A 72,089-nucleotide genomic window follows, 5' to 3' on the forward strand; every position below is an offset into this window, starting at 1 on the left:
ATAAGGTGGGGTCAGGGGGGGAGATGTGGAAACTAGTGAAATCCACATTGATCCCATGTGGTTGGAGGGTCTCAACGCGCAAGAATTTCTAGAGGCATGGCACTCATCCACGGACTCCATCAATAAGCACATAGACCTCGACCCATGACACCGGCCTCTAAAATGAACAACCAGAACCAGTAACCGGAAGCAGCAGGAACTGAACCAAATAAATTCCAGAAGACACAGTATAGCAATGCTTCACAGGAGGCTCCAAAGCACTGAAGATGTCACCTTGACAGAGGACAAGACATCTGCAAATCAACTTCCCAACTTCCCACAACTCTGATTTTTCTTTGTTGTTGAGGTAGCTTTGGACAAGGGCCCATGACCTTTCCATCAGAACGCAGACCATATGGAAGAGAAATCCAGGGGGACGTTTGTTGTGATGACAGGGGTCTTGCCCGCTGGCTGGAGAGCTGAGGAGAGACCCTTGCTGCTTCTTCCAGGAAAGGGACATTGAAACACAAGACCCCAGGGGGTGGGGAAGTAGCAGGGAGTGGCAAGGGAGCTGGCAGTCCCAACCAATGAGTGGCAAGCAGCATCAAAGAGGAGGCCATGACAGTTGGAAGTAATGATGGTCCTCGGAGTCTGTGATGTTTTTGATTTGATTTATTAATGTCACATGTACCGAGATACAGTGAAAAGTACTGCATTGCATGCTAACCAGACAAATCATACCTTACATGAGTACATCAAGGTAATAGACCAGAATGCAGAGTATAGCATTACAGCTATAGAGAAGATGTAGAGAAAGATCAACTCTAATATATGGGAGGTCCATTCATAAGTCTGATAACAGCAGAGAAGAAGCTGTTCTTGAATCTGTTGATATGTGTTTTCAAACTTTTGTATCTTCTGCCCCATGGAAGAGAGTATAACTAGGGCGGGAGGGGTCTTTGATTATGTTGACTGGTTTCCCCAGGCAGCGGGAAGTGTAGACAGAGCCAATGGATGGAAGGATGGTTTGCGTGACGGATTGGGCTGTGTTCACAACTCTCTGTAACTTCTTACAGTCTTGGGAAGAGCAGTTGCTATATCACACTGTGATGCATCCAGGAACAACGCTTTCTATGGTGCATAAATAAACATTGGTACGATTCATTGTAGACATGCTGAATTTCCTTTGCCTCCTGACAAAGCAGAGGTGTTGGTGTGCTTTCTAGACTGTTGGGAGGGGGTGTTACCTCTCAGGTTGGAGAAGAGGTGTCCAGGGGGTCTCAAGGAAGGACAAGTATTGGCTGTCCTCAGGCAAACCCCTTATTCATCACATCCCTTCCCCCAATTGGAAACGGACTGTCTTTAATCAAGATACCACCATTTACTTTGAAGTAACACAGAAACAATAGAAACTAGGACAGCAGTAGGCCATTCAGCCCTTCAAACCAGCTCCACCATTCAATATGATCATGCCTGATCCTCTATCCCCAACGCCATATTCCAGCTTCCACACAAAACCTCTTGATCCCTTTAATGTCTAAAAAATCTATCAATCTCTTTCTTAAATATACTCAATGACCCAGTTTCCATAACTTTCAGTAGTGGCAAATTCCACAGGAGGGCCAATCTTTGAATAAAGGAATCTTCCTTATCCCAGTCCGAAATGGTCATCCCTTGTTTTGGAGACTGGTTCTAGCTCCACCGCGACTCAGGGGAAACAGCCTTCCTACCTTTAACCTGATGTGTCCTGCAAGAAGATTCTGTGCTTCAATGGGGCAATAATTAAAGAGAACTAAGTGCAAGATTACCTTGATCACTAAATTACTGATACTAAATGCTGCCCACATGAAGTGTTAGGCAGGAGAGACTCAGTTTATTACATAATACTTAGTTAAATTGCATCTTGGTTACCAGAGTCTCCAGTGAAATGTCAGGCTGAGTACACATTAGTTTAAAAACAAACTCCTACATCTTAGCACTGGTTACCTCCTCCCAATGACAATCCTATGTGGTTATTTTATTATACTCTAATTCCACATCTCTGCAGCAGGTGGGACTTGAACCTGGGTCTCCTCCCTCAGACGTAGGGACACTACCACTGTGGCACAAGAGTCCACCCAGCAGTCCCTTGCGTCCCGATGGGCAGGGTTTATCTCATGAAGGTTACAGCATACCAATTGTCTTCATCAGGGATAATCTCCTCTCCCTACGCTGTAACCTGTTCCCTGTCTCAGAACCTGCTGAAAAATTGTCACATTTCCACTTTCTTCCAGTGTTCCACAGACTTTTACAGCATTTTCTGCCCCCAGTTTGGATTTCCAGCATCCTAAACCCTGGAATTCCCCTCTTTACCCCTCTTACCCCAACAACCCCACATGAAACTCTCCTCACAACCAGCCAATCACAACTCTTCATATAGTCCTGTGCAGCTTGCTAGAAGATTTTGCCTGATATCTGTTCCAGTGCAGAACCCAAAAACGAAGCTGGAGGAATGAAAGTTGTTGACGGGATCAGGACCCCCGGAATTTCGACTTTGGTACAAGATTCCTGCTGTTTTGCCTCTCCTCAAAAGCCTGACACCATTTGTCTTTCCCTCTCACGTATAACTAGGTCCACTTCCCGTAACACTCTTCCCTGTAGATTAGCTGAGATGCAGCCTGTAATTCAAGCTGATATATGTATATATTTAGAAAGTCAAACTAGCCCAGTCCTGAGCGAGCGCAGTGAATCTGTCTCTGCCAAGAACGCTGGCCGGTTTCTTAATAATTCTACCTTGCTTTAATTCTGCCTTTCCTGTTCAGTTTTTGTGCTCCGTTCAGATTCCTAACAGCAGAATCGAAATCAGTAATTAGCAAGACCTGGATCCACCGTACTTTAACCTCTCTGGTTGTCTCAATCAGTAAGTACCCAAGAATTGTCTCTCTCTCTCTCTCTCTCTTTCTTCGTTCTCTCGCTTTTTAATTTCTTTTTGATTTTGTGATAGATGAGGTGAGTATTGTTAGCATCGAGTTTGTGAACCATTTCCTTTCCACACAGCGACGCAGGGTCAATTGTACTACTGTTGTATCCAGGATAAAGTTTCAGTTGCATTGCCTCAAAACACAGGAAAGCAGCCTGTACTGGAACAGGCATTGCAATTGTGTCTCACCACTTGCATTAAAATAGTGCCTTTCTCTCACCTCAGGACACCCCCAAAGCACTTGCAGCCAATGATGAAATGTTGTCACGTTGGAAACAAAGCAGTGTGTGCACAGCTAACTCCCACAAGCATCAATGTGTTAATGAACAGACAACCAATTTCTAGTGACATACGGCAAGTAATTAGGAAGGCAAGTGGACTGTTGTTGTTTATTGCAAGGGAATTGAAATATACACACTTCGGGCTGCTTGCTACAGTTGTATTGGTGAGACCAAATTTGGTGCACTGAGTACGGTTTATTTTAAAAAAAGGCATAATGGGTTAGCAACAATTCAGAGATGCTTCATGAGACACTTTACAAGAATGAAGAACATAAGGTCTAAGGGTAGGTCATTCAGCCCCTCGAACCTGCTCCACCATTTAATCCGATCATTGCTGATCTCATCTCGGCCTCAACTCCATTTTCCTGCCCTGCTCCTCATAACCCATTACTAATTAAAAATCTATCTCTCAGTGTGCTATTGTCCACTGCGTTCTGGGGTACGTGACTTCCACCGAACCATGACCCTTTGAGAGACGTAATTCATCCTCATTCCTGTCTTAAATCTGTTGTCCCTTATCCTAAAATAATGACCCATGACCTCTCGTTCTAGACTTGACTTATTCCTGGGATGATGGGGTTATCTTATTAGGAAGGGCTGGGGAGGTTAGACCCGTCCCCAGCAGAGTTTAAAAGAATAGAAGGTGATCGTATTGAACCGTATAAGATCCTGAGTGGACTTGACAGGGGAATGCTGAGAGGATATTTCCCCTAATGAGACCAAAAGTAAGAGATGCTGTTTAAAAATAAACTGGCTGCTGTTTAAGCCAGAGATCAAGAGAAACCTTTTGTCTCAGAGAGTCATGAGTGTGTGGAACTCTCTTACCCAGAGAGGAATGGAGGCTGGGTCATTGAATAATTTTAAGGCTGAGGTAGGTCAAATCTTGATGAACAAGAAAGTCGAAGATTATCAAGGGCAGGCAGGAAAGTGCAGCTGAAGCCAGAATCAGATCAGCTATTGACTTACTGAGTGGCAGAGGAGGCTTGAGGGACAAACGAGCCTTCTCCTGCTCTTGGTGTGTGTGTGTGTGTGTGTGTGTGTGAGAGAGAGAGAGTGAGTGTGAGAGTGTGCCTGTGTGTGTGTGCGTGCGTGAGAGAGAGAGAGAGTGAGTGTGAGAGTGTGCCTGTGTGTGTGTGCGTGCGTGAGAGAGAGAGAGAGAGAGAGAGAAAGTGTGCCTGTGTGAGAGTGTGTGTGTATCAGTGAGAGAGAGAGAGAGAAAGTGTGCCTGTGTGTGTGTGTGTGAAAGAGAGAGTGTGTGTTTGAGAGAGTATGTGTGCGTGTCTGTGTGCGTGTGTGTCCATATTGGCTGAGGAATTAATTTTGATCAGGATACTGTGATGACTTCCATTGTCCTCAGTTGAAGTGTACAATGGGACCTCTCAAATCCACCTCAGCAACAGCAGGAGCTTTGATTTAGCATCTGGGTTTCATCACTAGTCCAGGCTGACACTGCAGGCACAACACTGAGGGACTGCTCCACTGTTGAAGGTGCCATCTCTCCAATAAGTTATTAAACCCAAGCCTCATCACCTTCTCAGGTGAATGTAATAGGCCCGATGGCACTATTTTATTGAGGAGGGAGGGGCAATCTCCCTAGCCAATAATTTTCTTTCAATTAATGCCACAAAAGCAGAGTCACTATTGCACAGTTGATGATGAGAGCTTGCTGTGTTCTCTTGAATTCCCAATATTGCAATGGTTCAAACGTTGGAAAGCACTTCAAGACATCCTTTGAGACATCACTAAGCCAATGGATGGTATGGTGGCTCAGTAGTTAGCACTGCTGCCTGACAGCGCCAGGGATCCAGGTTTGATTCCAGCCTTGGGCGACTGTCTGTGTGGAGTTTGCACATTCTCCCGTGTCTGTGTGGGTTTCCTCCTATAGTCCAAAGGTGTGCAATTTAGATGAATTGGTAATGCTGAATTGCCCATAGTGTTTCAGGATGTGTAGGTTAGGCACATTGATCAGGGGTAAATCTAGGGTAGGGTTAATGGGTCTAGGTGGGCTACTCTTCAGAGGATTGGAGTGGACTTGTTGGGCTGAAGGGCCTGTTTCCACACTGTAGAGATTCTATGAATGCCATCAATAGCTGATTTGATTCTGGCTTCAGAAATGAGGATGTTTGGTGATGATTTCACAATGTCCAACACAATTCATGGTCCTGCAACAACCCATGTCCATATGTAACACTGGCTGGACAATATCCAGGCTTGGGCAAGTAACATTTGCACCAAATCCCAGGAAATGACATCTTTAATGAGAGAGAATCCAACTATCACCCAGTGTCCTTCAAAGACATTGCAATCTTTGAAAACTCCATTATCAATGTTGTTGGCCAGAAATTGAACTGGGCCAGTTATATAAGTACTGTGCCTTCAAGAGCAGGTTCAGAATACTGCTGCGAGTAACTCACCTCTTGTCTCTCCAAAGCCTGTCCACCATCTACAAGGCACAAGTCAGGTATGTAATAGAATAATCCCCACTTGCCTGGATGGTGCAGCGCCAATGCTACTCAAGAAACTTAAAACCAGAGCAAAATGGCCCACTTGATTGACATCCCAACCATTAACTCCATCCACTAACTGGGGCACAGTAGCATCAGTGAGTACCATTTCCAAGATGCACTAGAGTAATTCACTAAAACTCCTCAAACAGCACCTTCTAAACCTAAGGCCTCACCAGCCAAAGGACAGGGGCAACAGATGTATGGGAACTCCACCTGCAAATTCTTCTCTGAGCTACACACCATCCTTCACTCTGTCACAGTTCTGGAACTCTCTTCCTAACAGCTCTATAGTGTCCCTATGCCCTGAAGGGACTGCAGCGGTTCAAGAAGGCAGCTCGCTACCACCTTCTCTAGAACAATTAGAGATGAGCGACAAATATTGGTGTAACCAGCAATGCCCATATCCTGTGAACAAATAGTTCAGAAATCCTCTCGAAGACATTCTTCCTGCACCTTCACATCACCAGACTTGAGATGTACTATTTATTATCACCACTCATGAGAGAAGGATTATAAAACCCAGTGACACAACTCATTGGCGAGCTTTGAGAAGTTTTGTAGCTCAGGGTGAGGTTTTGGATGTAGGTTTGCTCGCTGAAAGGTTCATTTCCAGATGTTTTGTTACCTTACTAGGTAACATCTTCAGTGGGCCTCAGGCAAAGCAATGCTGAAAATTCCTGCCTTCTATTTATATGTTTGTGTTTCTTTGGGTTGGTGATGTCATTTCCTGTGGTGATGTTGGTATCATGGTAGCCCACAATCCCACCAACACACTAAAACAGCAGCTAATGAACTTTAAAGACTCTATACAGACAATGAGCAAAACTAAAGTGTATTTACAAAATACCGTGTAAGGACTGTAACAAACACTACATCGGACAAACAGGCAGAAAACTAGCCACCAGGATACATGAACACCAACTAGCCACAAAAAGACATGAGATAAAAACAATGATTGCAGATGCTGAAAACCAGATTCTGGATTAGTGGTGCTGGAAGAGCACAGCAGTTCAGGCAGCATCCAAGGAGCTTCGAAATCGACGTTTCGGGCAAAAGCCCTTCATCAGGAATAAAGGCAGTAAGCCTGAAGTGTGGAGAGATAAGCTAGAGGAGGGTGGGGGTGGGGAGAAAGTAGCATGGAGTAAAACTTCTTCAAGGCAGGCATCCTTGCAAGAGGATTCATAGTAGGGTTAAAATCAACGAGGTAAAAACAATGACTGCAGATGCTGGAATCCAGATTCTGGATTAGTGGTGCTAAAAGAGCACAGCAGTTCAGGCAGCATCCAAGGAGCTTCAAAATGACCCTTTCTCACTAGTATCCTCACATACGGATGAGGAAGGACACCACTTCAACTGGGACAACACATCCGTCCTAGGACAAGCCAAACAAAGACAAGAATTCCTAGAAGCATGGCATTCCAACCGGAACTCTATCAACAAACACATCGAGTTAGACTCCATTTATCACCCCTTAAGAAAAGGAACAGGAAGTGACTTCACCACAGGAAATAACATCACCACAGGAAATGGCATCATCAACCCAAAGAAATCCAAACATATAAATAGAAAGCAGGAATTTTTAGCATTGCTTTGCATGAGGTCCACTGAAGATGTTACCTAGTCAGGTGACAAAACATCCGGAAATGAAGCTTCCAGCTCAGCGAGCAAACCTACAGCCAACATAACTCATTGTTTGCATCATCTTGTACCTTCACTCATAGACTGTATTTGACTGCATAACTCCATTTGATACACCACTTAAGAATCTTATACCTCCTTTTGTGGTCTACATGTAGGAACATGGGAGCATGAGTAGACCATTCAGCCCAACAAGCCCGTCCTCACTATTCAATGCAATAATTGCTGATCTGTGACCTAATTCCACATACCTATAGCTTTTGCCCACTATTAGGTTAGCACTGAAAGAGAGCTGTACTGTCAGAAATGTGAATTTTTGGAAGAGGCACTGAAAAACTAAGGTCCTACCTGACCTCTCAGGTCAATGCAAAATGGTCTGATGGCACTATTTCAAAGAAAGCTGTGGGAGTTATTGCCAGTAACCTCAGTGAACATTAGCAAATGCCTACTTTATAGCAGTGTATACATTTTGAAAGTATCTTATTGGCTGTAAAAGTGCTTTGGTAGGCCAGTGATAGTGAAAGAGATCGAATAAATGCACATCTTTCCTCGTTATATCATTGTTGGCAAAGAATGCCAAGGACTACTTCCAACTCCCAGAAACAAATGTGGTTGGAGATGTAGCTGTGGGATCAGGCTCATCAACCACACAAGGACCCACGGAATGCATGACCAATGACACGGAATTTCGTGGGTAGGCAATCATACCTGTTAGTGAGTGATTGCTGGTGACAATTTCATAATCTTGTATAAGTAGCTTTTATCCTGTCATCTAGACCATCACTGATTGACAATGCAATTCAACATCATAATTTCCTATCAAGACGTCTGCAAGAATAACATCCTTCAGGGCAACACCACTGGCAATTAGAATCCACTTGCCAAGCAATAAACACTCTCTCCTAAAATATAATATATGATACGTAAATAAATAAAATATAAATATGTAAAGTATAAAATGTTCCTCTTTACATTGGTGTTACATTGGTATTCTTGCAAATTGTCCTGATGAATGTTAGATGCAAAGCTTGAACAAAATGTGCTTTTTCTCAGCAATATTTTTCAAGTTCTATTACCAGCTGACTAGAATTTATTATTCTCCTAAACCTCCATCAAAACTGTTGGATATCTTCACGCATTCAGTTCTAAATTGGGATATACACGACAGATGTATTGTTGGATGAGCTAACAGCTGTTTGAACTTGCTGCTGGAGCTGAAATAGCATTCCCCCTCAAGCATTGATCTTGTAAGCATTTTCACATCTTTTATCCTCCCTCCTTTGCAACACGGGACACTGGTATGGTGCAGAGGAATCACAAAACAGCTACGGAATGCCATTGTAGGTGATATGAAGGGGCTTGCAAAGTCTTTTTTGCCCTTTAAGTACCCTGGGTCACTCAGGCACCTTACACCATTATGTTCTGGAGACTCTCAAGAACAAACAAATTCAACTCTGTCATTTCCATCAAACTTCCAACTTGACTTACTACCAACAGACTGGTCACACCGTGTATCCCAGATACACAATTCAGAGAAACTAAGTAGAAGAACAAGATTTATAAATAGACCAATGCCATATCTTACCTACGTAATAGAGAAACTCGAATTATTGTTACACTATTAGACATTGAACCTTGTTAACAGAAAGACCCTACTCTGTTACGTTTGGTCTTCTTGTATTTAGTCTGAAATGAAAGGTTGCAAAGTTTACCTCAGTTTGGCATTTTGGCTGTAATAGCATTTGATTGCGAAATAAATAAACCTTTAAATTGAAATATGCAGAATAGTTGAGATTTTTCTACGATGTCACTAGTCACATCTTGCTTTTAAGAGTGTCCACCCATTCTCGGCAGCTAATGAAGAAAAGGTGAAATTGCCACAGCTCTACCAGACCACTGGACTGCTCTCCCCTTACTGAGAGAGATGACTGGTGGTCGTTTAACCTGAGGGTCACCACACCTCAGGCAAGGAGAGATGTTAATAAGGGCAGTCCTTCAGGGTAACTTCGCCTGGTGCAGGAATTGAACCCATGCCATTGGCAAATGCTGAATTGCGAACCAGCCACCAAAACCAACCATGCCCCAACTCATAACCCCCTCATGAACTGCACCACTAAGAGAGGGATGATAGAATGACAGTCAGGAGGGCTCTCATGGCACAGTGATCATGTTTTAACTCTGAGCCAGGAGGTCTGGGTTCATGTCCCACTTGTTTCAGAGATGTGTAATGATTAGAAAATAGTGACAGTAAGGGTGTGTACTCAAGTCTCTGTCCTTAGACTTAAGCTCAGAATGTTTTGACTTAAAAGTGAGAGTGGTACTCAGTGAAGAAGGACACAGAGACAGTGCAATGACAAGTTTCTAGAAGCTTATGTCATTGTAAAAGGTTGCAGAGGTAGATCACATCAGGACTATGGAGTGGTTTGCAACACTGCAGATCATTTACCTTCACTGTGATTGACTTGAATCAGCTCTCTGCTTGTGTAATTAATCAAAGCTGTGATCCAACAGCCAGACAGGAGGCAACTCTCTACAGTATTCTTAAAGCAGCAGAGTAATGATGTGTAGAACATGACACGGGCCAAATGGGGAACAGTGCTCAGGAACCACATACAAACACCTTTCTGCAGACTACCGGAGCAGTGTAGACAGGGTCCTGGGAACAAGTACTCAATCTTTTTGAGTGGGAGAGGGGGTTGAAGAGGAGCCACTAGCCTCAGGCGAAAACCAAAATCCATTCAACATATCCTTGAGAAAAAGAGTACTGAATATTTAAATCCCAGCTCCAATTCTTTTGATAACTTATATCTGTCATGGGTTTTCAATTTTGTCAGCACTTTGCCATCAGTTCCAATTGTCATTCTTCCTAAGGTTATGCTGATAAGCAGGTGCGAAGGAGGCTTCCTCCTTATCTTGGCTCTCTATCAAAACCATTAAATTGTCGCAGTTAATCTAAGGACCTCTCAAAGCAGCACTGAATGATGATCTTTCTGCTGTGAGTTATGAAGCTCATTTATAGCAGGGCTTCCAAACACCTGCCAGGGCTTGGAGCCAGACAGAAATAACCTGGGCCACCAGTGAGGAAATCACCAGCGTACTCTTCAATGTCTCTTCAAATGAATGCCATGATGTGGAGGAGCCAGTGTTAGACTGGGATGGACAAAGTTAAAAATCACACAACGTCACGTTATAGTCCAACAGGCTTACTTGGAAGCACTAGCTTTCGGAGCACTGCTCCTTCATCAGGTGGTTGTGGAGTATAAGGGCATAAGACACAGAATTTATAGCAAAAGATCACAGTGTCATGCAACTGAAATGATATATTGAACAAACCTGGATTGTTTTAAAGTCTTTCATCTTTTAGAATGGGTTGCAGATTTCAGTTAATTAATATGTAAATCCCAGAACTTCTTTTAAATCACCTTCTCAAGATAACTTACGGTTTTATAACAAAAGGTGACATCTCAGCTCTGACGATGCACTAAAGGTGTGAAGTTAGAGTCTGTCTGTATCCCAATCTTGAGTCAGACTGGTTCTATTTCCAAAGTTAAATTTACAAAATATTACGTGTATTGACTGCCTACAGGTTGAGCGTTTTTTGAGCAAAACAGAATGTATCTGCAAATATAACTGCAAATACAACTTCACCCCATTGACTTATATGTGTGTGTGTGCGTACATGAGAGATGCTCCACAACTACAAGATGAAGGAGCAGCGCTCCGAAAACTAGTGCTTCCAAATAAACGCATTGAACTGTAACCTGCTGTTATGTGATTTTCATCTTTCAGACAGGATGGCACACCAATGGCCCATCTGCCCTCAATGAAGTACTAACAGTCCTCGGGTTGTGAACACATCCCATTCTGGTGTCTATTCGCAAGTCCATTTGTACGTAAGTCAGAACACAAAGCTGGATAATGTAAGGGACCTACTTGTAAGTAAAGGAAATGTTCATATGTTGGATCTTTAAAATTCCATCCCTCTTTGAGATTATGTTCATAAGTATGAGAGTTTGTAAGTCAGACGTTCATAAATCAGGGGCCCCCTGTATGTTAAAAAACATCAAATCTCTAACGTAGCCAATGCCAGCTCTGGCTCAGTTGATAACTCCTTTGCCTCAAAGTCAGAACTTGGTGGGTTCAAGTTCAACTCTGAAGACATAGGGCTAAGTTATCAAAAAAATGTCAGGGTTTGGATGTGACAGTTTGGCACCAACATCTGTCATATTGATGGAACACCACAATCTTGATCCTGAGCCATCCTCAGCCAGGCTGGGTCCTGCACTGACATAAAGGCAATTTACATCGACGTAGTGTAATTAAGAGGCCTCTCTGGCTGGGCCAGCATTTATTGCCCATCCCCAATTGCCCTTGAGAAGGTGGTGTTCAGCTGCCGTCCAGAAGGGTGTAATTACACCCATTGAGCTGTTAGGGAGGGAGTTGGTGTGTGCCTTTGAATGGAACTTGTAGGTAGGTGGTAGTAGCCCAATGTATCTGCTGCCTTACCCTTCTAAAGGTAGTGATCATTGCTCCCAAATGAACTGAGATTTCCTGATGGCGTATACATATCCCACGTCAGTCTGGACTGAGTCCATGTCAACATGGCTGTCCCAAGTCAAGAAAGGGAGGGGATGTATGTCATATAGATCATGTACAGGACTCTCCTGCAACCATAGTCAACACCAGGTCCCACGTGTGGCCATCAGCTATCCTGCGTAGTGATAACCTCCAGGATCACAGCTGGGCAACAGTGACCAGATCTCACCTTCACTCTGTCTGATCATTTTCAGGTTAGTGGTTCCCTCGACTGTCGATCTGAGAGTGTTTGAGAATGTTCCACTGTCTCTCCAGTCTTCAACCTATCTCTGACTAATGCTTGGCCTTCTCCCCAGCCTTTTATTGGCCATTGATAGGTGATCAGCATGAAGCATAATGTCACATTGTCATCCCCATTTTCCTGTGCTATCCTCATATCCTCTGATGTCACTAAGAGTGAGAAATACCACAGAGGGCTGTCTTGAATATGCTCAATGATGAAAACCATTCAAATTTAGGAAATACTCAATTTCCCTACTGGGAAATGGTGGCCTGTTATCTGTGACAGCACTTCCAGGAGTCCCTATACTGCAAAAGATGTGTGCAGTTTTTCTATCTCCATGTTTGACAATTGAACTGTATGCATGTTCGACCACAATGACTAAGAACATTGAGCCTATGAAAGGATCTGTGTAGCCAATATGTAACCAAGTCTAGGGTTTATCCAACCATTCCCACAAATGTGGGGGAGCTGCTGGCAGTCATTTTTGTACTTTTTGGCACTCTGGGCACTGTCCCACACACGTGGCCATGTCTGCATCCAATCCTGACCACCAGACATAATGTCTTGCCAACATCTTCATTTTAGACACCTCTGGATGGCCCTGATGGAGTTTCAGAAGCAACCTTTGCTAGGAATACTCACTCTTACAACCCATAATAATAAACCACCCTCTACTGTGATTTGGTCTCTCCAGGACCAAAAAGGTTTCAATTCTGGTTGTGATGGCCCTTTGGTTTACCAGCTATTTCAGTTTTACCAGGACTGGATCTTTCTGCATCTAAAGTCTGATATTGTCAGCTGTGACTAGAAGTCTATTCAAAAACTGTAAAATCCTCATGGACTCTTCCATGGTACCACTGGTGGTGTATTTGCTACCTTCATTTGCTACTTGGCCTCCCAGACAGTGTTCCAACTTGTTTATTCTGGTTTTAAATATTCATTTGTGGGACTTGGGCGTTGCTGGCTGGCTGGCCAGCATTGATAGCCCATCCCTATCTGCCCTTAAGAAGGTAGCAGTGAGCTGCCTTGTAATTATAGACACTTAGTATTAGAGCCCACCACTGAATTCGGCCTGAAGCTGTGGGTAGCATTGCCTTGTCCTCTTTAAGCAGACTGGGCTATCATTATTACAAATTTACATCTGACTCCATATATAACCCGGAGAAAGTGAGGACTGCAGATGTTGGAGATCAGAGCTGAACAATATGTTGCTGGAAAAGCGCAGCAGGTCAGGCAGCATCCAAGGAGCAGGAGAATTGACGTTTCGGGCATAAGCCCTTCTTCAGGAATTATGCCCGAAACATCGATTCTCCTGCTCCTTGGATGCTGCCTGACCTGCTGCACTTTTCCAACAACACATTTTTCAGCTCCATATATAACCCCCAAACCTTCCTTTTCTGTCTGGAGTCCTAGATACATAACATATTGGGCATTCCTCTCCTTTTGGCCACCTAGGAGCTAACACCACCACGATGACGTTTGGGGCAGCATCACATGTCAATACCAGATCTCGTTGGGATCATATTGTGTCAACACCTTAGAGAATGATAGCTGTTTCTTCACTTCCCTGAATGTTATGGCTTGGTTAAACAAATATTTCCAAGGCTGACCCTTTTTTAAGAGTTGATACAAAGGTGCCAAGTTCGAGGCCAGGTTATCTCTGAACTTCTCTAATAGATCACTAGCCCAGGGAAAGCCCTGTGTTCCAGTAATGACATCGGAGCTGAGGCACCTTTGGATCACACTCACTTTATCTTCCAATGGGTATAACCCAGTCTTGTTGACTCTGTCAGCCAAATAAGTCACTTGGGATGCCTGGAACATGCATTTTTCCCTTCTACTGCATACGTCCACCTGGGAAAAAACATCTAAAGACTATATCCAAGGTCTCTAAATACGTTTTATCTGTTTTCCCTGTTATTAGCACATCATCTAGATAAATGGTGACTTGGGGTAGGCCTTGCAAAATATTTTCCATCATTCACTAGACAATTGCATTGGCTGACAATACCCCAAATGGCAGTCTTGTATATTGGTACAAATCCTTGTGGGTGTTAATTGTAGCATATGTCTGGGAATCCTCATCTAACCACAATTGCAAGCACACATTACTCATGTCCAACTTCATGAAGGACAGTCCCTCTGCCAGCTTTGTGTAAAAGTCCTCTGCGCGAGGGATTGAGTATTTATCCAGAAGTGAAAAGTGGTTTATTGTTTGTTTAAAATCCCCATAAAGGCAAACCGACCCATCGAGCTTCACAATTGATCTGACCAGTGCTGCCCATTCCACAAACTGGATTGGTTTGATGATGCCTTCGTTTTCCAGCCTTCTGATTTCTGCCTCTACGTTTGCCCATAAGGCAAAATGGCACCGGGCGGACCTTGCAGAATCGTGGAATTGCTTCCTAGTCAACATGCGAGGTGGTCTTGGCTCCTTTGATGGTCCCTAGACCTTCCTGAAAAAACTTTCAGGATATTTAATCAGGACTTCATTCAGACAGCCATCTTCTAATTGAAAAATGTTGAGCTAATCCTTTTCTAGCAATTTTGCCCCAGCTAGCTTGGGCCCAAGCCTTTTATTACAATCAGTTCTAACTGAACCAGCTGCTTCTCCCAAGAGACCGGAACCGAAGTGGTACCCTTAATATGTAAAGGTTCCCCAGTGTAGGTTCAGTCTTGCTGAGGTCTTGCCCAAAGTTAAGAGTTGAGGTCCAGAGTGAATTTTGTTAAAGACCGGTTCTGCGATCACTGAAATGGCTGCACAAGTATCAAATTCCATTAGAATCAGTGACCATTAAACCAGATGTTTATTTTGATTGGTTCTGATTTGGATGTTGCTAAGCAATGTAACTGTTCCAAACCAGATGTAGGTGGGCTTTCCAGGGTGTGCATTCTCCTGGATATCGGCCTGTGAATTCTCTTATTCTCTTACTCAATTTAGGTCTAGTGGGACTATTTTGCTCTCTCACATCTGAATACCAACAGCAACTACAGTGGCTTGCTGGCCCAGATCCTGAAGAAAATTGGCTTGGCTTTGTTTTGGGGTTTTGCAGTGGACTGACCTAGAGTCCCTCTGTTCAGGATATGTCCTGAGTGAGGCAATGTGACTGCCTTCACTCAAGTGATGTTCCCCAAGCTCAATTGGACTATCAAAGGTATCCACTTCCATCGGTGTACCCTGCAACTCATATGATCCACTTGCCAATGATAAAGCCAGTTGAAGTCCAGTTGGTCTTCAGCTAGTAGTTGCTTTTGCCTGATCACACCACTAATCCTGCTCTCATCTCCACTGAAATAACTCCACAGAGACTAGTATCTCATCACCAAGTCACCCTTTATTTACTCGTGGAGAGTCCTTGACACTGATCCAGCTCCCTCAGAGACAGCTCTCAGAGTGAACAGAATGTCTGACATTCCTGTTTTATACCTGTCAGCCAGGACTCCCTGATTGCACCAGATTAACAGCCCCAATCAAGGAACTCATATTCTTTGAGGTCCACCTGGCTGACTTCGTTGCAATCACTACAAACTGTAGGCAGGAATGTGGAATGATTCGGATCCAGACATAAATGGCAGAGCAGTTTCAAAGGGCCAAATGGCCTACTTCTGCTTTTAATGCCTATGTCCACGTTTTTATCTGGACTGTGCCATGTGAGATTGAACCTCAAAGCTATTGTGGATGTCTGAGGCTATCCCCAGAATGAAAATTCAACCCCAGACAAATGCAGGCTGACGCTCCAGTATCATTCTGAGAGAGTGCTGCACTGTTGAAAGTGCTGTCTTTCAGATGAGATGTCAAATTGGGATTCTGTCAAGTGCATTGTTAAAGATCCCATGGGATTATTCAAAGAAAAGCAGGGGAGCGATGAATAGCTTGTCAGCTAATATGAATCCCTCGATCACCATCACAAAAATGGATCATTAATACAACGTTTGTGGGAACTTGCTGTGTGCAAATTGGCAGTTGTTTCCTAAATTACTGCGTAACGAAAAGTACCTGATTGGCTGTAAAGCACTGTAGACATTGTGAGAAGTTCAATATAAACGCAAGTCTTACCTTCTGATATGGGAATTACCTTCCTAAAAGAACAGGGGCATTGTACCAGGTGATAACAACTTCTGCAGATAGTAAACCAGCCCTGTGCAACAATGCTCTTAATTGAATGCTAACAGCCACATGAACTGTAGCTGGGCAGCCTCCTGAGGAATTGCAAGAGCTTGCATTATGCTGATCCGAACTGACTGCAGTCTCTTTGGGAATGCACTAGAAGTACCATTTGTAATACATTTTTTATGGCATCTTTGCAAACGCGCCATCACTTAATAGAGTTGTGTGAGGCCAAGGTATAAATAGAAGAATGATGGATTCACTTATTGGGTTAAAATGCTTTGTTAGAACTGAGAAGAGCAACATAAAGTCCCTTTTTCTGGAACTGATCAAAATATAAAATATTAAAAAGTAAACACAGTCTTTAACTCTCACTCATGCGGTCCCTCTCTGTCCTAAATCCTTTTATCTGCTGCCTGTTCTTTTATAAAATTATTTCATGGAATGCAAGCATCACTGGCTGGACCAGTACTCAATGCCTGTCCTTAATGGGACAGATGGTAATGTCATTGTTGCTTGTAATCTGGAGGCCTAGTCTATGGTCTGAGGACAAAGGTTTCAAATCTCTCCATGGAAGCTGGTGATATTTAAATTCAATCACACTAAGCAGAAAAAGATTACTTAACTTTTCCAGAGCTAACTCCCAGTATTGCTCTCTGTCTATTATGGACAACGTCAGGCCATTGAAAGATGTGAAAAAATTGAGAAGAACAGCATTTTAAAATGTATTTTCTGCTTTATGGTGTCTTCATTTGGGACTCTTTTGACATAGGATAAGTTTGTAGAAAGAATATTTACGTAGGGGCCTCATTGACTGGCTGGAAGCCCCAGTTGACACAAAACAATGGGCAAATCCCATGAGATTTGACTCATTGCAATCTCACTGAACTGCATTGACGAGCTACCCGTACTTTCAGCACAGCCCAGTCTAAAAGCAATGAATGTCTTCCTCATGTACATCCATTTGTGAAGTTTGGAATAAGATTGTTTTTAAAATAATCTCTGATCTTTCAAAGTAAATGATAGAACTCACATCAAACTTGAAAAAATCATTGGCATCAATTTCTTACAGAAGGACGTACATGTATATGAGAAAGGCTCTGATGAAGAGTCATCTAAACTAGAAACATTAGCTTGCTCTCTCTCCACGGATGCTGCCTGACCCATTGTAATTTCCAGCATTTTTGTTTTCTGTACAGACTCCAGCATCTGCAGTAATTTGCTCCTACATGTATCTGAGGATCATTTCAGAGATGATAAAATTCCATTATTAGAAGAGAAGTCTTTTCCTTTGAAGCATGAGGTCATGGGATCACTACCTATATTCTCTACTTTGGTTTTCATTTCAGGACTATTAGAATAAAATGTCATAGCATACAAGGCTAGGGACCAATTCTGGGAATGAGATTAGAATAGGTGTTTTTGATGATAGGTGCAGACACAATTGTCCGAAGGGCCTTTTTCCATGCTGTAAAAACTCTACGACTTTATGAATATTATTTCCATTGTATGTTACCTGATGACTCAGAAATTGCAAGTGATTATATACGGAAGATAACAATGAGCTATTAATACTAAAATACATCAATTGGAACTGAGATGAAATGGGATCATTTGTTTGTCACTGAAGCACATTCAAAGGAAATTAAAATGAAATGATCCAACCTGGTATATTTATTTCCCATCATTCTGCAGCTTTTAACCACTTAACTCCACAAAAACCAGGTACCCCATAAAGGCAGAATCGCAGTAGAGCAAACCTCATTACATTTGTTCCCATTCTGCACAGAATTCTAATGTAGAAAGTGACTTTGCATTCACTTTGACTGCACACAATCCCAATGCATCACACACATTCCCATGGCCTGGCTCTCCCATATGCAATGACAGACAGTGGTGCAAAGGCAATGCCACTGAAACAGGGCCTAACTAATGCTCTAAGGGATTGGGTTCAAACTCACCCTGCATTTGGTGGAATTGATGTATCTGGAATTGACAGTTCGTCTCAATTACAAAAAAATGTGGTGCTGGAAAAGCACAACCAGTCAGGCAGCATCCAAGGAGCAGGAGAATTGATGTTTTGAGCATAAGCCCAGGGCAACATACAATGGAAATAATATTCAGAGAGTTTTTACAGCATGGAAAAAGGCCCTTCAGACAATTGTGTCTGCACCCATCATCAAAAACATCTATTCTAATCTCATTACCAGTATTGGCCCCTAGGTTTGCATGCTATGACATTTTATGCTCAATACATTGACTTTCCTGCTCCTCGGATGCTGCCTGACCTGCTGTGCTTTTCCAGCGCCACACATTTTGATTCTGATCTCCAGCACCTGCAGTCTTCAGTATGTGGTCTCAGTGATAACAGCTATGGCAACTACTGTCAGCTGCTCTAAATAAAAAGTTTCATTCACTACCTTTAGGGAAGAAAATTCATCATCTTTACCTGGTCTGGCCTTCATGTGACTCCAGACCCATACCATGTGGTTGTCTCTTAGCCAATATTCCCTCGAAGGGTCTGTGCATACTGATTAGTCTGTGGGTACTTTGACTTCTGGTTCCAGAAGATCTTGGAGGTTTGCATAATGGCAGGACAAATGAGAGGGAACATAACTCTAACTGGCCAAGCAAGCCAACAATTCAAGAGCAATTATAAATAGGCAACAAATGCGGGCCTTGCCAGTGATGCCACAACCGGAACAGAGATTTATTCTTTCATTCCAGTTGTAGAGCATTCCAATGTACAAAGCCCTTTCAAGTCCACCTTTCATAATTCCAAAGCTCAGGAATTCCTGGAGGTCTGGTATTTATCCATTGGTTCCATAAACAAACATATTGAAATAGACCCCATTTACAAACCACTACAGCACAACACCAGAAATACAACTACCTGCCTAGACAGACCGAATCATGTAAATTCTGGGCAGGTCACAATTCCAGCACTTCATCCGAATGTTATACAGCACTGAAGATGTCACCCAGTCGGGAGACAAAACACTTGCAGAAAAATCAACCAGATTGGCGAACTGAAAAACAGTTCAACCACAACTTGAGCTGCAAATCTTCACAGAAAACTTAACTTCCAAAGTATCCAACCCTTTTACATTGAAGTCCATTGCACAAACTTCCATTACAATTCCCTTCCATTAAGATTTTGTGTTAAATTACAGTACTCATAAACACATGCAAAGCTTGTGTTGAAGGGGTGCAGCTCTGTTAGAGATGTTATCTTTTTTAAGTAGTGACTTTAAACAGAGCTCACATGAGCAGAAGGGATACCATTGTTCCCTTTCCAGTGTTCACTCAAACCCAGCAACAAAAAACAATTAGCTAGTCACTGTTTCATTTGATGTTTCTGTGTCTATCTACATAATGAGAGTCAAAGGCAACTCATTTTCTCATTCCTTCATGGAGTGTGGGCATTGCCACCAAGGTCAGGCTGTGTTGCCCACCACTAATTGTCTTGACCACTTACAGCCATAGAGTCATAGAGATGTACAGCATGGAAACAGACCCTTCAGTCCGACTCATCCATGCTGAACAGATATCCCAACCCAAGTGGGCGGCACAGTGGTTAGCACTGCTGCCTCACAGCGCCAGAGACCTGGGTTCAATTCCCACCTCAGGCGACTCTCTGTGTGGAGTTTGCACATTCTCCCCGTGTCTGCGTGGGTTTCCTCCGGGTGCTCTGGTTTCCTCCCACACTCCAAAGATGTGCAGGTCAGGTGAATTGGCCATGCTAAATTGCCCGTAGTGTTAGGTAAGGGGTAGATGTAGGGGTATGGGTGAGTTGCGCTTCGGCGGGTCGGTGTGGACTTGTTGGGCCGATGGGCCTGTTTCCACACTGTAAGTAATCTAATCTAGTCCCAGCTGCCAGCATCTCTCCAAACTCTCCCTATTCATATACCCATCCAGGTGCCTTTTAAATGTTGCAACTGTACTGGTCTCCACCACTTCCTTTGGCAGCTCACTCCATACATGTATCACTCTCTGTGTGAAAACTTTGTCCCTTAGGTCTCTTTTATATCTCTCCCCTCTCACCCTAAACCTATGCCCTCTAGTTCTGGATTCCCCCACCCCAGGGAAAAGACTTTGTCTATTTATCCTATCCATGCCCCTCATGATTTTATAAACCTCTCAGCCTCCAACGCTCCAGGGAAAACAGCCCCAACCTATCCAAATCCTCCAACCTTGGCAACATCCTTGTAAATCTTTTCTGAACCCTTTCAAGTTTCACAACATCTTTCCAATAGGAAGGAGACTAGAATTGCACGCAATATTCCACCAGTGGCCTAACCAATGTCCTGTACAGCTGCAATATGACCTCTCAACTCCTGTACTCAATACTCTGATCAATAAAGGAAAGCATACCAAATGCCTTCTTCACTCTCCTATCTACCTATGGCTCCACTTTCAAGGTGCTATGAATCTGCACTCCAAGGTCTCTTTGTTCAGCAACACTCCCTAGGATCTTACCATTAAGTGTATAAGTTCTGCTAAGATTTGCTTTCCCAAAATGCAGCACCTCGCATTTATCTAAATTATCTCTACCTGCCACTTCTCAGCCCATTGACCCAACTGATCAAGATGCTGTTGTAATCTGAGGTAACCTTCTTCGCTGTCTGCTACACCTCCAATTTTGGTGTCATCTGCAAACTTACTAACTGTACCTCTTATGCTGGCATCCAAATCATTTATATAAATGATGAAAAGTAGTGGACCGATCCTTGTGGCTCTCCACTGGCACAGGCCTCCAGTCTGAAAAACAACCCTCCACCACCACTTCAGAGAGCAGCTAGGAGTCAATCACATTGAGGTGTGTCTGGAGTTACATGTCGGCTGGACCAGGTTAGGATGGCAGATTTCCTTCCCAAGAACACATTAGCTTTTGCAACAATCAATGATAGTTACATGGTCACCTTCATTGTTTATTCTGGATTTACTAGTTTAATTCCAATTCCACCATATGCTCAGGTCCCCAGACCATTTGCCTAGGCCTCAAGATTACTAACCCAGTGACATTACCACTAGTTATCTTTAATAATACCGATCATCAGTGTGCAATAAATTACACATTGTAATGTAAGATAAGTCTCACTTCTTGTCAAGATCTAGAGTGGTCAAAACTCCACCATTGATAATAGAATCAGTGTAGAAAGGACAATAGGGTTCTTCTGGTGCAGTTGTAGTGTCCCTACCTCTGAGCCAGAAGGTCCTGATTTGAAGTTTACTTTCCTCAGAATTGCTTATAGCATGTTGGAACAGGTAGATTACACCATGCTATCATTCCCCCATTGGTTGATAAACTCTTGGAATCATCTGGAAGTATATAAATATAACTATGTTATTTTCTCCATTTTATGCAAAACTCAATTAATCAAGTCATGACCTATTCAGCTGGTAGCACTGTCACCTCCTAGTCAGATGGGTTCACTGCAAGATATAAGTAGAATAATCAAGGTTGACACTCCAATACAGTACTGAGAGAAAACCTTTTCACATAACAAGTGATTCGGGGATTCAGTGGAAATATGGTGGAGGCAGGTTCAATTGAAATATTTAAGAGGGTATCAGGCATTTACTCAAACAGAAGAACATATCAGGCAATCACTCAAATAGAAACAAAGAGAATGGCATGAAGTCATGATGCTCATTGTGAGAGGCTGTACAGACATGATGGGCTGAATGGCCCTATAAGAATTCCTCTCATTCTGTGCATTGAGGGTGAATATTGGCCAGGGCACCCAGGATAACACCAAGTGTCTTTTGAATAAGGTACCAACTACCCCCCAAAAGGGAAGGAGGTTAAGTTCCCCATTACAGCACGCACTTAGGATCATGGCAACGTGCTGCTGAGGCCAGAGATCGAAACACTGGCAATCCTCAGCAAATCCGGCATCTATGTACAAAGCAACAGAATTAACATTAGAACCCTGTTTGAAAGGTCATCAACTCATGACAGGTTCTATTTCTTCACTTGCTGAGTAATTCCTTCATTTAGTCAGCAGCTTCCCAAGCTTTTCACTCGTACATTGGATTGAACTCAGCAATTAAAGTTCTAGAATTTAGGATATTAGAAGTTTAAGGTTAAAGTATTCAAGAAGTTTACTGAGTAGATAAAGACAAACTATTTCCACTGGTTGAGGATGACAGAACCAGGGGGATTACTCCAAGAAATAGGGCAAGACTGTTCAAGAGAGATATTAGAAAACACTTTGACACACAAAGCATGGTAAATGTTTGGAACTCTCACCCACAAATAGCAGTGGATGTTAGGTCAGTTGTTAACTGTAAATCTGAGATAGATAAATTTTTGTTAAGCAAAGGTATTAAGAGATATGGGCCAAAGGCAGGTATATAGAGTTAAGCCATAGATCAGCCATGATCTCATTGAATGGTGCAATATGCTGAAGGCCACATAGCCTACTCCTGCTCCTTCTCCTATGTCCTAAGCCTGTGGTACTCACTGCCCTCTGACTGAGCTGCCCGCCCCTCTCTGAGTCACTGTGTGGGGAAATGCTTTAAAATACCTTTAAAATTACAGTAAGGAGAATTCGTGACACACAACACACAGAGATCTGCTGGGTGTTAGTGTGAGCGTGTGAACAGCCCCATTACTGGTGGGAAAAGGCTGCAGGCTAATGTCTTTCTGCCAAAATATGACGAATGCCTTTGATGGGGATGTAAATCGTTTCCTTTCAAGATTAGAAAGTGGCTTTTTGTTGTAACTGTATTGAAGCTGTAATGGAGAATGGTCAAAATTCCACTCTTTTCAACAAAGTCTGTCAGTTTTGGATATTTGATACCTACGTATAGATATTTATGAATAAATAAATTCATAAATACAAATTTATGCAAAAATAGCATGACTGATCATTAGTTCCTGACATTCCTGTTTTATTTTAGTAAAGTGCTTGGCATTCTGACATTGAATTGAGCCTATCAGCTGGGAAATGATGGTCTGAATTGATGTTCCAGCACAGAGACAGAGAGAATTGAGGGCGGTGTAGCTGCAGCCTTGAATACACGGGGTTGGGGGTGTGGGGGGGTTTCCCTGCCGGGGATTCCCCGCCGCCACGTGACCAACGCCACATTCCATGTGACGTCAGGAGAGACTCCCCAAGCTCCAAAGAACAGAACAAAAAGAGAGCGCGAGAGAACAAAGATAAAGGGAATGGGGAGAAGGAGAGAAGGAAAACGCCCTCAGCTTCACACACCTTCGCAGGCGGATTAACACAGGGTGATGGATGACAAACATCTTATTCTCTTCTTTCATTAGCAGAAGTGATTTTGTTGATGATCCCTTTAAGTGGATTTTTCCTGTAGCTCACTCCTGCAGTAAATGCACCATCTGTCTCTGTGTGGGGGGGGTCTCCCTCTGTCACTTACCCTCTAGCTATCTATCTTGCGCTGTCTGCGTGTACCTGTGCCCCTCTCTTTCTGCCTTTCTCTCTCTCCGTTTCTTTTTGCCCGCTCGGTTCCCGTCTCTCTTTCCCCCCATCTCTTTCTCTCCCTATTTCTGTCTCTTTGTCGCTGTGTCTCTCCACTTCTCTCAATTATCTCTGTTTTTATTGCTCTATTGCTCTGTCTCTATTTCTCTCCTTCTTTCAGTCTCTATTTCTATCCCCGCATTTGTCCCTGTCTCTATGCATCTCTGTACCCTCTCTATCTCTATGTACCCTCTGCCTCTCTATTTCTGCCTGTCTTTATTTCTGTCTTTATATTTCCCTCCGTCTCTATATACCTCTGCCCCTCTCTCTCTCAAATTCTCTGTGTCTCTGTCTCTGTGTGTATTTCTCTCTGTGTCTATGTCCCTGCCTCTCTCTCTCTCTCTGCCTCTAATTTTCTGTGCTCCTGTCCCTATTTCTGCTTCTGTGATGTGTCTCTGCCCCGTCTCTTTTTCTGTGTCTCCATTTCTGTCTCTGTTTCTATCCCAATCTGTGTGTACCTGCACCAGTCTGTCTCTATGTACCTCTGTCCCTGTCTCTGTCTCTCTATCTCTGTTAATTGGCTGATGCATAAGAAAACACAATTTAAACTGAAACCAGAGATATGAATCGAATCAGATTGAGCGAGACTTCCTTTCCACCGTCATTGAACAGACGAGGATGGAGGAGGCAGCGATTTGGCTGGAGATGATGTCTGGGAATCCAGGCAGATTTTAGGAGTTCCACTTTCTGCTGGGGGGGGGGGGGAGTGGGGGGGGAGTGAGAGTACTAACTTGTCCCACACAATGTCGCCTTCCTCAAACCCCTGTCCCCCTCAGTGACCCGAACCGAGAGCCCAGTGAATTAACCGTGATATTGTCACAATCCCACAGTCACGATTCCTCCTGACCTTTCCTGCAGCGCTATTTGAGAAGCTGCACGCCGCTCTGGGAGATTCCCTCTCGTCTTCCACCAGGCCAGTTCGATTAATCCTCATTCCGTTTGCATCCGAGGCAGATACTTCCACCCCCTCCTTCCCCATTAGTTACCGACCCCCCCCCCTCCCTGTCTGGCTCCTGCTCCCTGGGGAAGATTCCAGCTTCTAGGAATTGCCTGGCGTTGGCTGTATAATAAACTTTCCCAACACGCCTTTTCATGGGACAACTCCAACCGTCCCCTATCCTATCCAACCCGGATCCACTGGTAGCCCGAATTTCTTGGGATAAGGTGAGGATTTCAATTTCATTCTCTCGGTTCCACCTCCCCCCACCCCCTCCACCCCCGGCCCTCTCTCTGGCCCCCACATGGTCATCTGTGTGTGTGTGTGTGAGAGAGAGAGAGATGAATTCACTTTGATTCTTCGTAGACCGTGAGCCACCTTTACAAGTTGCTGGGATCTCGCTCAGAGACAGGTTCGTCTAAACTACGATGGATGACTTTGTCTAAATGCGGCGCAGACAAGAGTCGGAGCAGAGTCTCTGATGTTCCCTCACCAACCTGTTCAGCGATGTTGTTACATGGTATATGTTAGTGCACATCTCTACAACAGGCGGGACTTGAAGTCAGACCTTCCGGCTCAGAGGTAGGGACACTACCACTGCGCCACGGGAGGCCTTTTCTCAGACTGTCCTGAGGAAGCCTGTCGCGACCTCAACTCTCTAGAGGAGTAGTTGCTGTTATTCCCTTTCCAAGGTCAGGCGCCCCGCCACCTCTGCCTGTGCACCAGGTAAAAAGCTCCTGTCAATGGAAAGACTGCTCTGGGTTTAAGATCATTGGGTTTAGAGCTCAGTCAGAAATCCACTGCATTCACATCCCTCGGTTCTGCACTTCACTCCAAATCAGTTTGACCCAATCGGCAGCTGATTGAATAATCTATAGATGTATTCAATATAGACATAATACTGAAACAAGTATTTATATAATAACATGCAGTCACCTGTAAACATGAATTTAAATATATGTATGGATTCAGTGTATATAGTTTTGAATATATATGGATTTGAGTATGTGTGGATATATTATAGAAAGGGATTCAAATATATTTGAAATCTACATATATAGATTTTAATGATATATAGATTCAATATGAATGGATTTGAATATGCATAGGTTTGAATATATATAGATCATCATTTATGGATTCAATATATCATATATGCATTCAAATCGTTTTAAATATGTATAGATTTAAATATATGTAGATCACTTAATATATGGATTTGAATATAAATCGTTTTGAATAAGTATGGATAAAATAGATTAAAATTTGAATATATTTAGCTATACATAAAATAGGTAGATTTGAACATACATTATTTCATTTCGTTTGGCTTCAAGTGCATGTAAGTTTAAATATCCATTGTTTTATATATATAATGTTTTGAATATATGTGAACTCAAGCGTGGATTTGAAAAAAATCGTTCTAGATGTATTTGAATATATTTGGTTTCATAATGTATATATTTGAATATAAATATCCATGGACCATGCTTTATCTATTTTGGGTATGATATTTGAGGCGCAATCTACAAGTTATTGTATACTCGTGTATAAAGGTGAGGAGTAAAGATTACAGCTGAATCGCAGGTCTCAAAATTTTGATCCGGGCTTTTTGTTTTAGATATCTCTGGTTGTGTGGTCCCTGTTGTCGCGACGACTTATGGGAAATTCCCACATGTCCAACTCCTGGGAGTGAAGATTCCTAGTGCCCCATTCACAAGTGAGATCCTGAATTCAGGACGGGCGGCGGCTGTACTATCGGACAGACAGTGGGAGCTGTGAGCTGGACTTGAGACTCGGGAATCACACACGCACATCCCAACCCCAGACCAGCCCAGAGGCTGGGAATCAGCACTGGGACTAACCTCGGCCAGGAAATCCCTCAAACCAGGATTAAACGTAACAGAAAGGAAAGCTCTCAACCTGCTGACAGAGGGAAATCAGCAGAACGAACAGAGAGACGAGGAGTTCCAGCGCGCGGATCAACATTTGCTGTTTGTACCGACCGAAGTGAAACTTCCTGCAATTGGGATTGTTATCATGCAGCCAGGAGCGTACGGGACGGGCGGAGGATAAAGGAAATAAAAACCGGGAATAAACATTCCTGAGGGACACGGGAAATATTGCACAGCACCAGAAAGTCCAAGAGAGATAAAGACATTTTCATTATTTGCAATGTTGGGCAGAATATTCGGTTAATTCAGAGAGAGAGAGAGGGAGAGAGACTGATAACCAGCAACTGTTACGGTAAAAACATCTAAACTTCCTCCTTGCATTTGATGTGACCATCTTACACATTTTGACTTTGTTCATTTTTTATATATATTGCGCTTGTGATTGTTAGTCACAAGGGGGAATTTATGATCATTGTATTGTTAAAAAAAAACTTTCTTTTCTTGGAAGCAGTTTAATCTTAACTTTGCTTTCACTGCCTTTACCTTTCGTTTCCAAAACACACATCTTATTTCCCCTGTTGCAAACGGCGAGTGCGAGGCTTTATTAGTGTTTCCCTCGATTTCTCTAACAACCGCCACCCCCAAAAGGGAACAGGATCAGAGGAGGATCTTAAAGAGCAGACGGGAATGTGGGAAAGGTCGAGAGGACAATAGAGAGAGAGATAAAGATGTAACGCCAAGTTTGAGGAAAAACGGAGTGAAGGCTGTAGCTGTTTCGGTCTTTGCACCAGGTAGGAGGGAGAGCAAGGGCTATGGGGGAGGGGGGGGGAGTTGATATTCACACCGACGTGCCCCCCACCCCCCCAACTCTGCTCCTTATCCCTGGATTAGCGGTGCTGGAAGAGCACAGCAGTTCAGGCAGCATCCAACGAGCAGCGAAATCGACGTTTCGGGCAAAAGCCCTTCATCAGGATTAATCATCAAGTGCTCTTCCAGCACCGCTAATCCAGTATTTGCTTTCCAGCATCTGCAGTCATTGTTTTTACCTCCTTATCCCTGGCCCTGCCCGAGTCTAGGTGAGGAGTCAGTGGGATTTACATGAACCGGGGGTGACATGAGAGCGTTTCACTGAAACTGGCGTCAGAAGTGACGGTTTCCATTGACAGATCTCCCATCGTTTCTCTGAGAATGAGACTGTGCTGTTCCCGAGACGAGGTAAAAACAAGGACTGCAGACGCTGGATCTCCCCACCCTTCAGGCTCTCTGCCTCTATTCCTGATGAAAAGGTTTTGCCTGAAACGTCGATTTTCCTGCTCCTCGGATGCTGCCTGACCTGCTGTTCTTTTCCAGCACCACCCTAATCTATTCCCTAGACTCGGGCAGGGCCAGGGATAAGGAGCAGAGTTGGGGGGTGTGGGGCACGTCGGTGTGAATATCAACACCTCCCCCCCCCCACAGCCCTTACTCTCCCTCCTACCTGGTGCAAAGAGCGAAACAACTACAGCCTTCACTCCGTTAAATTTGGAAAGTTGACGATTTGGAGACGGTGGGGTTGGGGGGAGTGAATAATAGTTGGAAAAGAAAACACATCGGAAGCTTCCAAAGTGACAGATTAGAGATGCAAACTGGGGAGAGATTGCCGATTAGTTTTGAACTGTACTAATGCAGGAGATCTCAGTTCCCTGTTTCCAGCGGTTGCACCAAAGTCAGCCAGGTGGAAAGCATCGAATATGAGTTCCCAGATTGGAGCTGTTAATCTGATCCAATCAGGGAGCCCTGGCTGACAGATATAAACAGGAGTGTCAGGGGTTCTGATCACTCTGTGAACTGGCTCTGAGGGAGCCGGATCAGTGTCAAGGGCTCTCCGTGAGTAAACAAAGGAGGACTTGGTGACAAGATACCGGCCTCTGGGGAGTTGTTTCACTAACCGTGTGGGATCTCAGTCCCTGTCATTATGGGATCAGCTGCGGGAAGGATTGCTTTCAGGCTGTGAAGATCACCATCTCTGCACTTTCAGGTTTGGTGTTTTCCAGCTACATTCAGTCCCAGGGTCTGACTGACTAATCTGATGAGAGGGGGCTCCCTTTTCACTCCTCACCATCTCTGCCCTCTTTTCTCTTTCTTCCACTTCATTTCTCTTTCAACTTTTCTCTCATTCCTCCACTTTCCTGCCCTTTCCTTTCTCCCACCCTCCTTCACCACCCTTCACCCCATTCTCTCCCTATTCTCACTCCACTCTCTCTCCCCTCCTCTCTGTCCTCCCTTCCCCTCCCTTTTCTTCTCCCTTTTCCTCCTCTCTTGCCCTCTCTTCCTTTCTTATCTTCCTTCTCCCTTCGTTTCCCCTCTTTCTCCTTCATTCCCCCATTCATCCTTTTTTCATTCCCTCACTTCTCTTACCCTGCCTTCTTTACCTCCCTCTCCCCTCTTTCCACCCCCTTCCATCTCCTCTCCTCCTTCTCTGATCCTTCTCTCGCCCCTCCCTTCAAACAATCACTAAGCCTTCTGAGTTGGACCCTGGCAAATTGGGGAGCTGGGGGAAGGGATAACAGTGGTGGAGCATTGGGGCTGGCTGTAAACGAAGCAAGGGGAATGGGAGGAAGCAGCTAAAGTTGATTGAAGCTTCTTATTTTCCTGGCCACTACCATCTGAATATTGAGAATGGCCTTCATTATTTATCTTGCAAAAAAAAACTGTGCCAAAAGGGTGAGCTAAAATTTACAAAACTGAAATCAATGAATAAATCATCCAACCAACTAATCATATCAGCTCTGGTGCTAAATCAGCTCAGTCATGCTATTGTCCCAGAGGTTTCTCCCCATCAATCCCCTAAACAATATAATTAGCCACCACTAATTAACAGCAATAATTCTATGCTCAGGGATTATGACAAGCAGCCATTACTTGTTTAAGCTTTTAAAGTGATATATGAATAAGTACTTGGTCCCTCTGATGGTTGTCAATAAAGAGTGAACCGCAGTGATTCTCCATGCTTCAGATTGTTTGTGAATCCAGATTCTGTGGGTAAAGTAAAGCATTAGCCAGAATTACCATAGCTGATCAGGCCTTGCTGGAATTATGTCTGAGCGTTAGGTGAGAACAGAACAAATCCTATTGATGTCTCTACCACAGTCTGGTCATTTGTTGATATGTTTCGCTTATTTGATTTCCAAACAACAAAACTATGGAATGCTTTCCTGACTCCAGTGCCCTCTCCTGCTTTTTTTTAAAGGATTGAGTTGTTATTCTGAATGTACTGTGGAAGATAGCAGATCCAATAGTTAACATTCAAAATGAATTCAGGTAATAGCAATGAGGGGAAAGCAGGAGTGTGAATTGCAACTCCAAAGCAGTTTACAGACATGACGGGCTGAATGGCCTCCTGTTGCGTATGATTCACATCAGTACAATATAAGCCTTCATTAATGCATGACACAATGGAGGAGAGAAAGCGAGGAGTGATTATGAGAACAGACTGGCAGCTAACATAAAAGGGAATTCCAAAATCGATTATGATGTAAACAGTAAAGCAGTTGTAAAAGGACAACAAAGCTGATTAGTGATCATAAAGGAAACCTTTACTTGGGGGGGAAGCATGGCTGAGGTACCACATGAATACTTTGCCACTTTGCCAAATTTCTGCTCTGATCACAGTGAAAGAGGAGGAAATTCAGACACTAGAAGGATTGCAACTGATAAGAAAGCAGTATTGGATAGGGTCCACTTGAAGTGGACAAGGAACCAGAACCAGTGAGATCCATCCAGGAATACTTAGAGAAGTAAGAGTGAAAATTGTGAGGAAACTACCAAAATGTTTCAGTCTTCCATAGATTCAGGGTGGTGACAGAGACTAGAGATGTTCCAACATTATACCTTTGTTCAAAATAGATTCTGAAGTAAAACCCAGCAATTACAGACCGGTCAGAACACCACCACTGATAAAGTCAGGACAAAAGTAATATACTCATGGAATAACATGGGTTATTAAAGAAAGCCATTGTGGATTTCCTCAGGCAAAATCATATTGATTTATCTTGCTGGAGTTTCTTGAAAAGATTACAAAAGAAGGTTGATGAAGGCAACATTGTTGATGTGCACATGAACTTTCAGAAGGCATTTGACACAGTACCACACATCAAACTGGATAGTAAGCTTAGAGGACATGGAATAAAATAATTTGAATATGAAATTGACTGAGTGATACAAAACAGGGTGTAGTGGTAAATGGATGGCCTTCGGGCTGGAGGAAGGTTTGTAGTGGAATTCTAGAAGAGTCAGTGTTATATATTCATGATCGAGACCTAGGTGCACAGGACACAATTTCAACATTTAAGAAGAATACAAAACTTGGAAACATTGTCATCTCTGAAGAAAGTAGTGTAGGACTTCAGAAGGATGTAACAAGATAGTGGAGTTGTTGGATAAGTGGTAGATGAAGTTCAATGTGAGGATATATGAGATTATTCGTGCTGGTTGGAAGAAATAGAGAGGCAATATGAAATAAAGGCGACAACTCTAAAAGCTGTGGAGGGAGAGAGGGATCTGGTACATTTGTTCATGAGGGATCAAGTACAATTTGGGAAACTGTGAGGTGATGCACTTTGTTAAGAAGAATAGAGGCATAGACTATTTTCTAAATAGGGAAAGGCTTCAAAAATCTGAAGTACAAAGGGACTTGAGAATTCTATTTCAGGATTCTCTTAAGGTTAACATACAGGTTCAGTTGGCAGTTAAGAAGGTAAATATAATGTTAGCATTCATTTCAAGAGGACTAGAATACAAGAGTAGAGATGTGGTTGTGGTTATAAGTTTGCTCGACGAGTGGTAGTTTTGTTCTCAGACATTTCATCACCATGCTAGGTGGCATCATCAGTGAGCCTCCAGCGAAATGCTGGTGTTCTATCCTGCTTTCTACTAATGTGTCTTGGTCTGTTAAGGTGGGTGATATCATTTCCAGTTCTTTTTCTCAGAGGTTGGTAAATGGGGTCCAAATTTATTGATGGGATTCCGGTTTGAATTCCAGGCCCTCTAGGAATTTCCATGCATGTCTGTGTTTTGTCTGTCCCAGGATGGATGTGTTGTCCCAGTCGAAGTGGTGTCCTTCTTCATCTGTATGTAAGTTCATGATAGCTGGTTATGTCTTTTGTGAAGTTCTGCTAAGGCTGTGTCAGGCTGTGGACAGACTGCAATTGGAATGTTGTGAGTAGTTCTGAGCTCAATATGGAAGGAATGATATGCTGGTGGTGGAGGGGAGATGAGGTTTACAAGAATGATCCTGGAGATAAAGTGTTTGTCATATGATGAGTGGGTGAAGACTCTGGGTCTGTACTCAATGGAGTTTAGAAGGATGAGGTGGCACCTGATTGAAACTTACAAAATACTGACAGGCCTGGATAGAGTGGACGTGGTGAAGATGTTTTCACAACAAGAGTCATTAGGACCCCAGGGCACAGCCTCAGAATAAAGAGACAATCCTTTACAACTGAGATGGGAAATAATTTCTTCAGTCAGAGGGTGGTGAATTTGTGGAACTCATTATTACAGAAGGATCCCCAAAGTATTACCTGGGTTCCTGGATGAATAGTCTAGCGATAATGCCACTGGGCCATTCCCTCCCCTTGCAATGGAGTTGTGGCAGAGATGAGTTATGAGACAAGAGTGGAGAAGGATATCTGGTCTGCGTGGACAAGTTGGACTGAAGAGTCTGGTTCCATGCTGTACAGCTCCATGATTCTAAGTTAGGATTGTATCCCTGGAGAAGAGAGGGTTGAAGGGAGATCTGATGGAGATACTCCAAACCAAGGGGTGCCTCGACAGAGTAGATCTGGAAACATTATTCCCATTCATGAAAAATTGTAGTATGAGGGGGCATCAATGTAAAGTAATTGATAAAAGATTTAGCAAAAGTAACTCGAGGAATAATGTTTTTGTGTGGCAAGCGGCTGGAGTTTGGGAAGTACTGTCAAAGAGTATAATGGAGGCAGGTTTAATCAAGACTTTAGTAAAAGAGTTTGACAGCTATTTTAAAAAGAAGAAAGTGCAGGGTTATAGGGAGAAAACAGAAAAATGGCACTATCATAGAATCCCTTGGAATCCCAACAGGCCATTCAACCCTTGGAAGAGCATCCCACCAGACTATCTCTGACCCCATCCCTGTAACCTTGCATTTCCCATGGCTAATCCGCTAAAAGAAATGCTTATTTGGACACCCAGTGCAGACATGATGGGCCAAATGGCCTCCTTCTGTTTGTAACACTTCTGTGCTTCTGTGATTTATAACAAATCACAAATGAAGTAAAACAACGATATTGGCATTCAATAAGTTTTGATGCAACCTAATTGATCCACCCAATTGTTACGGACTAACTGGGAAGAAATTGCCTCCAATGATAGGATGGTAAGTAAACAGAGAACATAGATTTAAGATAATTGGCAAGAGGAGAGATGGGGAGAAGTTATTAACACAGTGAGTTGATGTGATTTGGAATGCACTGCCTAAAGGATAGTAAAAGCAGATTCAACATTAGATTTCAAAAGGAAATTAGATTAATTCTTGGATAGAATTAATATTTGTGATATTAATTATTGGCTCCTTCATAGAAAAAGTGCAGCTGTGATCAATCAAATTGACCTCCTTCTGAGTTGCATAATTTTTCATATGTCCCTTCAACTTGGTGATGTCTTAATACTGTCGGCCTTGCCAGGTATCTCAATAAGATTAAGAGGCTATGATGAATGTTAGTTCCTGTGTTTCATTTGATCTGAAACATACAATAGTGTGAGTTGTTGCAATATTGTGAACTAGGGAAGGTCGTATGTTGCATTGTTGGCAATTGAATAATTGCTAATTGAGCCACACGGAACAGAAGGAAGCCATTCAGCCCATCGTTCCTGTGCCATTTCTTTGAAAGAACCATCCGAAAGTACTATGTTTCTGCTGTTTCCTCCTGCCCTGCAAATGTTGTGCCGAGACAGAATCATAGAGTCATACAGCGTGGAAACAGACCCTTTGGTCCAACCAGTCCACACCAAGCACATCCTGAAACAAAACCTGACACAGGTCATTCTGCTATAATGCATGTTTCGTTATAATGCATGAATTCGCCATAACACAATTGACGAATTGGGGATACTGTTTCTAAAACAACAAGTTTTAAAACGTGCTTTGGTTGTAATGCGATTCCAGCCCCATTAGTTTAAATGGTGCTGCTATTATGCGATTTTCTTATAACACGGGATTGCACGAGAGTGGAACTACTGCATTACAGCAGAACTGACTGTACCTGTTTTGTATTGAAAGTTAATAGGATAGTGAAGATGTTTGCTATGCTTTCCTTTAGTGGTCAGAGTATTGAGTACAGGAGTTGGGAGGTCATGTTGCAGCTGTACAGGACATTGGTTAGGCCACTGGTGGAATATTGCGTGCAATTCTAGTCTCCTTCCTATTGGAAAGATGTTGTGAAACTTGAAAGGGTTCAGAAAAGGTTTACAAGGATGTTGCCAGGATTGGAGGATTTGAGCCAAAGGGAGAGGCTGAATAAGCTGAGGCTGTTTTCCCTGGAGCGTCGGATGCTGAGGGGTGACCTTATAGAGGTTTACAAGATCATGAGGGACATGGATAGAGTAAATAGAGTCATAGAGCTGTACAGCATGGAAACAGACCCTTCAGTCTAACTCATCCATGCCAACCACATACTAGAATTAGAATCCCTACAGTGTGGAAGGCCCTTCGGCCCTTCAAGTCCGCACCGACCCTCCGAAGAGTACTCCACCCGATCCCATTCCTCTACATTTACCCCTGACTAATGCACCTAAACTACACATCCCTAAACACTAGGGGCAATTTAGTATGGCCAATTCACCTAACCTGCACATCTTTGAACTGTGGGAGGAAACCGGAGCGCCCGAAGGAAACCCACGTAGACATGGGGAGAATGTGCAAACTTCACACAGACAGTTGCCCGTGGATGGAATCGAACCGGGGTCCCTGGTACTGTGAGGCAGCAGTGCTAACCACTGAGCAACCATGCCACCCCTAACCAAACCTAATCCAGCATTTGGCCACATCCCTCTAAACCCTTCCTATTCATATATCCATCCAGATGCCTTTTAAATGCTGTAATTATACCAGCCTCTTACCATTAAGAGTATAACTCCTGCCCTGATTTGCTTTTCTAAAATGCATCACCTCACATCTATCTGAATTAAACTCCATCAGTCACTCCTCAGCCCATTGGCCCATCTGATCAAGATCCCGTGTATTCTGAGATAACTTTCTTCGCTGTCCACTACACTTCCAATTTTGGTGTCATCTGCAAATTTACTAACTATACCTCTTATGATGAAAAGTAGTGGACCCAGCACCAATTCTTGTGGGACACCACTGGTCACAGGCCTCCAGTCTGAAAAGCCACTGAGATGTTTGTATCATCGATAATCACAGGGGAGATGCCGGAAGACTGAAGGTAGGCTAAGGTGGTGCCACTATTTAAGAAAGGTCGTAAAGAAAAGCCAGGGAACTATAGACCAGTGAACCTGACTTCGGTGGTGGGCAAGTAGTTGGAGGGAATCCTGAGGGACAGGATGTACATGTATTTGGAAAGGCAAGGACTGATTGGGGATAGTCAACATGGCTTTGTGCATGGGAAATCATGTCTCACAAACTTGATTGAGTTTTTTGAAGAAGTAACAAAGAGGATTAATGAGAGGAGAGCAGTAGGTGTGATCTGTATAGACTTCAGTAAGGCGTTTGACAAGGTTCCCCATGAGAGATTGGTTAGACCTCATGGAATACAGGGGGAACTAACAATTTGGATACAGAACTGGCTCGAAGGTAGAAGACAGAGGGTGGTGGCGGACAAAGTCTTTTTCTTGGGTTGGGGGAGTCCAGAACTAGAGGGCATAGGTTTAGGGTGAGAGAGGAAAGATTTAAAAGGAACCTATGGGGCAATTTTGTTCACACAGAGGGTGCTATGTGCATGAACTGAGCTGCCAGCGGAAGTGGTGAAGGCCAGTACAGTTACAACATTTAAAAGGCATCTGGATGGGTATTTGAATAGGAAGGGTTTAGAGGGATATGGGCAAAGTGGTGGTAAATGGGACTAGATTAAGTTAGGATATCTGGTTGGCATGGACGACTTTGACCGAAGGGTCTGTTCCTGTGCTGTCCATCTCTATGACTCTATGATTCTATTGAATCTGCAGCTTCCAGCTTTTCAAGCAGCATGTTTCAGATCATAACCACTTCTTCAGAAAAAAAACTGTTTCTCCATGTTGCCTGTGCTTCTTTCTCCGATCAGCTTAAGGCTGCATCCTCATGTGGCTGAGATTCCTGACAGCGGAAACACTCTCTCCTTGCTTGCACTTATCAAAACCCTTCATGATTTTGATTCTCTCAATCCTCTTAGTTGTTCTGCTCTAAGGATTTCTTGACTGTAATCAGAACTGAGGAGGTAAGGGCAACAAAACAAAGTATCTTCGCTCCTCCAGCGAGGCCCAAATATTCAACAGGGAATCATTTTGAGAGCAGTTATAGTTGCTGCATTAAAATACATTAAATAGCCTTCATATTCTGTAATTATCTTTTGTTCTTGTGCACAGAATAACGGTGATGATAACAGAGCTCAGAGGTTTATAACTATTAGGGAAGATTTCCCTGGAAAAGTGATGACTAATTGATGGACCCAGAGAGTCATAGAGATATACAGCACACAAACAGACCCTTCAGTCCAAATCATCCATTCTGACCAGATATCCTAAATTTATCTCGTCCCATTTGTCAACATTTGGCCCATATCCCTTTGAACCCTTCCTATTCATACACCCACCAGATGCCTTTTAAATGTTGTAATTGTACCAGCCTCCACCACATCTTCTGGCAGCTCATTCCATATATACACTGCCCTTTGCGTGAAAAAGTCACCCCCAGATCCTTTCAAACTCTTTCCCCTCTCACCTTAATGCTATGCCCTCTAGTTTTGGACTCCCCCACCCCCGGGTAAAGACCTTGGTTTTTCACCCCACCCCTCAGCCTCCAATGCTCCAGGGAAAATAGCCCAACCTATTAACTGTGAAAGGCTTTGATGGACTTGAAATCTCATAACATTCTACCTATGGGTCAAATGTTGAAAAGTGGGACTAGTGGGGTTTTTAGTTGGTGCAGACTCAATGGACCAAAGGGTCCCTTCTGTATGATTTGCTTCTGTGATTCACGAGTGAATGTAGAGAAACAGTTTCCACTTTTGGGACTGAAAACAAAAAGTTATAAATGTAGGATAGTCACTAATTTATCCAAGAAGGAATTCTGGAGAAATGTTTTTGCCCAGATAGTGATGAAAATGCCATGTAAAATGGCTGAGGTGAAAATTCTCCAGGAAAGCTCTATTTGTATCTGAGGGAGAAAGGAACAGAAGGATATGATGATAGAGTGAGAGGAAAAGGGATGAGAAGAGGCTCCAGTGGAACATAAGTATTGACAAGAAACAGCTGGGCCGAATGGCCTGTTTTGTTAAGTCAATTTCCTTGCAGTTCTATGTAATTCAAAGTTAGCTCCAAAGTACTGGGTTGGGGCTGAAGAATGGGGGAGGATGGTGGAAAGGATGCCTGCTCTCTGCTCACTGATGAACCTATTTTGGCATTGCAGCTTTTAACACTGGTCTAAACCTCTTTGATGTGCAGAACACCTTCAGGTCTGAATGCCTTTTGACATATATTCAACTTGAAGTGGTTTCCCGGATCTGCTGTTTTGTATTTCCCCAGCAAAATGACAAGAAACGTGAACTGACATCTCTCTGACTATCCTTTCATATCTACTACAAAGATGATGTCTACAATAAGAAAAACAATCTTATATTTATTTGCATAACTCTCCTTAGACCGGAGAAGGCTCAATTGATTAGATTACTTACAGTGTGGAAACAGGCCCTTCGGCCCAACAAGTCCACACCGCCCCGCCGAAGCGCAACCCACCCATAACCCTACATCTACCCCTTACCTAACACTACGGGCAATTTAGCACGGCCAATTCACCTAATCTGCACATCTTTGGACTGTGGGAGGAAACTGGAGCACCCAGAGGAAACCCACGCAGACACGGGGAGAATGTGCAAACTCCACGCAGTCAGTCACCTGAGGCGGGAATTGAACCCGGGTCTCTGGCGCTGTGAGGCAGCAGTGCTAACCATTGTGCCACCGCCCACTGGAGGGGTTCAAAATTATGAATGCTTTTCAAAAAGACTAAATAAGGAGAGAGTGTTTCCAGAGCAGCAGGATCAGTAACTGATGGTTACAGAGTTAAGGTGATTAGCAACAGAAGCAGAGGAAACAAGAGTGCAACGTGTTTTTTAATTCATTCGTTCATGGAATGAGGACATCACTAATTGCCCATTCCTAATTGCCCAGAGGGCAGTTGAGAGTCAACCACATTGCTAAGGTTCAGGAGTCACATGTAGGCCAGACCAGGTAAGGATGGCAAATTTCCTTCCAAGGGCATTAGCTAATATGACCAGCAATGGTTTAATGGTCATCAGTAGAATCTTACTTCCAAATTTTCATTGAATTTAAATGCCACCATCTGTCATGGCAGGATTCAAACCCAGGTCCCAGAACATTAGTGCGGTCTCTGGATTCCTGATGAAGGGCTCCTGTCCTAAACATCGATTCTCCTGCTCCTCAGATGCTGCATGACCTGCTGTGCTTTTCCAGCACTACACTGTCTCATCTCTGGATTAATAGGCCAGTCCTAATACCAATAGGCTATCACCTCAGTTGCTGTGATCCTGTATGCACTGAGAGTGTGGTCAAAGTACATTCACCAGTAACTGGGCACATTCTTCATGGAGTAACTTTTCATCTTATCGAGCAAGGATGGGGACTGATTGGACAATTCTTCTAAGGAGCATCCCTCTAGACTTCCCCCTGACTGAGGATGAAAGATCAGTCCTCAGCAAAGGACTCACCTTCATCCCCCTCCGCTCACGCATCAATGAATTTAATACACGCAGTGACGTTGAACACTTCTTCCGTCGCCTCTGCCTCCGAGCTTACTTTTGCAATCAGGACTTCTGCCCACCTTCCGAGGATCCCTTCGCCCACCTCCAACACACTGCATCCACCTGGACACCCCGCGCTGGCCTATTACCAGCCCTCGACCTCTTAATTTCCAACTGCAGCTGGGACATTAACCGCCTCAACCTGTTTACCCTCCTCCCCCACTCCAACCTCTCACCCTCACAACGCGCAGCCCTCCAATCCCTCTGCTCCAATCCCAACCTCACCATCAAGCCAGTGGATAAAGGGGGCGCAGTGGTAGTCTGGCGCACTGACCTCTACACCGCTGAAGCCAGACGCCAAGTCGAGGACTCCTCTTCCTACCGCCCCCTTGACCATGACCCCACCCGCCATCATCAAACCATCATATCCCAGACCATACAGAACCTCATCACCTCAAGAGATCTCCCACCCACAGCTTCCAACCTCATAGTCCGGGAACCCCGCACTGCCTCCTTTCCAAGATCCACAAGCCTGACCACCCTGGCCGACCCATTGTCTCAGCATGCTCCTGCCCTACTGAACTCAGCTCTACCTACCTTGACACTGTCCTATCCCCCCTAGTCCAGGAACTCCCCACATACGTTCGAGACACCACCCATGCCCTCCACCTCCTCCACGACTTCTGTTTCCCCGGCCCCCAATGTCTCATCAATTTTATCTTTCCACCCTTCAGGCACTCTGCCTGTATTCTTGATGAAGGGCTTTTGCCCGAAACGTCGATTTTACTGTTCCTCAGTTGCTGCCTGAACTGCTGTGCTTTTCCAGCACCACTCTAATCTAAACTCTGGTTTCCAGCATCTGCAGTCATTGTTTTTACCTATTTCTTTTAAGGAGCCAGTCTAAGATAACAGGCTGAATGTCCATCTTCTAATCTGCCCCACTCTTAAGAAAAAGCATATTCCGCAATCTCAGGCACGCTTTACAACCAATGATGTAGATTGGAATCATTTGTGGTTTAATAGCCTTTGTAATGTGGGAAGTGGAGCAGCCAATCTAGGGACGGGAAGATCCTTCAATAGGAGGTGAGAGGATGACTATACCTATCAGTGACAGGAAGGTTGGCCAGGGCAACAGGGAGGAACATACCTATCCCTTTCTACAAACTTGAGGGATCATTTGCACCCACCTGATACAGCCTCAGCTTTCTATTTTATCCAAAAGGCAACAGCTGTATCAGTGCCACACTCTCATTGCACTTCATCCAAGTGAAGCATACAATCCCTACAGTGTGGAAGCAAGCCACTTGGCCCATCAAGTGCACAACAAGACTCCATAGAGTATCCCACCCTATCCCTGTAACCCTGCATTTCCCAGGACTAATCCAGCTAGCCTACACATTCCTGGACACTAGAGGCTTTTCAGCATGGCCAATCCACCTAACCTGCACCTTTTTTTGGACTGTCGGGGAAAACCGGAGCACCCAGACAAAACCCACGCAGACAACAGGGGGCGAGGGGTCCACACAGACAGTCACCTGAGGCTAGAATTGAACCCAGGTCCCGAGCACTGTGAGGTAGCAGTGCTAATCACTGAGCCAATGTGTGGAGGTGACTCGATTTCACACTCAAGTCCATTAGATGGGACTTGAATCCACAACTTCCCCACCCTGCAGCAAGAGGTCTAACAAGAAAGCCACGACCTATAGTTTAGATGATTGAGGCAATCAGGCTGGACCTTATCGATTTGAGGTCAATCTCACACAGGAACCAACTCAGTTCTTTGTGACACATCTCCCCCTGGCAAATTGGACCATCAAAGTCCAGTTTGTAATCTTCTTCCCTTGACCAACTCCCCCAAACTTTTGACCGCAGCACATAAGCATTTAAAAAAGACATCCTCTCCCAAATTTGGGTTTTAATGGATGGAGTAGATTGATTGAAACAAGCAGATCAGCTCTGATTTTATCAAATGGCTGAAGAGGCTTGAGGGGCTGAGTAGCCTACTCCTGCCCCATGTTCTTATTTTTGTGACCACTTGACTGATTTATGCCCCTTTTGCTAGAAAATGGGGTTAGAGTAGTTAGGTGGTTGTTTTGGACTGATGTGAATGTGATGGGCCGAAGGGTCTTTTTATATGCTGTAGACCTCTGCAAGTCTATGACTTTTGCCCTTCAATGCTGTGAAAGGCCACAAGAAGGTTCTAAAATTCAAATCCCCTTTTCCAATAATGCAATGAGTGAAAAATATTTTCTTTTAAGAGGAAGTTTTATGCATTCTTGTAGCCCCTATTTCTTCTAAATTGAAATCCCTGGTCCAGGTGGGGTTCTGAAGAGAAACCTGCCTTAAATATGCTAAAATGTTGGCTCTGAAAATGTTGGGACAGGAGCAGGTCATGTGGGAGTCTCTCTCCACAATTCCAGACCTTAGACTCCTTCATAAAACACAACAGTAGCACCAAACTGTGGTGGGATGTCAGGATATTTTAAATTGTCTGTTTGTTTTGCATTTGAAGTGCATTTAAAATAAAGGGCAGAAGGCAAATAATTCACTATAAAAGGAGGGGTGTTTTGAGCCAGGATAACTTGTTGCAATATATTTTTCATCCAAATCAGTGTTATCTGAATTAAAACAATACATTGGTGTTCAGTACAAACCTACTGCATCCCTTGGTGCAGCATGTACCCTACCTCCCCTATGATCTGGCCATCACAGTGATAAACCAGCTTAGTTCACTGGATAGCACCATTATCATTGAATCGTGGGTCCAGTGCTGAGGGAGTGATGCACAGAATCCCAATACTGCTAGTGAGATAGAAACTAAGACACACAGCATTTCTGTGTGGAAAGAGTTTATTGACTTCCTCAGTCTCAGTTCACCAGCCCAGCATCACTGCATGTTCTCAAAGACAATTGATATGCACCAACTACTTCTGTTGATTAATGTCTGTCTCTCAACCAACATCACTTACACCGGTTATCTGATTGTTACAACATTGCTGTGTGTGGAATCTTGCTGCCTACAAATTGGCTGCCACGTTTCCTACCTTACAATGAGGACTATGCTTTACATTATACTTTTATTTGCTGTAAAGTATTTTGGAATGCCCTGAGATCATGGGAGGTGCTATGTAAATGGAAGTCTTACTTTCCTTACAAAAATTGGGTAGATTGTCGGTCTTCTGTTTACTCCGAGTGCAAAAACATCTTTAATCCCGAAAAAAACCCCAACAACCTTGCTCAGCAGTAAGGCTGCAGCTCATTTAATTGCATTCCAAGGTTTCTCCTTGATCTTCTGTGTAACTCCTGACTTAGGTGTTGTTGTCAGGACACCTTGTTAGGGAAATCAGACTTCAAAGGGTCTCTCAGTTGTTCCCTCCCAACAGCTAAGAAACTTTCTACCCTGTTCATCATCTTTCATCCCCAGCTGACAAAAGTCAAGAATTCATCAGAAAGCAGAGGTAATAAGGGTTCCTACAAGTTATCAAGCCTTTCTGAAGATCAGCATTAATATATTATCTCCAACTTATATGAACACACAAATTAGGTGCAAACATAGATCACTCAGCTCCTCGTACCTACACCACTGTCCAATAAGATTACAAGTGATCTGAATATTCTCTACATCATTGTTACCCCTAAGTCCTGATAACCTCTCCCTTACTTATCAAAACAGAAAGTGAAGGTCACTATGAAAATCTGTTACCGTTCCTTCACGGTCACTGTGTCAAAATCTGGAACTCCGTCCCTAACAGCATTGTGCATCCAGCTACACAAAATACACTGCAGCAGTTCAAGAAGGCAGTCTAGATTAGATTGGTGCTGGAAAAGCACAGCAGGTCAGGCAGCATCTGAGGAGCAGGAGAATCAACATTTCGGGCAAAAGCCCTTCATCAGAAATAGAGGCAGGGAGCCTCCAGGGTGGAGAGATAAATGGTTGGGGGGGGGGGGGGGGGGGGGTGTGCAGTGGGGCTGGGGAGAAGGTAGCAAAGAGTACAATAAGTGGATGGGGGTGGGGATAAAGGTGATAGGTCAGAGAGGAGGGTGGACCGGATAGGTGGGAAGGGAGGTAGGACAGGTCATGAGGGCGGTGCTGAGCTGGAAGGTTGGAACTGGGGTAAGGTGGGGGGAGGGGAAATGAGGAAACTGGTGAAACCATCCACTTATTGTACTCTTTGCTCCCTTCTCCCTAGCCCCACTGCATCCCCATTTATCTCTCCACTGGGGGCTCCCAGCCTCCATTACTGATGAAGGGCTTTTGCCTGAAACGTCGGTTCTCCTGCTCCTCGGATGCTGCCTGACCTGCTGTGCTTTTCCAGCGCCACTCTAATCTAGACTCTGATTTCCAGCATCTGCAATCCTCGCTTTTGCCTAGTTCAAGAAGGCAGCTCACCACCCTGTATTAGAGACTTGAAGGAAGGAAATGAATATATTGTAGCCAAGTTCACAGTCAACATTAAAAAAAAAGGTAGAAAGGCAAAAGGCATACACACAATTTACAGAGATAATTGTGTCCTCCACAACCACCTGATGAAGGAGCATCACTCCGAAAGCTAGTGCTTCCAATTAAACCTGTTGGACTATAACCTGGTGTTGTGTGATTTTTAACTTTGTGCACCCCAGTCCAACACCGGCATCTCCAAATCAAGTTTACAGAAAGACATTGATAGGTTAAGTAAGTGGTAAAAAAGTTGGCAAATGGTGTATAGGGTAGAAAATGTGAAGTGGTCCATTTTGAATGGGAGAACAAAAGGACAGAATATGATGTAAATGAAGAAAAACTGCAGATAGCTGAAACATAAAGGGACTTAGGGGGACTTGTGCATGAAACACGGAAAGCTAGCACACAGGGGCAGCAGGTAATCAGGAAGGGCTAATGAAATGTCAGTCTTTATTTCAAGAGGCCTGGGGTATGAGAGGAGGTAAGTCTTACTGTAACTGTACAAGGTGCTGGGGAGACCACAGCTGGAGTACTGTGAGCAGGTTTTGGTCCCTTATTTTAAGAAAAGATATTTCACTGGAGGCAGTTCGGGAAAGGTTAGTATGATCTTTGGTGTGGAGAGATTGAGTTATGAGCAAAGTTTAAACAGGCTGGGACTCTGCTCACTAGAGTTGAGAAGAATGAGAGGTGATCTCATTGAAACGTATCGGATTGTTAAGGGAGTCGACAGGGTAAATGCTGAGGGGATGTTTACTCTCACGGGAGAGTCTGGGACCAGAGGGCATTGTCAGGGCACCAATTTAAGACTGAGATGAGGAGCAATTTCTTCTTTCAGAGGATTGTGAGTCTTTGGAACTCCTTGCCACAGAGAGCTGTGGGGGCAGATCCTTGTGTATACTTAAGGCTGAGACAGAGAGATTCTGGATCAGGAAGGGAATGAAGGGTTATTGGAAAGGCCAGGAAAATAAACGTGAGGAATTTTGGATCAGCCATGATCTTATTGAGTGGTAGAGCAGGCTCAAGGGGCCGAACAGCCTACTCCTGTTCACATTTTCTATGGTCTTACCCCTTCTCAAGGACAATGAGTGCCCACAACCGGTGAATGAAAGGTGATCTCACAGGCTGCTCTCTCGTTAGAGTGAGTGTAACTGGGGGTCACTGCACCTCAGGCAAGGGGCGAGGTTGACAAGGCAGAGTGATTTGACAGTGATTTCACCCAGTAGGGGAATTGGGCACACTTTGTTGATGTTACCCAACCTCACAAACCAGCCGTCCAGCCTACTGAGCTAACGATGCCCAAAAGAAGGATTCATCAATTAATTCTAACCCCATCTTCTAAGGAAAGATTTTTATCCTGCCCCTCAAAGCTAATCTGAAAATAAATGTCTTTTCACCTTTCTCACTCACCCCTTGTTCAATCATGTTTAAGTGAGGTGCTATTATCCAGCAGAGCACTGATTGGGAAGTTGCAAAACAGAAGTTAATCATTTCTGCTCTGTATATCAAACAATGATGTTTTATCTTAGCAATGATTAAGCATGTTGGCATTATTAGGACTTTAAAATCTCAGGCATTGCAGACCCTCTTCAAGAACTATTCTCTAGTGTAGATATAGTTAAGGTGTTCCCACTTGTCAAAGGTGCAGCACTCCAAAAACTTGTGATTTCAAATAAACCTGTTGGACTATAATCTCGTATTCAGTAACTTGTGACTTTGACCAGCAGGAATCCACAGGGCCAAATGGCCTCATTCTGTGCTGTTAATTCTATGCCATTTCATGGCCTTTTTCAATCATGCTATTGTTTTATAATAATACAGTACTTCTTAAATTCCCTCATTCCCATTGCAATACAGATCTGCTTGAGAGGTTACCATGGTTAACGAGACATTCCGCTCCTGGGATCCGAAGTTTGAAGATCAGGCGATTAATGTGAATGTGGGAGGCCTGAAGAGAAAGCTCCGATCCAGCACCCTGTCCCGGTTCCCCAACACCAGACTCGGGCAGCTATTGACCTGTGACTCGGAAGAGTCCATCCTCCAGATATGTGACGATTACGACGTGTCAAAGAAGGAGTTCTACTTTGACAGACACCCTGGGCTTTTCCCGTACGTGTTAAACTTTTACCAGACCGGGAAGCTGCACATGATGGACGAGCTCTGTGTTTTTTCCTTTTCGCAGGAGATTGAATACTGGGGCATCAATGAGTTCTTCCTGGATTCCTGCTGCAGGTACCGTTATCATGAGCGCAAAACCGAGAGCAGGCGGAAAAACTGGGATGACGAGAGTGACGTGAGCAGCATTGACACCTCTCCAGATGAGATCTCGGACTTCAACCGGGACTTGCTGATATTCCAGGGCTTAAAGTACGGGAATTGCAGGAAGCAGCTGTGGCTAACCCTGGAGAATCCAGGCTACTCCATCCCAAGTCGGCTTTTCAGCTTCCTCTCCATCAGTGTGGTTCTGGGCTCCATTGCCACCATGTGCATCCACAGTATGCCGGAGTACCAGATTCTAGACCAGTACGACAACGAGATTGATGATCCCAGGTTACAGATCGTGGAGCACTTCTGCATAGCCTGGTTCACCATGGAGGTCTGTTCCCGCCTGCTCTTGAGCCCCAACTTTAAGAGGTTTTGCTTTCACCCGCTCAACATGATCGATATAATCTCCATCTTACCGTTTTACTTCACTCTGCTGGTTCATCTGATCTTCGGACGAACAACAGATCTGGAAAACCTGGGGAAGGTGGTCCAAGTCCTGAGGTTGATGAGGATCTTTAGGGTGCTCAAGTTAGCGCGCCACTCAACAGGACTGCGGTCATTGGGAGCAACTTTAAAGGTTAGATTGGAAATCTCCTAATTGTTTATAAAACAATGTACTGCAGGTGCTGGAAATCTTAAGCAGAAGTAGCTGGAGAAATTCAGCAGGTCTGGTAGCAGCTGTAGACAGAGAAACAGAGTTCGTGTTTCCAGGTCCAAGGACTGGAAAACTTTGTTTTGTAGAGAAAGTGGCCATTCAGCCCTCCAAAGAGTATCCCACCCATAACCCTTTATTTAGCATGGCCAATCCACTGATCCTGCACATCTTTGAACAGTGGGAGGAAACTGGAGCACAGCCACTCAAGCACAGGGAAGAACATACAAACTTCACACAGACAACCACACTTGGCACTCTGAGGCAGCAGGGAGCTATATGTTTTGCCCACCATAGATGTTTCCAGACTTGCTGTGTTTCTCCAGCAATTTATTTTCCTGTTTTTTAATCGTTTGACATTTTAAAATAAATTGCAACTGCTGACAGTGAAGTCAGTTTTCCTTTTTGAATTCTCTTCTGTGATTAAGTGCATTCAGGGCAGGTGATGGTGTACTGGTAATGTTACTAAACTAGTAATTCCCCTAGTGGCATGCTCTGGGGACTGGGTTTGAAACCCACCATGGATAGATAGTGAAGTTTGAATTTCAGAAGGATTTGGAATAAAATGCTAATTTAATATTGCTGATCATTTTAAGAACCCACCTGGTTCACTCTTATCCCTTAGGGAAGGAAATCCTTACTTATGACTTCAAGCCTACAGCAACGTGGTTGATGTACCTTTCTTTTTCTTCATACACAAGATGGGGGCGAGGCCAGCATTTATAGCCCAGCCCCAATTGCCCAGAGGGCATTTAAGAGGCAAACGCATTGCTGTGGGTCTGGAATCACATGTAGGCCAGATCAGGTAAGGAAAGGCATCTGGATGGGTATATGAATAGGAAGGGTTCAGAGGAATATGGGCCAAATGCTGCAAATGGGACTAGATTATCTTAGGATATTTGGTTAGCATGGATGAGTTGGCTGAAGGATCTGCTTCCATGCTGTACATGACTGTCTATGACTCTATGACATTCTGTCCTCCAGGCAATTAGGGATGGGCCATTAATGCTTGCCCTAACCAGTGGCACCCACTTCCCATGAATGAATTAAAAACTTATAAAATTATATAAAAATTATATTTCTGTCTTATTATCTCTGCCTGTTTGTATAAAGGAGCAATTGAAGTCTGGCTTATTGAACCATGTTAACACCAGAAAGAAACCAAATAACATAAGCCAGCGTTCTCTAAACCTTTCTCCTCTGTGATCCCATTTTGAGGTTGTTGCAATCTCTGAGTGAGAATGGGGGACTGTAGGGCTGGAGGGGGTGTTTCTGTGAGAGAGCGGGTTCAGGTAGAGACAGAGCTGAGCTGTCATAAGTCCATTGCTGCTCCAGGACTCACCATCAAAATATCAGCTTTCAACCTACTTTGGGAAACTCTGATGTAAACCTGGATACGCTGAATGACAGAAACATCGCATTCGAGGTGGTACAGTGGCTCAGTGGTTAGCACTATTATCTCACAGTGCGTTCGATTCCAGCCTTGGCTGACTGTCTGTGTGGAGTTTGCACATTCTCCCCATGTCTGTGTGGGTTTCCTTCCACAGTCCAAAGATGTGTAGGTTTAGGTGGGTTGGCCATGCTAAATTACCCATAGTGTCCCGGGATGTGAGGTCTAGGTGGATTAGCCATGGGAAATGCAAGGTCATAGGATAGGAAGGTTAGGAGAGTGGCAAGCTCTTCGGAAAGTCAGTGTGGACTTGATGGGCCAAGTGGTCTGTTTCCACATTATAGGGATTCTATGATTAGAAATCACAAAGTTATTAATTTGTGTATTTTCCATCTGAAGATATTTGCATTAGTATCATCAAACCAATTTAACATTATTACTCTGGCTAAAGGCATTCTAGCAAAATAGCACCAATTATATTGATGTTAAAAGACTCCTCACTAGAGGATAATGAGAAAGAATTTCAGAAATCTAATTGAGGAGTTGATGCATTCGATCCTGATTAATATACTCAGGAGTCCATTACTGGCTGGAATCTAATCAAACAGATAAAGGGTTTTGGAGAGAAAATGCTGGACAACAGTCACTATAGATAATATTAAAGTTTTACATTTAGATGCATCTCTATCTTTTCTGAAACTCCAAGTGTGTATCTCTTCAGTCAGATTCCTGCCCCACATGCTGTAACACTACACTTTTATCAAGGTCATTGATGTCTGTGACAAAGCTCAAGTTGAACTCTTCCTGTCATAGAAACACAAAAAATAGGAATAGGGATTCAGCTATTTGAGCCTGCTCTGCCATTCAATATGATCATGACTGGGAGAGTCACAGAGCACGGAAATAGACCCTTCGGTCCAACCACTCCATGCTGACTAGAATCCCAAACTAAACTAGCCCCACTTGCCTGGGCTTGGTCCATATCCCTCCAAACATTTCTATTCATGTACTTATCCAAATGTATTTTAAACATTGTAACAGTACCTGCATCCACCACTTCCTTGAGAACTTCATTCTACTCATGAACCCTTCTCTGTATAAAAAAAATTGCTCCTCATGTCTTTTTTAAATCTTTATCGTCTCACCTTAAAAATATGCCTTGCAGTCCTGAAATCCCCCACCCTAGGGAAAAGACACCAGCCATTCACCTTATCTAGACCCCCAAGATCTTATTAACCTGGGTAAGGTCATCTCTCAATGTCCTATGCTCCTGTGTAAAAACATTCTAGCCTATCCAGTCTGTGGACTCTGCTTCATCAAGTGTGATGTAGACAGTGTCATTGCTAATGCAGAGGTAGATAGATTCTGCACTAATAAGGGTGTCAAAGGTAGCAGTCAGGAAAGTAATGTTGAGACCACAATAAGATTAGCCATGATCTTACAAAATGGTGGAGCAGGTCTGAGGGGCCGAATAGCCTCCTGCTGTTCCTAATTTGTATGTGAAGAGATGTACATGCAAATCCGCAGGTTCCCCTCAGGAGCACAGTAATACATCATGCATCATTTGGTGTGTATCGTTATACAATGAGACACCACTGCCCTTGTACAATCACACAGGACAATCTGCTAGTGCAAGTAAAATCATTTACTGTCATTTATAAAGGGCATATTGCTCAGCAGCAATGCACAATATACTGCTTCACCCAGGTCACAATCACTTTCAAATCCCAGACTGGAATATCAGCCTGTATTTATGACTGATTTGATGTGAGCTTTGCCCCATACACTCCTCTGCAAGTTAGGATTTGTATAAAAACATCAACATTTATGTAGCACCTTCAAGACAGCAAAACATTTCATGACGCTTCACAGGAATGTGATCAAAGTATGACATGAATCCAAATTGGGAAGGATTGACCAAAGGGTTAGGTTCTGAAGAGGGGCAGAGAAGCAGATATCCAAAAATCTTAAAGGGGACTCCCAGAGATTAAGGGCTTGGTACTGAAGGCATAGCTGTAATTAGTGAAGTAATTTAAACTCAGGGATTACCAGAACTAGAGGAAGAGAGAGATCTTGAAGGGTTCTATAAGGTGACAAAGGTAGGGATAGAGGAAGTGATGGAGGCATTTGGACACAAGGGTGAGAACTTAATGATTGAGGCACCTCATATTTCACATCCTCCAAATCACCTTACCCCAGCCACATCCAAGGGTTGGATTTACAGCTTGTTGTGATGACTCTGTGGTACTGATTGTTCATTGTTTCTCCTTTAAAGCACAGCTACCGAGAGGTCGGGATCCTCCTGCTGTACCTGGGCGTAGGAGTCTGTGTCTTCTCTGGGATGGCATATACAGCTGAGAAGGATGAAGACGTCGGACTAGACACCATTCCAGCCTGTTGGTGGTGGGGGACGGTGAGCATGACCACGGTGGGCTACGGGGATGTAGTACCCATCACCGTGGCGGGCAAGCTGGCCGCTTCGGGCTGCATCCTAGGGGGCATCTTAGTGGTGGCATTACCCATCACCATCATCTTCAATAAGTTCTCCCACTTCTACCGACAGCAGAAGGCTCTGGAAGAGGCGGTGAGGGGCAGTCGCCTGAAGGGAAGTGAGACGGGGGATGATGGAGGGACAGAGGGGGAGATGTCGGAGGTGGAGGAGGAACAGGGACCGGCACACGACCACGGATCTCGGGACTCCGACAGACTGGAGAACAAAGCACCAATCGCGAAGTAAGACTGTCCAAAGGACAGGGCAGAAGTTTTATAGAATCTATATTAGATTGCAGGTCTTTTCCAAGGAGGATTCTGAATGAATAAGGACTGTTGTCAAAAAAGAAATAAACTCGCTTGCCTCAACCACAGCCCTCAATCTCTCCAGAGGAAACTGTAAATATGACCCAAAGTCAGCCAGACTCTAGAGGGCCTGGTGCAATAAATGATACAATCATCTGGTTCTTGCTGTTTGGCACTACCTTGGGTCAACCCTGTGCCAAGATGCTAAACCGCGACCCTAACCCAGTCTTTCCCTCACAAATGTAGCCATGAAATATTTATTGTCCATTACTAACTGCACATTGCAATAACTAAACTGCAACCCCATCACGATAGTTTTCAACAGGGAGATCTGAGTGAGTAGTCGTGTGGTTATGTGGAAATCCTCATTTCAATAACTTGGATTCAGAGCTGACCAGTCCTAAACAATTTATGTTGTCTCGAATTTTCAGTGATTAACTGTTGGGAACTGAGTTTATGGTCATTTGATTTGAGTAACACAAGGAGAGATCTGCTTCAGTTACCCGACTGAAAGAAAGCTCTGGAGCATTCATAAAAATTGATTATCTTTATAAAGTTAGCATCTCATTATCCTCATTCCAATCTTCTTTCAGACATAGCAAATAAAACAAATTCCCCTCTGGTGTGCTTCACCCAGTCAGAGTGTGAATAATCAATCTCACCCTCAATGCTGCTGTCTCTCCCTTTACCAGTGACTGACCTATACTATCTTCTCCCCAAGAACCTCCTGGAATATTTTCATGAACATTGTCTCTTGTTTATACAGAAGGTTACAGAGTTCCTGCCGACAATAGCCTCCAATTGCTGTTAATATGGAGGGTGCGTTTATCCCTTACAATCTAAAATCTAAACGTGCCCCATCAATAGGAACAGAAATTTGCTTTTAAATTGCACCTTTAACCCAGTTGAGCTATGTAAAGCACTTCAGATTGGCATAATTTAACGGGCCAGGTCAGGCAGGATGGGCTGAGTGGCCTCATGTCCTGAACACCTCTGTGATTCTGTGAATTTGATATCAAGCCACATAACCTGGGAGATGAGGACAGGTAGCATTTTAAGGTCATTTTTTAAGGAGCATCTTAAATGAGGAGCAATGTGGAGAGATAGAGTAGTCCAGAGATGAAATTCCAGAACTTGGGATTTTTAAAATTTCCTTGGTGGGATCTGGGTGTTGCTGGCTGGGGCAGCATTTACTGCACATTCCTAGTTGCCCTCAAGAAGTTGGTGGTGAGCTGCCTTTTCAAACTTCTGCAGTCCATAGACCCACAATGCCATTAGAGTGGGAATTCCAGGATTTTGATCCAGCGACACTAAAGGAACAACAATATATTTCCAAGTTGATGGTGCGTGGTTTATACAGGAACTTGCTGCTGGTGGTGCTCCCATGTATCTTCTACCCTAATCCTTTGAGATGGAAGTGGTCGTGGGTTTGGAAGGTGCTGTCTAAGGAGCCTGAGTGAATTTCTGCAGTGCAGCTGCTATCTCTCGCTCCAGAATAGAACACACAATTGCATGTTGCCACATTCACTTGGACTCTGTGAATAAACACATTCCCATCACACCACCTTGACTGTTAGTCAGATCCCAGATAATTTCATTTACCAGTTCTGCTGCCCTTTTCATTCGAGATGAAAGCAGTCATGCGTTTGGCATGTCTAAGGATCTTTGGTGAATTTCTGCAGTGCTTCTTGTAGATAGTACACATTGCTGCTGCTGAGTGTTGGTGGTGGAGGGAGTGGATGCTTGTAGATGTTGGAAGCCAATGGAGGAAATAAGGATGTGCTAAAAGCTAGAATTGGAAATCCGTAACCCTAACCCAAGAGCTGCTTAGCAATCTCAGAAGCTTGTGGATCTGGAGGAGGGTCAAATTTTGAACGCAAGGATCAGGAATTTTTGAAATTTATTCATCAGACAACAATATTGTTGGCTAATATTACCCCCTTCCTGAGTCACCCTGGAAAAGGTGATGGTGATCTGCCAACTTGAACCACTCTGGACACCCACAATGCTGTTGGGAGGGAATTCCCGGATTTGGCAGAAGTGCGTACTGCAGATGCTGGAGACTAGAGTCAAGATTAGAGTGGCACTGGAAAAGCACAGCAGGTCAGGCAGCATCCGAGGAGCAGGAAAATTGATGTTTTGGGCAAAAACTCTTCATCAATTCCAGGATTTGGCCCAGTAACATCAAAGGAACGGTGATATATTTTCAATGAAGTCTAATTGGCTAGCTTTCTCAAAGTGTTGTCACAGACTCAATGGCCCAAATAGCCCTGTTCTGTGCTCTATCATTCTGTGATTCATATTTTGGCAGCTGATACATAAATGCGATCTGCATATCTGAAACCTCCTCCCTCAGCAAGACACATTTATCCATCTGGTGTGAAAAATTAAACCGTTCCATCAAGTTATCAATACCAGAGAAGAATCCAATTTTCTGATTGGATGCCAAGCTTATAAGTAGTCAGCTTTCAGTGTCGGAAGGTATAAAATCTTCCAATTACCATAATGACCTTTGCTGTTTCTTTTTCCCTTGTAAAAGTTATTGCAAACTATCAGATCAATGAAAATGATTTAAAACCATCGTGAGCAGAGTCTTGAAATAATAATGAGGTTAAAGCTGCTGATGGCTATTGATATAACACAATTGATTCTATTCCTCTCCGATATCCGTATCATTCTTGTCAGACAACGAAGATCACTCAATCATTGCTGAACTGACTGAGTGCATCAGAAATTATTGGACTGTTGTTCTGTCCAGTTCTCTGCCTGAGTCAAGATCCTATTCAACCCATCATGCTCTCCATCCTGGAGGCAAGCAGCAGATCCTGAATCCAGCTCCAGCATCCCATATTCCTGCCAGCCAATAGAGCCGCCCTATCCCCTAAGTTAAGCTGAGTTTCTGAGGAGTGTACATTTTTACATGCATGTTATAATCTGAATAGTGATGGTAGAGTCACCAATTTTCTCTCCATGATACAGCTGATCAAGAGTCCTTGCAGTTCTTACTGCCTGTCTTTGATGTGTGTGTGTTGGGAAGATGTTTAGGATGATCATCAGCAGCCTCTGCGACCATCACATCCTGGAGAAGGTCTTGAACCCAGATTTAAAGACAGGAACGCTAACCCACTGTGCCTCAAGACCTCCCTTCAGATTATGCCATTCCAAAATTAAATAACATGGTAACATAGAAGATAGAATTTGACCTTTCCAGCCTGTTGGACCATTCAATATGATTATTGCTGATCACTGAGCTCACGACAATAGCTTCACCCTCTCTCCCTCTCACCGTATCTCTTGATCTCTTTAATCACAGGAGCTATATCTACCTCCTTCTTGAAACAATATTCTACAATATAATAATACTATTATATTTAACTATTAATATAGGTGATTAGAATCTCAGTTACAGGCTATTTAATTCCAACAACACATCCGTATGCATATTTATGTACATATAGAGAACATCATAGAATGGTTACAGCACTGAAGGAAGCCCATTCTACCCTTCAAGTCTCTGCTAGTTCTCTGTAAGAATATTTAAGTGGTCCCAGTCCCCTAAATGTTTCCTTGCAATGTTAGTTTTCCTCTTCTGGTGTTTGTCTAATTCCTAATGAAATTGCAATTGAATCTGGCTCTGGTACTTTCTTAGGCACCCCATTCTAGACTGTGGCCAGTCAATGCATTAAAAAGTTTCTTTGTGTCACTATCATTTGTCCCTCATCTTCAGCTGATGTCCTTTGCTTCACGATCTTTCCACCATTGGTAACAGTTTCTCCTAACCTACTTCAGTCTAGACCCCTCATTATTTTGAATGCTTTGATCAAATCTCCTTTCAACTGTCTTCCGTCCCCAACCCTGACCAGTCACACACACACACAGAAACGCACAGTCAGACACACACACACAGATGCACAGTCACATACACAGACAGACAGACAGACACACACACACACACACACACAGACACATACATAGACACACAGACAGACAGACACACACACACATATACACACATACAGACACATATACACAGACACACACACAGACACACACACACATACCGACACATACACAGTCACACACATACATGGACACACACACACACACACACAGATATACACACACACAAATAGACACACACACAGAAATACAGACACAGACACATCCACACTGACACACAGATACACACACACAGAAATACAAATACACAGACACATAGACACGTACACAGACACACACAGACACGTAGACACGTACACAGACACACACAGACACGTAGACATGTACACAGACATACACAGACACACATGCACAAGCACACACATTGTAAATGGAGCCAATATGGACAATGCTACAGGGAACAATTGTGTCTTCATCAGATTATTGATAGCTGTTGGGTTAGAAAAATGAGTCTGGGGCATTCTCCATTGGGCTCTGATAGTGCCTGGACAAAGAGAACAAAACTGTCTCTGTGTGACTCCAATTAGTTAATGTCACCTAGAGACATGAGAAGGTGTCCCTCCTTTGTCTCTCCTCCAGATCCACATTCTGGTGACATTGGAGCTGAGGTGAAGATTTCCTCTTAGCGTAAGATGTAGCAAGAAAACTAGAAAGTTGTCTGATAAAAGAGCTGTTAAAACTCACCTAGCGACTGAAAACATCCAGCTCCTACTCTTGTGCATGACTATAAGGGAGTGTTTATCTGAGGATGAAACTATGTTATGCCTGACCCCCTTCCACACACAGCGTCCCCCCCCCACCCCCCAGAACCCTTGCTGCCTAGACTGGTTCATTTCCTTTGGGAATGTGTCATTTTTCTTTATACTGTCATGGGGCTGTGAGTGTTGCTAGCTGGGCCAACATTTCTTGCATATGCTATCATTTTACACCTTATTGGAAAGAAAACACAAAATGTTTTAAAGAATCCAATGAAGATTTAGATTTATTTGGCAGCCTTTCTCAGACTACCCCAAAGCAATTTTTGATGTGTAGTCACTGTTGTAATGTAGGCTATGTGACAATCAATTTGCTCACATCAACTCCCACAAACAGCAATGTGGGAATGATTATATATCATCTGTTTCAGTGATATTGCTTGAAGGATTTTTTTTAAAAGTTATTCATGGGATGAGGGTGCCTCTTTCTAGGTCAACATTTATTGTCCATCCCTAATTGCCCAGAGGGTAGTTAAGAGTCAACTACATTGTTGTGGGTCTGGAGTCACATGTAGACCAGACCAGGTAAGGATGTCAGTTTCCTTCCCCAAAGGACATTAGTGAACCAGATTGCTCCCACTACCCCCTCCCAATAATTAACAATGGATACATGGTCACCATTAAACTCTTATGTCCAGATTTTTATTGAATTCAAATTCCACCATCTACTGTGGTGGGATTTGAACACAGGTCCCCAGAACATTCCCTGGATCTCAGGTTTAACAGTCCAGTGATAATACCACTAGGTCATCACTTCCCCATTGGCCCAGGCACCAATCAGATTTCTAGGTAAAAACAATGACTGCAGATGCTGGAAACCAGTTTCTGGATTAGTGGTGCTGGAAGAGCACAGCAGTTCAGGCAGCATCCAAGGAGCAGTAAAATCGACGTTTCGGGCAAAAGCCCTTCATCAGGAAGGGCTTTTACCCAAAATGTCGATTTTACTGCTCCTCGGATGCTGCCTAAACTGCTGTGCTCTTCCAGCACCACTAATCCAGAAACCAATCAGACTTCACCTGCTCTTATTTGAGTAGTGCTATGGGAGGCCAGACTTGGTCATGGTTTAAAGTCCCACACGAAAGGCAGCCCCTCTGACAGTGTAGAGCTCTCTCAGCAATGCACTGAAATGTCAGGATATATTTGTTACATTCATTGTAGATGGAGCAGAAGTAAACCAACAGCCTTCAGGAACAGATGCATGAAACAACAGAGCCACATCTGATATCAAGCAATTAAATTCCAAAAACATTGAGTACTCTTTGTGGAACAGTATGGCTTATGTCATACTGCTGACCTGAAGGGAGACAATCTTGTACAGGACACAATTGGATCTTCATGATTCTCACCCTTCATCCTTGAAATCTATGGCGCTTTCCCCTTCACTTGTTACCTAGTGAGTCACACAGGAACAGGAAGAGGCCATTCAGCCCTTTGAGATGTTCCACTGTTGTCTTGGATCATAGTTGATCCGCATGTTCATTCATTTACTTGTGTTGCTCCCACATCCATTCATACACTTGCCTGAAATCTGTCAATGTCAGTTTGGAGATTTCAATTGGCTTCCACTATGTGGAGAAACGCTCGCCGATATCACCATTGAGTGGCTTGGCTCTAAATTCACAGTTTGAGCTCTGTGTTCTGGAGTGCGAAACATAAGGAATAGTTTCACTCTATCCATCCTGTCAAATCATTTAATCTACTTAAATATCTCACTCAGATCTGCCCTAATCTTCCAAACTCAAGGGAATACAAGCCTCGTCTATGCAACCTCAGAATTTAACTCTGGTGTCATTTTAATGTGTCTGTGCTGTACGCCCTCTTAAACTGATATATCTTTCCAGAGATGCAATGTCTAGCCTGCACACATTAGTCCAGATGGATCTAACCAGAGCTTTATACAACTGTAGCATAAATCCCTTTTTTTTATCAGCTCTCATCTGATGAAGGTGAACAAGGGACAGGGGTCAGACAGATCAAGTTTAAAATGGCACATTTCTGTGCATCCTGTGGGATTTGTGCGTTGCTGACAAGCGCAGTATTTATTGCCCATCCCTAGAAACTGGTGATTAACTTTGAGAAAGCAAGTGTTCACTCATGGAATCTTCTGAACAGGACAGAGGGGTTTAACTTCAGCGGTATGGTCCCCTGACCCTTGAGAAACTGCGGATGAAAGACAGAAGAGTGATCAAACCTTCCCAAGGGTTGGAAATGTTCAGATTAATTAAAGATTGAATTGAAGCCAAGAGCTGTTGAAATAAATTAAGCTGTGACGAACAAACCAAAAATGTTTTTAAAAATGTGCAGTTAATGCACCTTACAGATACACTGGGAATAACACTCATAGATATTTAATAGTTTCCATCTCGATTGGAGCACCATAGAGATACATGAATATTCAGAGTAAATAATAACAATAATATTCAGAATAAAGTCGTTCTAGTACTCGCAAGTGAATTTACATGCATTTAACATTATCTATGCATGCTATGCAGGATTGTATATCAGTATTGTATCCAATAAACAATGCCATCAGTGCTATATCTGGATTTATTGCTGTCTGTCACTGAACAAAAATGCACTCAAATATTTCGTTGGAAGAACAAAGAATCAAGGTCAGACTAGCGGGGATGTCCATAAGCTATTCCACCAGGGTGCACATCACTTCAGTCTGTGATCCTTTTGTTTTTGAGATGCTGGAGTTGCTGGATTGGCTGACAGCCTCAATTTCCCCTTGAGAAGGTGGTGCTGAGTTGGCCTCTTGAACCGCTGCAGTCTGTGTGCTGTAGACAGACCCACAGTGCTGTTAGAGAGGGACTTCCAGGATTTTGACCGAGCGTCACTGAAGGAAGGGCAATGTATTTCTGAGTCACAGTGGTGAATGGCTTGGAGGGGATCCTGCAGGTGGTGGTGTTCCAATGTATCTGTTGCCTTTACCCTTCTAGATGATTGTGGGTTTAGAAGGTGCTGTCTAAGGAGTCAGGATGAATTGTAAATTTTACGCACTGCTGTGACTGTGTGTCAGGGCTTGGAGGAATGGACGCTGAAGGTAGTGGATGGAGTGCCAAACAAGTGGACTGCTATGCCATGGATGGTGCTGTTGGAACTGCAGTCATCTGTTAAGGGAAACTTTACTATCACTTTCCTGATTTGTGTGTTGTAAATGGTGAACAGAGGTTAGTTTCTTACTGCAAAACTCCCAGCCTCTCACCAGCTGTTGCAGACCCAGCAGATACACAATCTCCAACATGTTGGGAGTCACAACTACCGGAATAAAGGCAAAATGCAGCAGACACTGGGAATCTGAGACAAACACAGAAAATGCAAAAGAAACTCAGCAGGTCTGATCGCATCTGTGGAGAGAAAGTCGGGGTTAACATTTCAAGTCCAATATGACTCTTCGTCAAACTCAAGCTTTCACCTTAGACTTCACCTGATGAAGGGGCAGTGCTCTGAAAGCTTGTGATTGCAAATAAACCCATTGGACTATGATCTGGTGTTGTGTGACTTCTGACTTTGTCCACCCCATGCCATGGGTCACACATTTAAGATAGAGATGAAGAGGAATTTCTTCTAGCAGAGGATGGTGGATCTGTGGTATTCTTTCGACAGAGGGCCATTGAGGCTGGGTCATTCAGAATATTCAAGGTAGAAATGTACAGATTTTTAATGATGTGGAGGTGCCAGTGTTGGACTGGGGTGGACAAAGTCAGAAGTCACACAACACCAGATCATAGTCCGATGGGTTTATTTGCAATCACAAGCTTTCAGAGCACTGCCCCTTCATCAGGTGAAGTCTAAAGTGAAAGCCTGTGGTTTCAGATTTTTAATCAGTAAGGGATTCACGTGTTATGTGGAAACTGCAGGAAAGTGGAGTTGAGGGTTATCAAATTAGCCATGATCACATCAAATGGCAGAGCGGTCTCAATGGCCTAGTTTCATTCCTACATCTATGGTCTGACAGGAATTGATTTTCATGTTGTTGTGTGACTGAATCCTGGATCCCTTGCTGTTAATCCAATTTGTTCCAGAGGGTTTTATTTTTAAATCCTATTCACAAAAGAATACCAGCCAATGAATTGCTTGAACTCTTTCATTAACAATAAAAATGAACATGAAACCTTGATACAAAAACAGAAATTGCTGGGAAAACTCAGCAGGTCTGGTAGCGTCTGTGGAGAGAAAGCAGAGTTAACATTCAGTAAAGAAGGGTCACTGGAATTGAAACACTAATTGTGTTTTCTGTCCACAGACACTGCCAGACCTGCTGAGTTTTGCCAGCAATTTCTGTTTTTGTTTCTGATTTCCAGCATCTTCTGTATTTTTAAATGAAATCTTGTTAGGTGGGTTCAATCTATGTATCACGTTATGGTGAAGTGATTGAGATTTTTGAGGAAGTGGCAATCCCCTTCTCCTGTGACTTACCTCACAGTGACCTCCTCTCATTCCTTGTCTGTAAATGTAAGCTCTTCCAAAGCTCTGCTGCCAACATTCACTCTGATTATCACTTTCCACTGTACTGGCTTCCAAGCTACTTCCCAGTAGGTGCTTTTGCAAGCAGAAGTCAATGTATCAGCATTGCACAGAACCACAGAGTTACTGCAGAGCCATGCAGCTCTGCAGTCTACAGGGAATGTTGTATATATCCCAACTGACACAAAGTCCCAATCTCTCTCCACCCCGCTGTACGCTGACCTACACTGGATCATTGTCCGACAACACCTCCATTTTAAAATTCTCCCCTTGCTTTCAAATCCCTCCATGGCCTCATCCCTTTCCAATCTCTATAATCTCCTCCATCACTACGACCCTTGTGAAACCTTTGCACCTATCTCATTCTGACCTCCAGCTCATTCCCTATTCTCAATCATTCCACAGTCAGTGCCTTCAGCTCCAGAGATTGTAAACTCATGAAATTGTTGTCTAAATCTTTCTGCCACTCTTTCTTTCTTTAAAGCACTGCTGCTTTGTGTGGACGTGGATGCTTTGGAGAGGGCACAGAAAAGGTTTACTAGGATGTTGCCTGGTGTGGGGAATTTTAGCTATGAAGAAAGGTTGGATAGACTGAGTTTGTTTTCACTAGTACGCAGAACCTGATAGAAGTTTGTAAGACTGTGAATGGCATGGATGGAGTGGAAAGTATGAGGCTTTTTCCCAGGGTGGAGGGGTCAGTTACTAGGGGACACAGGTTCAAGGTGCATTGGTGGGGGGGGGTGCAAGACGGGTTTTTCACTCGAAGGGCGGTGAGTGCCTGGAACACACTGTCAGAGGAGGTGGTGGAGGCAGGCACAATGGCAGCATACAAGAAACACCAAGATGTGTACATGGATAGGAAGGGAATATACAGATACAGATTCTGTAAGTGAAGACAGTTTTAGTATGGAAGGGCAAAATTTGTCAGTGCAGGCTTGGAGGGCCGAAGGGCCTGCTCCTGTGCTGTATTGTTCTTTATTCTTTGTTCTTTGTACTTAAAAATGATGTCATTTATTGTGTTATGCCTCATACACCTTTAAGAAATATGCTTACGATATCATCACTATATGCAAGGGTTCTGATGGTATCGAGGTCTCAGTTTCCATCTTACCAGGGCCACTTGTAGAATGACATGCCAAGGGAAGCATGCTGTACTTTCCAATCAAGCAGAGCCTCGGATGGTAATGTCAGAAACTGGAATAAATATCTACTGAATCCTTCAGGACTAGTTTACTGGGGTCAGGGGGTTGCTCTTTCTCATTAGAGAGAGACACAACGTTAAGAGTCAGCACCCTGCAGATGAGGGGAAAAGATGAATATTGACAGGTGGCTGGTTTGCAATGTAGAGTAATGCTAACAGCATGGGTTCAATTCCCACACTGGTTACTGTTACGTTAAAGGTTACACCTTCTTAACCTCTCCTGTCATCTGCGGCAAAACTGATCCTCGGGTAAACAACCACCAATCATCCCTGTTTCGAATGAGAGTGAGGAAATATAACAACTTTACTTTTTTAATCACCTCACATCTAGTTCTTTTGTTGTAGGAGCTAAAATAGCTATTGCTCCATTATGCACAAATGCACTGCTGAAAACAAAATAAACAATCACTGTATCTATGGCAGACTGTCACAGCTGATCAGAACATCATTAAGCAAGCTCCTTCTAATACTTCTTAACATGGCAAATGAGGTCAAATTTTGTTTCTTTTATGCTTCTGTGTGACCTTTGGGCTGTTTGATTACATTGAAGGTGGTATATAAATGCAAGTTGTTAACACTCCTTTATATCACAGCTATTTTACAATTTGGACTTACAATATTTTTGACAGGTTCATGGATTAAAAACAGAATTCCCCACAAATGGAAACCTATGATACACACACAAACCTTTTAAAGGTTAGTGCATCCAAGTTTAACTCATCGGTGTGGCAGGGAGATTGCCCCGTGCATTATTCTGGGCTGGGCGGAGGGGGTAGACTGTGTAGAGCTTCTTCAGACCTTCCTCTTGTATATACTCTCAGATCAATCCATTTTCTCAGCACTGCACTGTGTCTATAGCCTGGATAATTTACTCTAATCCCTGGAGTGTGGATTGAACCCGCAACCTTTTGACTCAGCAGTTACAAAGCCAAGGTTGATAACTTGCTCTTAATCCAATTTGACAATTTGGAAACATTCAAGTTGCTAGAGTGGGACTTGAAGCTATGACCTTCTGTCTCAGGGGAAAGAATGGTACAATCTGAGTCATGGCTGACACTACGTGGTGAGAAATGAAAAGAATAAATCTCTCACTTATCCTGAACATCGCCTTCTTGGTTAGAAAAACAAATTCAGAACTCTTAACTAAACCAGTGTTGATCTGAAGAATCAACATGTCCCTCGATTCCCTTAGTGTCCAAAAACTATCAATCCTGGTCTTGAATTTACTCAACAGTTCCCATTGCCCGAGGTAGAGAATTCCAAAGAATCAGTAACATTTTCAATCCAAAGTAGTTGATACCAAACCCTGAGACGCTACTCTTTCGGTCTCATCTTTTCAACTACGGGAAACAGTGTCTATCCTCTCAATCTCCTTTGGCTGATATTCATCCATCAACCAACAAACCCTCTTGACAAGACATTGGTTTTTATAGGAGCTTGCTGTCCGCAAACCTTCTGTTGCATTTCCTCTGCTCCAGAAACATTTAATAGGAGAGCACTTTCGAAGCATCCTTGATGTTGTGAAAGATGCCACATAAATTCAAGTTATTTCTTTTGAGTTTTGCATTTTTCCCTCAATAGTCTCTCAAGTTCAATGCTTTCCTGGTCTGCAGTACCAAGGATTGTGATCTAATTTGATGAAAAAGGGTTGTCTTTTAGTGGCTAGCAGCTAAACCTTTTTTGCCTGTACTTGGATATGTGGAGTAATAAAATGAATTGAAACTAAAGAGGAACATCTTAGGCAGTGGTTGGTGGGTATCTGTAAATTACCTGTCTGTAAGGATGGTGGAGGCAGAAACCCTTATAATATTAAAAAAGTATTTTGATGTGCCCTTGAGATGCCAAGGAATATAAGGCTATGAGCCTAGTACTTAAAAAAGGGGTTAGAATAGTTAGGTACTTATTCAATGGGCCAAAGGACCTTATTCTGTGCTGTAGGGCCTCTATGACTCTATAACATTTTATGGGATGATTCTTCATTCTTCTCCAGAGCTCAAGAGCAGGTTCTCCTCAATCTTACCTTGAGGGACAGCTCTTTCATTTCAGAAATCAATTTCGTGAAATTTTTAAGGTAATTAAATATATCCTTCCTTAAATCAGGAGACCAAAACTATATGCAGTATTTCAGGTATGATGAGACCAAAACACTTGCAATAACATAATATTTGCCTTGCTAATTGCTCTGCTTGCTAACCTTCAGTGACTAGTCTTCAAGGATATCAGAATCCTTACACCTGCTAATATATTCTTGCTTCTGATCTTGGAATGTCTCATTCAGTTTGAGGGACAGCAGAGTGGGTCTAAGACTAGTCTTTTAAACTTAAACGAAGGCCAATTATAGGCCCATTGAAGACAGAGCTGTTGAAAGTGTACTGGGAAATTTTGTTAAGAGATAGGTCAGCAGAGATGAAGTGGCAGACATTTGAAGAGATATTTCAGAGTACTCAGAAAAGGTACACTACAGTGAGCAAGAAAGGTTCCAGGGGAAGGGTACACCATCCATGGTGAACAAAAAAACTTAAACAAATTGAGAAGAAACAAACAATTTTGCAAAGATTAATGAAAAGACAGAGAATTGGACAGAACATAAAGAACAGCAAAGGATGACAAAAATATTAAGGAGGGAGAAACGAGAGAAAGCTGGCTGAGGATATAAAAGCAGTAAGTGTTTCTGCTAAAAGATAAAGTGAACACTGGCCCTTTAGAGAGTTTATCTGGGGAATTAATCATGAAAAATAAGAAAATGGCAGATGAATTAAACAGTTATTTTGAATCTGTCCTCACTTTAAAGGATGTATTTTGCATCCCTGAAATAATTCATGAATTGGGAGGGGAAAGAGAGGGAGGAAGTTAAAGCAATTACAGTCAGCAGGGAAAGGGTCCTGATCCACTTTACCCAAGTCTTAGAAGAAGTGACTGCTGAAATAGTTGATGCATTGGTCTTGATTTTCCAAAACTCATATTGATTCTGGAAAAGTCCAATCAGATTGAAAAGCAGTGAATGTGGTTCCTGTATTCAAGAAAGAGGGAGACAGAAAGCAGGAAATTACAAGCCAGCTAACTTTGCATTTGTCATCGGCCAAACATTAGAATCTATTATTAATGAGGATATTGGGGTCACTCATAAAATCTCAAAGAAACCAGGGAAACTCTCTATGGTTTTGTGAAAGGGAAATCATGTTTGAGTAACTTACTGTAGGTTTTCTTTTAAGGACATAACAAGTAATGTATATAAAGGAGAACTTATATTTAATTTCCAGAAGGCATTTGACATGTGTCACATCAAATATTACTGCACAAAATAAGAACTCAAAGTGAACGGTAAAATATCATGAAATGAGGATGCACTATCTAACATGAAACAAAAAGTAGGCATAAATAGATAATTTTAAGATCATAGAGCCATAGAACATAGAACATGACAGCGCAGTACAGGCCCTTCAGCCCTCAAGTTGCACCAATCTGTCATAGAGTTATACAACATGGAAATAAACCTTTTGCTCCAACTCATCCATTCCGACCAGATATTCTAAACTGATCTAGTCCCATCAGCCAGCATTTGGCCCATATCCCTCTAAACCCTTCCAGATGGGTATAGGAAAATGTGAATTTGGCAGGGTGAGTATTAAAGCAGTACACTCTTTAAGTGGAAAGCAATTACATGACTCAGTGGTACAGGAGGATTTGGGTGTCCTGATACGTGAATCGCATAGTTTATTCCATGTCAAACGTGATTTGGAAGGCAAATGGAATGTTGCTATTTATTGCAAAGAGAGTGGAATATCTTATGACCAAGTAGCTGTTTGGTAGAACAGAGCTTGAGTGTTGCTGAAAAGATATATATTTCAAAGAGTTTTGCTTTGCATTAATCAGGACAATTTGCAAGAATACCAATAAAAGATAACACCAACATTAATACTGTATGAGTAGAGACTGCTGATTAATTGGAAATTAGACTCTGATTAGCACAAGCATTGCCATTGAGAATGCATCAATTAGATAACAAATGACAGCTAACTGTCAAGTTTTGTTTTAAGACTTTTTTCATGTTTTAGACCAGACAGATTGAAATTGACTGGTCAAGGCATTACCATGAGAAATGAACCAGAGTGTGATGCCATCTATTTTGTAGATTTGAAACAGGCCCAATGTGTGTAAACTTCTTCAGTCAGCAAAGAAATGGCCAAATCATCTCCAGTGGTTTAGGGTCAGTCTCTACTATAAATCATTTGCTCAATTAATAGATTTGAAAATTACACAATTCCAATGGCTAAAGCTAATGTTGCCTACTCAGTGCTTGATTCTATTATGGACAGAACTTGTGAAACAAAAACAATTGGTTTGCCTTTTGGAGAGAGAAAGGGAGCCAGCATTTTGAGTCTAAGATGGTTCTTCATCTTAATTTTGTCATGGAGTGAGATGAAATCATTAAAAGATTACAGGACCACACGGACTGGTGTAGCTCAATAATAAGCATCAGAAAGAAGAATGACTTCTAGAGTCTTGATCGATGATGCCGAAACACAGCTTTGAAACAGTGCCCTTACAAAATAATCACTTTAGAACAGATTTTTAGATGTGAAGTTCTTCTCAAGGTTTGGTATAAAACATAGTTATTGATCTGTACATCTTGTAAAGGAATCCCAAGAGTTCACTGCTATCCATACCTCATTTGGAGAATAATGTTTTCAACAACATCCCTTCAGGCTACATGTTAGCCAGGATTTCTTTCAAGCTCAAATGGACAGCATTATACCCACTGCACCAAGAGGTATCTGTATCACCAATGACATTGCAGTAGAAGGGAGGACAACAAGAACTTAGCCAGAAACAGCATGAATGATGCAAGTGATGCACAATGCAGGATTAGTGTTCAATGATCAGTCAGACATGTCACACCAAGATGTCACATATCAAATATTTCAATCCTATTTATTCTAAGACTGGGATACATGCAATCCAGGGAAAATAGACAGCATAAAAACCATGGCAATCCTCAAAGCAAGGATGGTCTTTGAAGATGTCTAGGTACGTCTTGTTATTATATGTTCCCAAATTCACTCAAAAGTCTTCATGACTAAGGGAAATATTTTGAAAGAAAAGACCTGCCTTTCCAATGACACAAAAATGACATGAGTTATCTCTTCAAAACACTGAAACCATCGCTATTTGGAAACATCAAACTTACAATTTCACAACCTTCGGGCAACAACTACTTTGGAGATTGATGCCTCACAGAAAGGTCCGAAAGCTTGGAAATGACAAAAAGGCAAAGCTTCAAAACAAAATACTGTGGATTCTGGATATTGGAAACAAGAGCAAAGGTTGCTGGAGAATCTCAGCAGGTCTGGCAGCATCTGTGAGCAAGAAACACAGAGATCATATGTCAAGTCCAATATGGCCCTTCCTCAAAATACAGAGTCATATTAGATTTGGTCATGCTAGACCATCAGTCTTTCCAGTGTTTTCCCCTTATTAAATAATAATCACTTTCAGTTCTTCACTCTCATTAGATCCCAGGATCCCCATAATTTTCAGTACCTTCTTTGCGTCTTGCACTATGATGAAAGGTACTTTCTGTTTGAATGACTCTGATATTTTCCTATTCCTCATTATAACTCCACTTCCCTCTGCCTTGAAAGGAGCTACAATAATGTTTCCTTCGGTCTGCCTTTTTGTTTACTTGCAAAAGGTCTGACATTTTGGCATTTTTTAGATGTCGCCTGCGTCCATTGCTCTTGAACATGTGGAGTTATGAAGCCATGTTAGAGGGCAGCTAAGAATTAACCACATTGCTATAGGTCTGGAGTCATATGTAGGCCAACAGATCTCCATTCCTAAAGTGACTTAGTGACCATGATGTGTTTAAATGGCAGTTGATGATAGTTTCATGGTCACTAATACTGAATCTAGTTCTCAATTGCAGAATTGTAAATTAATTCAATTTCTATTTTATGGATTTCTCATCTAGTAGCATTTCCTGTAAGATAGTATCCCCTCAGATATATCTTACTTGCTTACTTTCACATTCTTCATACTTCTTTATTTTTAATTATGGTTTGTTTTCACTCATACAAGGTGTCATGGCTGGGCTAGCATTATTGCTCATCCCTAGTTGCCCCTTGACAAGGTGGGGGTGAATTGCTTCTTGACTCACTGCAGTCCACCTGCTGTAGGTAGACCCACAATGTCCTGAGGGAGGGAATTCCAGGATTTGGACCGAGCGACTCTGAAGGAATGGTGATATATTTCTAAGTCAGGATGGAGAGTGGCTTGGAGGGGAATTTGCAGGAGGTAGTGCTCCTGTGTATCTGCTGCCCTTGCCTTTCTAGATGAAGGTGGCCCTGGGTTTGGAAGGTGCCATCTAAGGAGGCTTAGTGAAGTTCTGCAGTTCATCTTGTAGATGATGCATGTTCACTCTTCACCAAAACCCAACAGTAGGGATATCTGTGGTTTGTGGTGTCAGTCAAGCAGTCCTGAAGAAGGGCTTATGCCCGAAACGTCGATTCTCCTTCTCCTTGGACGCTGCCTGACCTGCTGCGCTTTTCCAGCAACACATTTTTAAGCTCTGATCTCCAACATCTGCAGTCCTCACTTTCTCCAAGCAGATTACTTTGTCCTGCCTGGTGTCAAGCTTCTTGAGTGTTGTTGGAGCTGCACTCATCCATTCAAGTGGAGAGTATTCCATCACATTCCTGACTTCTGCCTTGTAGATTCTGGACAAGCTTTTCTGGAGTCTGGAGGTGAGTTGCTCACTGCAAGATTCCCAGCCTCTTACCTGATGTTATAGCCAGGTATCTACATGGCTAGTCTAGTTCAGTTTCTGATCAGTGGCATTGTCTAGAATGTTGATAGCAATGGATTGAACAATGGTGATGCCATTGAATATCAAGAGACAATGGTTAGATTATCTCTTGTTGGAGATGTCAGCGCCTGCCACTTCAGTGGTGCAAATGTCATTTGTCACTTGTCAGCCCAAATGTGAATGTTGTCCAAGTTTTGCTGCATTTAGGAATGGTCTGGTCAGCCTTCATTTTTAAACCTTCCCATTCCTCAGACTATTCTTTTAGGTGATATTGTGATCCTCTTTGTTTAATCAAACATTATCCTTAATTCCTTTAATAAATCTTGGCTGTATCACTTTTCCAATGATGATAACATCCAAGGGAATGAATAGCCATTGAGAATTAGGAATTAGAGTTAGAGAGTTATACAGCACAGAAACAGACCCTTCCACCCAATTCATCCACCCTAACCAGCTGCTCTGCCCAGGACCATAAGAAACTACAGAAGGTGTGTGCACAGCCCAGACCATCACAGATGCCAACCACCCAACCATTTACACCTCTCATTGATGCAGAAAGGCTGCCAACATCGTCAAAGACCCATCCCACCCCAGTAATGCTCTCCCACAATCTCTTTCATCAGGCAGAAGGTACAGAAGCTTGAACACATGCACCAGCAGATTCAGAAACAGCTTCTTCCCTGTCTCTAACTTCAAATAATGCTGATCTTGTTAATGTTGATCTTGTCTAGCATACGTCCTGTGTGGTGTAACCTGTGTGCCTTACTCTGTCCAAGTATTTTTTTCACCCTATGAGCTGTATGTCCTTGCTCATTATGATTTGCCTGAACTGGCCGCAAACAAAGCTTTTCACTATACTTAGGTACACGTGACAACAAATCAAAACAATCAATTTGCCAATATTTGGCCCATATCCCTCAAAGTCCTTCCTATTCATGTACCCATCCAGATACCTTTTAAATATTATTAAAACGGCTCCCTAATTGTTTGTCATTCCTTACCTATGGTAAAATCTTTCATATTACATTCCTTTATCTCCCTATGTGGAGCTTTCAGTCACCTCATTAGTCGCTTGAAACAAGTGCTGGTGTGACACATTGGCTGCAAGTGTCATAAGGATGATGTATTTACATTGAGTGCGAATAGTAAAAGTCAAAGACATTCCAGATATAGCCAGTAGTACTTCAGGATCTGACTATTCCAATATTCTGCAATCAGTGGAGCAGCAGTGTTGGCAGTAGCTGGGAGGCAGGAAGATGCTAAATATAAATTAACACTGGAGGCTTGGGTTTCATTGTTCTTTCAGACTCTGTAGATTTCAGACTCTGTGAATTTCAGACTCTGTGCACTGTGCTGTTGTTATGTACCAAACCAAACCACCTCAAATATATATTGCAAAGACAGCCAAGACCCTAATGTTTTCTTATTTTAATGGCAAATGCCAGACTTTGCATGCAAAATATAATTCAATTGGTCAAATTACCAGGCTTGAAGCAAAACACACCTTCATTTGCACACTGCAACTAAAATACAACACATGAAAGAACAAATTGGAATAATAACTCCATTGGAAATCTTAATAGAATCATAGATTATTTAACGATTAAACAGTAACTGTTCCAATATCGTAACATCCCATAAACACACCCTTGGCAAAGGCAAGTTCAGTAAAAGAGATTGTCTCATAGGCAATTCTCCAGTCTAGAGGAAAAACATCAAGATAGAACTCTGATAGAGACAGAAAGTAGCAGGAAGTGACATACTGCAGCTCCCAAACCCAGCAACTGCTACTGAAAAACTGAAACTAAAAATCCTGGTTCCATGGGAGTTTTACCCCACCCATTCAGGCTGCTTCTATTGTTCCAACTTTTTAAAAAAAACAAGGCCCCACAAGCTGTTTATTGGCTCTGAGTAGATCATTCAGCACTTCTTTCTTTACCTCTCTTCATAAAAATAACCAGGACAAAGTACACTTTTTAAAGCCACATTACCGTCACACTGTGGGTTTCCTCATTCTCTCAGACATTATGGGTGGACGACAGATGCTGTCAAATCCATACAACAACGTGCATTTGCATAATGCCTTTTGATGTATCAAAATGTTCCACAGTGTGTCAAAAGAATGTTTTCTAACAAAAACTGGCCATAAGCCATATCAGGAGATATTAAGACAGATGGCTGAAGACTTAGTCAAAGAGGCGGGATATGAGAAGTGGGTGTGAAGGTGGACAAACAGTGAGGTTCAAGACAGCAATTCGAGAGGTTATTGCCTCAGCAACTCAAGGCTCTTCTAACGGTGGATTGATGGAAATCAGAAATGGGTTAGAAGCCAGAACTGGAGAATGCACAGAGATCTGATTGGTGCAGAGCTGGAAGAGATGACAGCAATGGGGAGAGGTGAGGCCACAGAGGAATTGTAAACAAGGATAAGTGCTTGAAATTTGAGATGCTGCTTTATCAGGAGCCAATGTACGTCAGCAAGCACAGGGATGATGAATGAACAGGACATGGCACAAATTAGGATGCAGACAGCAGAGCTATGATTGACGTTGTGAAGGATGGAAGATGTGGCGACGCTATATAATTGCAAACCATACATACAATTTGTTGCTATTGGTTTAAAGTCAGTCATGAAAGGAGAGCGTGGAGATGCAAAGGACGTGAATTCAGAAGGGAATTGCATGGTGTCTCGATTATAGAAAAAATGGAGGAGTGTAAGAGATACAAGAATCGACTACAGTTCGCTTCAATGGAAATGAAAGTCGGAGCTGATAATGAAACAAGTTGTTGATTTGCTAATAACCTGCTTTACGCTGTTGCTGAAAGCCCAGACTTGCCCTTTCCTGTTTCTAGCTTTCACTCAACTCCCAAGTGTTTAATTGTAACTGCTTATACTAACAAGTCACATTACAACTGAACCCTATGCATCCCCGTTCAATTACCCAGATCCTTGAACCTCACCTTGCACACTTCACTCCAGGCTATTAACTAAAATTAATCGCTATTTAGTTAGAATAGTTATAAAAAAAAATATATTTTCCTTCAGTCTGAGCTTCTGTATGCCTTGCAGGTGCGCCTTAACCAAGAAGACCATAAGATGTTAGAGCAGAATTAACCTTTCAGTCCATCCAGTCTGCTCTGCCATTCAGACATGGCTATGTTTCTCAATCCCATTTTCCTGCGTTCTCCCCATAGCCTTTGATCCCCTTACTAATCTTCCTCCATCTTAAATACAATGATCTTGCCTCCAAAACCTTCTGTGGTAATGAGCTCCACAGATTCACCACCCCTGGCTGAAGAGATTCCTCCTCACCTCAGTTCTAAAGGGTTGTCCCTTCACTCTGAGGCTGTGCCCTCGGGTCCTAGTCTGTCCTACTAATAGAAGCATCTTCTCGATGTCTCCAGGCCTCTCAGTATTCTGTGAGTTTCAATTGGATCCCCCTCATCCTTCTAAACTCCATCAAGTACAGACCCAGAGTCCTCAACCACTGCATGTGACAAGCTCTTCATCCCTGGGTTCATCCTTGTCAACCTTCTCTGGAACCCCTCCGAGGCCAGCACATCCTTCCTTAAACATGGGGCCCGATACTGCTCACAATATTCCAAATGAGGTCTGACTAGAACCTTACACTGCCGCAGCAGAGTTTCCCTGCTCTTGTGTTCTAACCCTTCTGAAATGAATGCTAACATTGCATTTGCCTTCCTAACTGTCAACTGAACCTGCATGTTAACCTTAGAATATTGAACACAGAACAGTCCGGCGCACGAATAGGACCATTGGTCCATCACGTCTGTGCCAACCATTATGTCATTCTAAGTTAATCATATCTGCCTGTTCATAGTTCATGTCCCTCTATTCCTGACCTGTTCATGTGTCTGCCTAAATGTCTCTTAAGCTTTGTTACCATATGTGCTTCTACACTCTCCCCTGGCAGTAAGTTCAGCACCTACCACCCTCTGTGAAAAAAGTCTTCCTTGCATGTCTACTTTACACATTCCCCATCTCACCTTAAACCTATGACCCCAGTATTTGAATTTCCAGCCTGGGAAAAAGACTCTGAGTAGCCGCCCTACCTATGCCTCTCATAATTTTACACATCTATCAGGTTGACCCTCAGCCTTCGATGCTCTAGCGAAAACCATCCAAGTTTGTCTTACTTCTTCTTACAGTGAACACTCTCTAATCCAGGCAACATTCAGGTAAACCTCTGTTGTACTCTCTCCAAACCCTGCACATTCCTCCCATGAAGTGGCAACCTGAACTGCACACTATATTCCAGGTGTGGCCAAACTAAAGTTTTATACAGCTGCAACATTACTTGCAAACTTTTATACTCAATGATTTGACCAATGAAGGCAAGCATGCCATATGCCTTCTTTACCATCTTATAGAACATAGAACATAGAAAAATACAGCGCAGTACAGGCCCTTCGGCCCTCGATGTTGCGCCGACCGAAGCCTACCTAACCTACACTAGCCCAATAACCTCCATATGCTTGTCCAATGCCCGCTTAAATGCCCATAAAGAGGGAGAATCCACCACTGATACTGGCAGGGCATTCCATGAACTCTCAACCCGCTGAGTAAAAAAATCTACCCCTAACATCTGTCCTATACCTACCACCCCTTAATTTAAAGCTGTGTCCCCTAGTAACAGCTGACTCCATACGCGGAAAAAGGTTCTCACTGTCAACCCTATCTAAACCCCTAATCATCTTGTACACCTCTATCAAATCTCCCCTAAACCTTTTTTCTC

The 72,089-nt window shown here is 43.1% G+C and overlaps 1 protein-coding gene across 5 annotated transcripts; it reads left to right on the top strand.

Annotated features, from left to right (window-relative positions):
* The first annotated feature begins 2,785 nt into the window (after positions 1-2,785).
* LOC140462848 (delayed-rectifier potassium channel regulatory subunit KCNS2) lies at positions 2,786-55,691 on the top strand. 5 transcript variants are annotated; one of them, XM_072556217.1, is made up of 5 exons: positions 2,816-2,878; positions 11,154-11,257; positions 26,343-26,968; positions 44,896-45,880; positions 49,621-55,691. In XM_072556217.1, the coding sequence occupies exons 4-5, from the start codon at positions 44,915-44,917 to the stop codon at positions 50,080-50,082; spliced, it is 1,428 nt and encodes a 475-aa protein (XP_072412318.1). In that variant the 5' UTR covers positions 2,816-2,878; positions 11,154-11,257; positions 26,343-26,968; positions 44,896-44,914; the 3' UTR covers positions 50,083-55,691. The 5 variants fall into 5 exon arrangements, with proteins under 5 accessions (XP_072412323.1, XP_072412318.1, XP_072412320.1 ...); XM_072556222.1 differs by lacking the exon at positions 11,154-11,257 and having other exon boundaries at positions 2,786-2,878; XM_072556219.1 differs by lacking the exons at positions 2,816-2,878; positions 11,154-11,257 and adding an exon at positions 24,792-24,948.
* The last annotated feature ends 16,398 nt before the right edge of the window (positions 55,692-72,089 follow it).

This window comes from Chiloscyllium punctatum, chromosome 37 (genome assembly GCF_047496795.1).
Source record: "Chiloscyllium punctatum isolate Juve2018m chromosome 37, sChiPun1.3, whole genome shotgun sequence".
NCBI classification, from domain to species: Eukaryota; Metazoa; Chordata; class Chondrichthyes; order Orectolobiformes; family Hemiscylliidae; genus Chiloscyllium; species Chiloscyllium punctatum.

Coding starts and splice junctions, on each gene's coding strand:
- LOC140462848 (XM_072556222.1), top strand. CDS start 44,915: ATGGTTAACGAGACATTCCGCTCCTGGGATCCGAAGTTTGAAGATCAG. Junction 45,881..49,620: donor CATTGGGAGCAACTTTAAAG/GTTAGATTGGAA, acceptor TCTCCTTTAAAG/CACAGCTACCGAGAGGTCGG.